The 70,524-nt window shown below is 43.9% G+C and overlaps 5 protein-coding genes across 7 annotated transcripts in view; 3 read left to right on the top strand and 2 right to left on the bottom strand.

Moving 5' to 3' along the window:
• Positions 1-23,750, bottom strand: part of LOC129813620 (junctional cadherin 5-associated protein) — a 26,229-nt gene extending 2,479 nt beyond the window's left edge. The window contains exons 1-4 of the mRNA XM_055865966.1: positions 23,606-23,750; positions 14,519-15,026; positions 3,429-7,819; positions 1-2,877 (exon numbers count right to left, since the gene is read on the bottom strand). The exon at positions 1-2,877 is cut by the window's left edge and continues 2,479 nt beyond it. Coding sequence (XP_055721941.1) covers positions 2,870-2,877; positions 3,429-7,819; positions 14,519-14,910 — 4,791 coding nt within the window. The 5' untranslated portion in view covers positions 14,911-15,026; positions 23,606-23,750 and the 3' untranslated portion in view covers positions 1-2,869. The remainder of the gene's footprint in view (positions 2,878-3,428; positions 7,820-14,518; positions 15,027-23,605) is intronic.
• A 16,510-nt stretch (positions 23,751-40,260) lies between these two features.
• Positions 40,261-42,765, bottom strand: LOC129813619 (eukaryotic translation initiation factor 3 subunit F-like). Its single transcript, XM_055865965.1, has 8 exons — positions 42,629-42,765; positions 42,206-42,276; positions 42,006-42,085; positions 41,687-41,824; positions 41,335-41,426; positions 41,039-41,175; positions 40,689-40,802; positions 40,261-40,441 (listed from the first exon to the last, which is right to left on the bottom strand). Exons 1-8 carry the CDS (start codon positions 42,738-42,740, stop codon positions 40,364-40,366), a joined length of 822 nt encoding a protein of 273 aa, XP_055721940.1. The 5' UTR covers positions 42,741-42,765; the 3' UTR covers positions 40,261-40,363.
• A 325-nt stretch (positions 42,766-43,090) lies between these two features.
• Positions 43,091-52,564, top strand: kcnj9 (potassium inwardly rectifying channel subfamily J member 9). Its single transcript, XM_055865964.1, has 8 exons — positions 43,091-43,785; positions 45,065-45,460; positions 46,158-46,368; positions 46,857-47,058; positions 47,437-47,629; positions 50,159-50,356; positions 50,715-50,845; positions 51,152-52,564. Exons 2-8 carry the CDS (start codon positions 45,172-45,174, stop codon positions 51,425-51,427), a joined length of 1,500 nt encoding a protein of 499 aa, XP_055721939.1. The 5' UTR covers positions 43,091-43,785; positions 45,065-45,171; the 3' UTR covers positions 51,428-52,564.
• Positions 52,565-53,251: 687 nt separating this feature from the next.
• On the top strand, positions 53,252-56,282 carry dnaaf6 (dynein axonemal assembly factor 6). 2 transcript variants are annotated; one of them, XM_055865963.1, is made up of 6 exons: positions 53,252-53,634; positions 53,882-53,951; positions 54,318-54,414; positions 54,548-54,644; positions 54,932-55,017; positions 55,836-56,282. In XM_055865963.1, the coding sequence occupies exons 1-6, from the start codon at positions 53,542-53,544 to the stop codon at positions 55,966-55,968; spliced, it is 576 nt and encodes a 191-aa protein (XP_055721938.1). In that variant the 5' UTR covers positions 53,252-53,541; the 3' UTR covers positions 55,969-56,282. The 2 variants fall into 2 exon arrangements, with proteins under 2 accessions (XP_055721938.1, XP_055721937.1); XM_055865962.1 differs by lacking the exon at positions 53,252-53,634 and having other exon boundaries at positions 53,663-53,951.
• Positions 56,283-56,434: 152 nt separating this feature from the next.
• On the top strand, positions 56,435-68,550 carry LOC129813616 (type I phosphatidylinositol 4,5-bisphosphate 4-phosphatase-A-like). 2 transcript variants are annotated; one of them, XM_055865959.1, is made up of 8 exons: positions 56,435-56,672; positions 57,765-57,958; positions 58,513-58,619; positions 63,749-63,854; positions 64,012-64,064; positions 64,648-64,738; positions 65,055-65,168; positions 66,855-68,550. In XM_055865959.1, exons 1-8 carry the CDS (start codon positions 56,555-56,557, stop codon positions 66,954-66,956), a joined length of 885 nt encoding a protein of 294 aa, XP_055721934.1. In that variant the 5' UTR covers positions 56,435-56,554; the 3' UTR covers positions 66,957-68,550. The 2 variants fall into 2 exon arrangements, with proteins under 2 accessions (XP_055721934.1, XP_055721935.1); XM_055865960.1 differs by having other exon boundaries at positions 56,437-56,672; positions 65,055-66,948.
• The last annotated feature ends 1,974 nt before the right edge of the window (positions 68,551-70,524 follow it).

The raw sequence follows: 70,524 nt of genomic DNA, 5'->3' as shown, positions 1-70,524 counted from the left end.
TCAGTAAGAGCGTCCAACATCAAATGTTCAACTGTTTTTCAGACAGCGTGTGAAAATGCACTAGAAATGGGAACTCATGGCACAATCAGAATTTCCCATTAAGTCAAGACTCACAAAGAAGATAAACCCTCATCTTGTCACTGAACAGAATGACCGTTTGATCAAGGCACACTGCACATAGCTTTGCTTGTAAGGACAATCCTTCTTTATGTCAATCTTTTTTTCTTTTCTTTTTAAAGCGCTAGAAAATTATATACTCTCATTATGATACTGTACAGACAATATAGTACTGTACAGACATTATGATACTGTACAAACAATATAGTACTGTACAGACAATATAGTACTGTACAGACATGATAATGTACAGACAATATAGTACTGTACTGAAATGATACTGTACAAACAATATAGTACTGTACTGACATGATACTGTACAAACAATATAGTACTGTACAGACATTATGATACTGTACAAACAATATAGTACTGTACAGACAATATGATAATGTAGACAATATGATAATGTACAGACATGATACTGTACAGAAAATATAGTACTGTACAGACAATATGGTACTGTACAAACAATATGGTACTGTACAAACAATATAGTACTGTACAGGCAATATGGTACTGTACAGGCAATATGGTACTGTACAGACAATATGATACTGTACAGACAATATGATACTGTACAGACAATATGGTACTTTCAACTTGTGATCAAATTGTGGAGAAATAAAATAGAATGGTTAAATACAAAATATCTATTAAAATATTTAAAATATACTTTATTTTGTACATTATGCAAACTGATTAACAATTCAATGATAACAAAAATGGATATTTAGTGAAATGTAGTCACTTAACACGATACACATGTATGGCCACTAATGTTTTCTATGAAATAAGCACCCGCCCACCAGCATACCCTGATACATATCCATTTAGCTACAGGATGATTCAAACGATGACTCGTTAAAATGTTACGCCCCAAATTGCACCCAATTCCCTATTTAGTGCACTACTTTTAACCAGTGCCCATGGGGCTCTGGTCTAATGTTGTGCACTATATAGGGAATAGGGTGCCATTTTGGGACTTGGAAATAATTAGATTCCTGACAATGGTTCCCAGCTCCACTGACTAAGCAACTAAGCTGTTTGTACGACAATATTGCTCTTATCTTTTTACTATGTCCATATAATTCTTGTTTACAACTCAAACTAGCACACTCCATACCATTATTGCTTCCTGAAATTACCTGGGAAATAGAGCTAATATACACCCAGATAGATCATTTTAAAACATTGATTTCCCTACCCAGTGGTCTTGTAACCTGATCCAGTCTATAATGAAATGCACATCTGGATACAGAAGGCAACGCCTGGTCCCAGATCTGTTTGTGCTCTTGTCAATTCCATTGTACATTGTCAAGCCAATGAGTGACAAGGAGTCGGCATGACAGCACAAACAGACTGTCACCTAGGTAACCCCCACCCCCATAACGTAGAACCAAAGCCTCACAAAATATATTTCACTGATTTATCATTTCACCACATCAGGGTTTGGGTCAATTCAAAATGAAGTCACTCAATTCAGGAAGTGAACATTCATAAATGGAAAAACGTGTTTAATAAATAGCTTCTCATTTTCAATTTCTTGAGAAATCATTGAAAATTGATTGGAATTTCAGTTTACTTCCTGAAACGACTGACTTGAATTTGAATTGACCCTAACCCTGACATCTGGTAGGTATAGAGTCACTCTTCATTGAAGAGATCTATGGATTATGATTACAGAGTACGGGAAAGCGATGAGACAGACAGGCCACAATGTAACAAAATAATAATAGACTGATTGATTGGTTGATTAATTGATTGATTGACGGATTGATCGATCGATTCATCTGAAAATTAAAACAGTTCTCGAGCCAAAGACATTAATGTCCAATATAATACATTTCTCACTTCTCTCCATCCATAACAATCAAATGTAAATATTTTGGTGTAATCGACTGAATGAAACAGAACAGCTCTTGACTCCTATGTCTACTTTGTTGTGTAAAACGTGTTTACATTCATATCTAACAGCTCGCCCAGAAACAAACAGAATCACACAGAGTGTGAACGATGAGTCAGCTAACTGTATTCACTATGGACATTTTTTTTTAGGTTGTTATATGCATGACAGAATTGCATAATGTCTGCCAATGAAAAGCATCAGGAGGGTAGAATAATAAAGCCAATGAAAAGCATCTGAAGGGTGGAATAAGCCAATGAAAAGCATCAGGAGGGTAGAATAATAAAGCCAATGAAAAGCATCTGGAGGGTAGAATAAGCCAATGAAAAGCATCAGGAGGGTAGAATAAGCCAATGAAAAGCATCAGGAGGGTAGAATAAGCCAATGAAAAGCATCGGGAGAGTAGAATAAGAAAGGATAAAGAAGAAGCTGCTACAATAACACTAGGAATGAGTCCCAAAATGGCAGCCTGAACCCTATGCAGTGCACTACCTTTGACCAGGGCCCAGTAGTGCACTATATAGAGAGTAGGGTACCATTTTGGACCCCTCCTAGGATGGGTTGGGGGGATATAAAGGGGAGATGGGGGGGGGGGGGTAGATGGAAGCTGCCCCTAGGTAGGGGGACACCTCCCTTTTGGCAGTGGAACACTCTTAGCACTCAACGACGCCGAGGGTGAGGGTGTACACAATGCTGTTGTCGGAGAAGGCCGTTTCTGTGTTTGGGATGAGATGAAGGCATTCTAGTGGGCAGCCAGGTCACAGTGTTGGAGGGAGCTAATCCTCAGATGGAGAAAGATGACGGGCGTCTCAGTCTCTCTCCACTTTAATCCACTGGGCTTGGGTCTCAGGCCTCTGGTAGAATACACAGAAAGAAGGGATACACTAGATCATTTAGAGGGAATAAATGTGAGTCCCAAATGGCACCCTATTCCCTATCAAGTGCACTACATTTGACCAAAGCCCTTTAAAATTAGTACACAAAATAAGTAATAGGGTTCCATTTTGGACGTAGACTATAGTTCATGTGACAGTCCTCATAACATGTCCAAAATGTATTTTACACACATAAAAAATGTCTTCAAAATGAATGAAAATAATGTAATATCAGTTGTGTGTGGTGGTAGATTTGAATTGTAGGTCAAATAGCCCCCTCTTGTGGTCCATAATAACAGCCACAATTCACTGCTTGAAATATATGCGCCATAAATTATAACTCATTAGAGTCACAACCAACAATGTTTGTGTAGTCACATTTGGCAGTGAAAAAAATCTCACAAATGTGTAACAAACAAAATATGAAACTATTAATTCCTGGTGAAACACTCTCATATTCAGAATAAACATGTAACACAGCTCGACAGAAAAAAATACTTGAATAAAAAACAAATGCATCAAGTAGCTACCCGAGACAGATGACACCTCCTCATCTTGCAACACTGTATCTTCAGAGGCCTCTCGATCGTCCTCTAGCTTGACCTCTCTATCGTCCACTGTGTCACTCTGGGAGGGAGCAGGGAGGACAGCGCTCTCTTCCACTTGTTCAACGCCACCGCTGGCCTCCCCCTCCGTCTCCCCGTCCACCTCCCCAGAGTCTGTGCTCCTGATGCTGAGACTCATGCGGGACACCGAGTCCACCACCTTCATCCGAGCCAGCCGCTCTATCGCCACCTGGTGGCTGGGCGAGGCAGCTAGCTTGTCCTGCAGGGCCTCTATGTGCTGTGAGGCACCTCTGCCCCTCCTCTCTCCCTCCAGACTGTGAGACAGCTTCTGGTCGGGGTTCATGGGGACTGAAAGTGGTAGTCTGTCTGGCGGAAACTCCAGCATACCTGGAGTTTCTCGACCCAGTTGGGTCCATTTGGCACTCCTGATGCGCTCTGGGGTATCCTGTGGCGGCTTGTTTTCTTGTAACTCCTGCCCACTGTCGGGAACCGTAGACGCTGTAGACCGCAGTTCCCCAGACTCTGTATCTCTCACATGTGTTTGTAATGTCTGTTCGTTTGCACTGCTTCTTTCTGGATCTTCTCCAGCAGTGGGTTCACTCTCTCTTAATTCAATCTCATCTGTTGCTGGCTCTCTAGCCCTCCGCTCCTCTGTAACTAAAGACTCTGCAGGCACATCAATCCCTAATATCCTGGCTGCCCTCTCCTCTATGGATTCGTTCTCTGGGATGCCCTCGGCACATTTCACTTCGTATAGATTGTTGAGATCCTTGGTTGCTTGGTTTTGATTGGTCTTCTCAGCAGTAGCACTCCCACCCACATTTCTATCATCTGTGAGTGACAGCTGCTCCCTCCAATCTTGACACAGAGTCTGAGCCTCTGAACGATTCGAGCAAGAGTCGGAGGATAGCTGTGTGTCTACTTCGTCCTCAGCTGGTTCTTCATATGTTTCAGCTCCTTGTGGACTACCACTGTCACCGACGATCGTGGCGCTACTTTGATCAGACAAGTCTGGGCTTGACTCCTCATGGAGCGGAGACATTGGGCTTGGTCTGGACATCTGGCTCTCGCTCTCTTTTTTACAAATTGGGCATTCCTTTTCGGAGTCTAGACCGGCGCCCCTTGGAGACACTGTATTGCCTCTACCACCACCAAGTTTAGATTTGGCTGTCAAAGTTTTGTTAACTTCCGTTGAGTCTCGAGTCTTTTGTAAAGACTGACATATGTCCTCATAATCAGGGGGACTCGTAAGTGTGGAGGCGTCCTGCATCGGCTGCCTATCTGCCCAGGGGACTTCTGCTGCCGTGTGCGTTGTTGGCGTCGTTGGGCTTAAGTCTCTGATCTCGCTGGGATCCCTAGGAGAGTCAATAAAGTCACTAGGGGCGGTAAAGTCACAAGGCGGTGGTGTCTCCGAAGGCGAAGAGAGGTCTAGCTTCACCGACCTGCCACTGCAGCTACTTCTCCGTGACAAATTCGAAACAACCCTGTATTCTCTGAATCCTGTAGGATCGCGTGGCGGGACAGGGAGCTCCTCTCTTAGCTGCTTGCTGAATGTCACTGACTTTCTTTCAGCGGGTCTTGAGAAGGCGCTCCTGACCTCCCTGTACTCTGGGTCGACGGACACAGTCCAGCTCTCGATACTGCGCCTAAGGCTGCTGGGTTTGCTGAGCCCCGCCTCCCCCGCCAGCCTTATCTTGATCCGCTCAGGGATCTGCACAGCGCCGCCATTGTTGGGAACGTTATTGCTGGCAGTGCCTAGCTCTAAGATGTCTTTGTAGGCCTCGTTGAGGTCCTCGATGCACTGGTCAACACTGGGCCTCTTGCTGCTCTGCTGCTGTGGTTGTTGCTGTTGATCCTGGAGCTCTTTGTTGATAGTCTCTAGCTCCTCAATGGCATCCCATGGCCGTCTGCTGACGGGCTTCAGCATGAACTGACCGAAGCCCTCCTGCCCACTGCAGGCCGCTGCTGGTTTGGCCTCCATCGTGTTTCCTGAGGGTGGTGGTGGTGGCGCTGCTGCTGGCGGCTGAACTGTGCTCTTGTTCAGCTGGCTGGAGATTGAGAAAGTGGCCGTCCTGGAAAAGGCGCTGTTGCTGGATGGTTTCAGGCTCTTCACCCCTTTTATGGGATAGCTGAATGCAGTGCTGCCCACACCGCTGGGGTCTGGGGTGACGCCTGGGTCGGGGAAACCTGGGGCAGGGACTTGAGGGTCTTGTGCTTCCTTGTTTTCAGGACCTGGAGGAGGAGGAGGGGGAGGCTGACGCTTTCTGGCCTCTGGGCTAGTTTGAGTCTCCTGGTCACGGTATTGGTTCCCAGGCCAGGATCCTGAGAGTTTCAGCTCCTTGTGATGGTTTATTTTGGGGGGTTTAATGGGGAGTTTTCTCACTATTTTGCTGCTTGATCTGCTGCTTGCTATGCTACCGGTTAGTGCTTGCAGCTCAGCCTCTGCTGAAGATGTGCTTTGGAGACTTTGGTTTGTTAAGTGGCCAGTTTTGTTCTCGCTCGGACTGTCCACTGGGCTTGGTGGCCGGACTGGGCTTGGCGGCTTTTCATCATTGTTGTTTTGATCATGGGACGTACTGCCCTGCGTTGGGGGGATGGGAACAGACACCAAACAGAATATTGTTTCGCTAAGTTTCTTTTTTACGCTCTTTTTCTCTACTTTCTCTGCTTTCTCTGAGGAGTCAGGCTTTCTTGGTTTCTCTTTCTCTGAGGAGTCAGGCTTTCTTGGTTTCTCTTTCTCTGAGGAGTCAGGCTCTTTCTTTTTCACTTGAGTCACAGTTTCTGACACACCTTGGTCCACAAGCCTGATCTGCTGAGGGGGCGGTCTAACCTGAAAAGCGGTTGGATAGTTACCACAGCTCTGGTCAGGAGCTACACTGTCTACACTTCCTTTGTTTATTAAACCCCTGTGGCACCATCTAGTACTACTACCGTCGTTGTCATTGACAGATGTCTTACGGCTGTCGGTATTGAGAGATAGCCCATGTGGGGGGGAAAAGGCACTATCATGTGTGGATTGTCCTAAAACCTTAGCGCAGGGAATCTCTTTGTTGATGTTTCGGATAAGCTTGTCTGAGTCAGTGAGAGAATTTCCGCCAGGCCCTCCTGAGATGTGTCTCACTCGCGGATCATCAAAGGGTAAATAGTGAACATGCCCCAGATGTTCCTCGGTGTATCCAGGGTTAAGGTTTGGGTTAGGGTTAACCTGTTTCCTGTAGGGTATACCTCGATCCCCATAGTGTTCCAGCCACGACCCTCCTGTCTGTCTGGAAAACCACCTTCCCGCCTCTGAGCTCACAGGCATCTGCATCTGTATCTGCATCTCCCCCCTCCACTTATAGTTCACCACTTCATTGCGGTTGATTGGGCCTCCCCTGATTGGGGGAGGGGCTCTCTTATAAGACGGGGGTGGGATGTAACCAGGGGGCTCCATGCCAAAGATTGCGGAGTGTTGTGCGAAATAGTCTTGTCTCTGCAGTTCTCCACCCCTTGGATGATAGATAGGCCTGTTGTCCTTCTGTTGTTTGGACCCACCCTGTTCATCTACTACAGCTACAGAAAGCATCTCCTGGCTACCCCTAGTCTGCTGGTGTATCTCGTACGACGGAGGCTTGACAGGCCTGCTGAACCTGGGCTTTGGTAAAAGTGCAACATGACCGCCGCTTTGCCAACTGTTTCTGGCCCACCGGTCCCGGCCGACTGCGGCGCTGTGGTAATACCTACTATAAGGCCCGGAAAAGACGGTGCTGTTCACTCTCTGTCTATCAACCTGGCCCGGTCGAAGCTGGACACTGACCAAACTGGACTGTGTGTCTGTGTGTTCAGTAGCTCCATCAGGCAACAGCACTCTGGGGAGGGACTGGGACTTCCCTCTGGTTCTGGGAAGGATAGAACCAGCGCTCTCTGGAGTCCTCAGGCGATGCTGCCGGTCCTGAGCCCACCTCTCGCCCTCCCCATCCGACAGCTGCCTCCCCAGCCCCACTGCAGGCTTCCACTCCTCTGTGCCCAGGCTCTGGCACTTCCGCTCCCCAGTCACCCCAGTCAATACCCTCAGCTGTCCAGGAGCCGCGTCAGCTTCCCTCAGCCAGGAGATGGGGGTGTCATCCCATAGCTGCTTCTGTTGCTGCTTCTCCCTCTCCCCCCTGTGGTCCTCTGCTATCAGGGCCTGTGGCCTCCATGCCACCTCAGAGGCCTTCAGAAAGCTAGCGGACGCTCTCAGCTCCCGGCCATCGGCGTAATCCAGGAGGACACTGAAGTCCTGGCCTCTCCTCCTCCAGTAGGAGACATCCCTCTCGTCCAACTGCTCTCTTCTCTCGATCTGCTCAGAATAGGTTAAGCTGGGAGCGTCATAGAACCTGGAAAGACAACAAAGCACAATTGGTTGGTGATCATCATATAATGAAAATAGAAAAGAAAAAAGAAGAAAGAGAAAGAAAGAAAGAACCATGAAGTGTTAAGGTACTGCAGTTATAATACTGTACCTTCATTAACATGAAAAATGTTATATTTGAACCCATGTCTTACATAGGAACATCTACAAATATTATTAAGAGTGAACATGTAGGTTGTAATACAAACAACCTGGATATAGGATTAACTTGGTTTTTTCACATAACACCAAAAATAACAAAACTCTTGAAGCATTTCCGTTCATAGATTTATAAGCTTGTAATACCAACATAATTCAGTTAACCTCCCTTATATTTGTAATGATAAAGTCTGCTGACCTTTCCATGACCTGCCAGTCTATAGTTGCATCCCAATTGGCACCCTACTCCCTCTGTAGTGCAGTAGGCCCTGGTCAAAGGTAGTGCACTATGTAGGTAATATGGAGCCAATTGGAAGACATTCTAAAAACGGAATCTCAGATGCAACTTCTGGCTCCCACAAAACAAGATCAAAGAGAGAGAAGACAAAATAATCATGAATGAGCTTTATCTGGAACGCTCTCTTATGGAACCATACCTGCGCTCCGTACTCTGTTTAACTGTGATGACACAATGCTGACCAGCCCGCCGTGGTTTTATACGATCTGAGAGATATTGATAACTGTGACATTTTAAATGCTGGTATGTCTGGCTAGCCTCCAAGCTGATGTTTTGGCTTTGGGAGGGAAGAAGAGGGTTACATCCTAAATGGCATCCTGTTCCATAAATAGTGCACTACATAGGGAATAAGGTACGATTTGGGACGTAGCCTAGGAATCAATATCTCCATCTCCAATCCAAGAGGGCGGAATCAGGCAACACACATATATCTGACGGAAGTGCTTGAGTCAGCGGCTCCCAACTCCCTTGAAGATGCCGTGAAATTGTGCGGCTGCTGCAATATGATCTGCATATTAGAACACACGCTGACCTTAATTCAGAAAGCTGGGCGTTCGTTCCCTATATAGTGCCCTACTTTTCACCGGGGTCCATAGGGCTCTCTGGTCAAAAGTAGTGCACTATGCAGGGAATAGGGTGCCATTTGAAGTGCTTTGAAAGGCTGTTCATGACACACATCAACACCATCATCCCAGACACCCTGGACCCACACCCAGTTTCCATACCGCCCCAACAGATCCACAGATGACGCAATCTCAATTGCACTTCACACTGCCCTCTTCCACATGGACAAGAGGAAAATAACTACATGAGAAAGCTGTTCATTGACTAAAGCTCAGCGTTCAACACCATAGCCCCCTCCAAGCTCATCACTAAGCTTGGGAAACCTGGGACTGAAAACTTCCCTCTGCAACTGGATTCTGGACTTCCTGACGGGCCGGCCCCAGGTGATGAGGGTAGGCAACACCACCTCCGCCACGCTGATCCTCAACACGGGGGCCCCTCAGGGATGTGTGCTTAGTCCCCTTCTGTGCTCCCTGTTCACCCACGACTGATGATCGTAGACTATAGGAGAAAGAGGGGAGAACACACCCCCATCCACATTGACAGGGCTGTTGTGGAGCGGGTCGAGAGCTTCAAGTTCTTTGGCGTCCACATCGCTAAGGACTTAACCTGGTCCACATACACCCACAAAGTCGTGAATATGTCACGGCAGTGTCTCTTCCCCCTCAAAAGGCTGAAAAGATTTTGCATGGGCCCTCAGATCCTCAGAAAGTTGTACAGCTGCACCATCGAGAGCATCTTGACTGGCTGCATCACCGCTTTGTATGGCAATTGCACCGTCCTTGACCGCAAAGCTCTACAGAGGGTGGTGTGGAGCCCAATACATCACTGGAGACGAACTCCCTGCCATCCAGGACCTCTATACCGAGCGGTGTCAGAGGAAGGCCCAAAAATTCCCAAAGACTCTAGCCACCCAAGCCATAAACTGCTCACTCTGTTATCGTCTGGCAAACGGTACCGGACTATCGCTCTCAGACCAACAGGCTCCTTCTACCCCCAGGACATAAGCCATAGCCAGACTGCTAAATAGCCAGACTGCTAAATAGTCAATTAATGGTACCAAAACTATCTGCACTGACACTACGCACACTCACTATACATACATATCATATACACACTCACTATACTATATATACACACTATATACAGACTCACTAGACTATATATACACATTATATACACACTCACTAGACTATATATACACACTATATACACACTCACTAGACTATATATCCACACCATATATAGTTGAAGTCGGAAGTTTACACACCTTAGCCAAATACATTTAAACTCAGTTTTTCACAATTCCTGACATTTAATCTTAGTAAAAATTTGGATAAAATTGTTTAACTTGGGTCAAACGTTTCGGGTAGCCTTCCGCAAGCTTCCCACAATAAGTTGGGTGAATTTTGGCCCATTCCTCCTGACAGAGCTGGTGTAACTGAGTCAGGTTTGTAGCCCTCCTTGCTCACACACACTTTTCAGTTCTGTCCACAAATTTTCTATAGGATTGAGGTCAGGGCTTTGTGATGGCCACTCCAATACCTTGACTTTGGTGTCCTTAAGCCATTTTGCCACAACTTTAGAAGTATGCTTGGGGTCATTGTCCATTTGGAAGACCCATTTGCAACCAAGCTTTAACTTCCTGACTGATGTCTTGATGTTGCTTCAATATATCCACATAATTTTCCCTCCTCATGATATCATCTATTTTGTGAAGTGCACCAGTCCCTCCTGCAGCAAAGCACCCCCACAACATGATGCTGCCACCCCCGTGCTTCACGGTTGGGATGGTGTTCTTCGGCTTGCAAGCCTCCCTCTTTTCCTCCAAACATAACAATGGTCATTATGGCCAAACAGTTCTATTTTTGTTTCATCAGACCAGAGGACATTTCTCCAAGACGACGATCTTTGTCCCCATGTGCAGTTGCAAACCGTAGTCTGGCTTTTTTATGGCGGTTTTGGAGCAGTGGCTTCATCCTTGCTGAGCGGCCTTTCAGGTTATGTCGATATAGGACTCGTTTTACTGTGGATATGGATACTTTTGTACCTGTTTCCTCCAGCATCTTCACAAGGTCCTTTGCTGTTGTTCTGGGATTGATTTGCACTTTTCACACCAAAGTACGTTCATCTCTAGGAGACAGAACGCACATCTCCTTCCTGAGCGGTATGATTGCTGCATGGTCCCATGGTGTTTATACTTGCATACTATTGCTGGTACAGATGAACGTGGTACCTTCAGGCGTTTGGAAATTGCTCCTAAGGATGAACCAGACTTGTGGAGGTCTATACTGTTTTTTCTTGGCTGATTTCTTTTGATTTGCCCATGATGTCAAGCAAAGAGGCACTGAGTTTGTAGGTAGGCCTTGAAATATATCCACAGGTACACCTCCAATTGACTCAAATGATGTCAATTAGCCTATCAGAAGCTTCTAAAGCCATGACATAATTTTATGGAATTTTCCAAGCTGTTTAAAGGCACAGTCAACTTAGTGTATGTAAACTTCTGACCCACTGGAATTGTGATACAGTGAATGATAACTGAAATAATCTGTCTGTAAACAATTGTTGGAAAAATGACTTGTGTCATGCACGAAGTAGATGTACTAACCGATTTGCCAAAACTTTAGTTTGTTAACAAGAAATTTGTGGAGTGGTTGAAAAACAGGTTTTAATGACTCCAACCTAAGTGTATGTAAACTTCCGACTTCAACTGTATCTACCTCAAATACCTTATTATTATCTATCCTGATGCCAAGTCACTTTACCCTGCCTTCATGTACATATCTACCTCAAATACCTCGTACCTCTGCACATTGATCTGGTACTGGTACTCCCTGTATATAGCTCCACATTGATCTGGTACTGGTACTCCCTGTATATAGCTCCACATTGATCTGGTACTGGTACTTCCTGTATATAGCTCCACATTGATCTGGTACTGGTACTCCCTGTATATAGCTCCACATTGATCTGGTACTGGTACTCCCTGTATATAGCTCCACAGTGATCTGGTACTGGTACTTCCTGTATATAGCTCCATTCTTGTGTATTGTATTTTATTCCTCTTGTGTTAGTTACTATTTTATTTTTTATTATTAATTTTAAACTCTGCATCGTTGGGAAAGGTTTGTAAGCAAACATTTCCCTGTTAAATCTACACCTGTTGTATTTGGCACATGCGATAAATAAAATTGGATTTGATTTGATTAATTTGGAACGCAGGCCTGGTAAGATGCACTGCCTGCCGCTGAGCAGAAAAACGTAACTTACTCTTGTATATAAAGTGCCAGTTACGTGATCACGTGATGTCAACACAAACAAGGTACCGCTGGCCCCCAGACATCTTCTTTACCAGGAGTTTGATGTACTGCCCTCGGGACAATGTTACCGGGCAGGCACCAGGGCCCAACATAAATAAAGCCAAACGATCCTTTGTCCCAGCGGCGGTAAGGCTCCTGAATGTTTAAAACCACAAGCAGCACCAGCGGGCTGGCCTACAGTTGACATAGTAGATGACAGATTGTGCTCATGTGTATAGTGTATATAGTGGGGTCATTGATTGGTTATGAACTTTTTTTCTACCTGTAGTTATTGCCTGTATGTGTCCTTGTCTATGTTTTGGCACAGAGCCGCAATCAGAATTTACCCCACGAGGATAATAAAGACATTATCTTATTATCTTGCAGGGACAGACAACTCCATAGTCTTATTTCTTAGCCATTTAATCCAATGCTACGAGGATCCCAAAATAGGATTTAATTTAATTGTGTAAAAAATATAATCAAATAAAAAAAGAGTGTCCCTTCAGGCTGAGTGATGTACCTGATTATCGTAACATGGTCAGCCACATTCATACATGCTCTCAGTCCCATGGACAGCAGGCAGAGTGGCTGGGCCTGTTGTTATGGAGTAAAGTGTTGCTTCCCAAAGTGCACCCTGGCTATTTAGGTTAGACCTCAACAGTAGACAGAGTAGAGGGATACTGTTCACCCACATTAGGTACGGTGATAATAGCAAATTAACTGGTTTCTGGATGTAACTCAGACAATCATATGTCTGAAAAAATAAAACAAACCCTAAAGTAATGATCATAGTTATCTGGCAATTAGTTATTTCAGTGAATGATCTAAACTGGCAATATACAGTCAGACCCTGATCAATTTCACCTCTTTTTGCTCGTCTCCACCCCCCCAGGTGTCGCCCATCTTTCCCATTGTCCCCTGTGTATTTATACCTGTGTTCTCTGTTTGTCTGTTGTCAGTTCATCTTGTTTGTCAAGTCAACTGCTTTTCCCAGTCTCTCTTTTTCTTGCCCTCCTGGTTTTGACCCTTGCCTGTCCTGACTATGAGCCCACCTGCCTGACCACTCTGCCTACCCTGAGCCTGCCTACCGACCTGTACCTTTGCCCCACCTCTGGATTATTGACCTCTGCCTGCCTTGACTTGCCTATTGCCTGCCCTGTTGGATTATTAAACCATTGATAATTTGACATTGTCTGCATCTGGGTCTTACCTACATACCTGATACTATTGGTCCTAATCAAAAGTAGTGCACTAAATAGGGAATAGGATGCCATTTGAGACGCGTGCACTTTTTTACACTACCATCCAGTGTGTAATATGTATTATCAACACAGACATTAGTGTAAACAACTCAGGCTCTGTGCACTGCACACACACTCTGCAGAGTGAGGATGCCTCTGGACAAGTGTGCACGTATCCATACACTTGTCCAGAGGCATCCTCACTCTGCAGGGTGTGTGTGTGCAGTACAGGGCGCCTGAGCTGTTTACAGTGTGGTGGTTGGTTACGCTCTCAAGGCATCACGTACAGTAAGCTACTCTGCCCAGCGTCCTGTGCTGCTGTTTACATAGTCTGGCTGCGTCCCAAATGACACATTGTTGTTATAATCTCCACCCGGCACAGCCAGAAGAGGACTGGCCACCCCTCATAGCCTGGTTCCTCTCTAGGTTTCTTCCTAGGTTTTGGCCTTTCTAGGGAGTTTTTCCTAGCCACTGTGCTTCTACACCTGCATTGCTTGCTGTTTGGGGTTTTAGGCTGAGTTTCTGTACAGCACTTTGAGATATCAGCTAATGTAAGAAGGGCTATATAAATACATTTTATTTGATTTGATTCCCTATTTAGTCCACTACTTTTGACCAGGGCCCATAGGGCTGCAGGCTGTGTACCTGTATGTGTGTTGGTAGAGATGCTGGTGGTGGAGGGATGGACTGATCCAATGGAAAGACGAGTGCTCTCTTTAAACATGGATTCACATCGCAATGTAAACAAGCCAACAGCGCAGAAGGGCGGCAGCTGTACATTATTCCTCATATCACAGCATAAAGCACCCTATTCCCTATACAGTGCACCACTTTTGACCAAGGACCATAGGGAATGTAGAGAACAGGGTGCCATTTGGAGCACAGACCTCATATCCGATCATATCACAGTGGTGCAGAAGCCTCAGTGTTCGTTCTACAGCCCTGGAAGGAAGGAAATGGGGGGACAGAAGAAAACACCCTCCTGCGCAGTGCAGACGGAGTGGCTCGGCTTTACATGCAACGCCGAAGGGCCCGGAGAGAAAGAAAAAGGGAGGGAAGGTATGGGGTGAGGGGGGGTGAGGGAGTCTCAAAAGAGAGAGAGATAAGGGGGGGCTCACCCGCTATCCGTGGCGAGAGAATCTCCCAGGGGCTGTGCTAGGCTGTCACCTAGGTTACCGCTGCCAGCTTCTTTTCTCCTTTGGTTCCTTTCCCCGCCGCTCTCATTGTCACCGCTGCCGGGGTAGACCTTCGCCAGTAGTGCCTGCCTGCTGCTGCTCCTGAAGACGCAAGCCCCCCTGTCTGCTGCCTGTTCATACCCGTTCAGTGAGCCAACACGGCCAGGCCTCTGGTTCTCTGCTGCTGGGATTTCACGGTGGCAATCGGTCGTGGCGGCGACGTGGCTCTGTTTCTCGCAAGGTGCGGTGGCGGATGAAGTTGAAGAGGGGCAGGGGACGCTTGTCTTGGGCAATTTGTATCCGTGAGAAATGAGGAGGTCGTCCACACTGTACATGGTGCTGTGTGTCTCTCTGTCTGGCTTGGCAGCAGGAGGGCGAACGGGGTTCTGCTGTTCTTATGCTCAGTGCTGCTGGTGAGAGCTGGAGCAGAGCTGCTCAGTAGAGGCCATCACTATGGGGAGAAGAGAAACGGGGAAAAAGGTAACGTTTAGCTTTTAGCATCTCATCTTCAGAAATATAGATACCCAGTGCTTGTACGGGAAACTAATGTATGTACACTATACTGTAAATAAGGGGAGAACAAACAGGGAGAGTGAAACGGGAAGAAGATCACGTTCTGGCAGCTCTGTCCCAAAAGTGCACTACTTTTGACCATCTACAGTATGTCCAAAATGGTATCCTATTCCCTACAGTATAAAGTGCACTACTTTTGACCATCTACAGTATGTCCAAAATGGTATCCTATTCCCTACAGTATAAAGTGCACTACTTTTGACCATCTACAGTATGTCCCAAATGGTATCCTATTCCCTACAGTATAAAGTGCACTGCTTTTGACCAGGGCTCAGGTTAAAAGCAGTGCCCTATAGAGGGAACACGTGCCATTTTGGGATGCCATTTTGGGATGCCATTTTGGGATGCAACCTAAGTGATCATGTCTTCACAGTACTGTGTGTATAAAATGATCAACAGTATGTTGGCTGCTGGAGAAAAGGGAAACAGCACAGATCTGATGAAGGTCCCCTGGTTGGCAGCCACAATAATACATCTGTTTACATGCAGATTTCACATTAGTCACACAGTACACAGAATGTTCCTGTGGGGCGACTTCACAGGATAAGAGAGGTCACTGGATACGTCGCAAAATGCACCCTAAGTGCACAACTTCTGACCAGAGCCCTACGGGACCTGGTTAAAAAGTAGTGCACTATTTAGGGAAAGTAGTAGTGCACTAATAGGGTGCCATTTGGTTAGTAGACTATTTGTATTTGTAGGTGTTCCTGTTACAGCCCAGTTAAAACAGGCACTACCTCTATAGCAATCAAACTCCCGGAAGTCAATCATTTTCTAAAACACGGAATCTCTTCTAAAAAATATAATGACGTAAAATTACGTGAAAATGTATTTCCTTAAATCCTATAAATGTATTTCCTGAAGCGAGGATAGCAGAGTTGCTTCCAAAAACATCTGAAGCTCCACCTTACTTCAAATGGTATCTTAAATGACCCCCCCCCCCCCCCCCCCCCCACTCTGCTAAATCACTCAAATGTACAAATGCGTCTCAAACTTGCAACATAAATACCTTGTTCTGTCTTCCACTGCAGGATTCCCGGGCTATACTGTGTGTGTGGGTGTGGTTGTGTGTACTGCAGGATTCCCGGGCTATACTGTGTGTGGGTGTGTGGTTGTGTGTACTGCAGGATTCCCGGGCTATACTGTGGGTGTGGGTGTGGTTGTGTGTACTGCAGGATTCCCGGGCTATACTGTGTGTGTGGGTGTGGTTGTGTGTACTGCAGGATTCCCGGGCTATACTGTGTGTGTGGGTGTGGTTGTGTGTACTGTATCTGCATGTGTGGTGTACGTGTGTTTCTCTCTAAACAGCCCAGCTTGTCTGATATACATTGCATTCAGACCCCTTGACTTTTTCCACATTTTTTTAGGTTACAATCTTATTCTAAAATTGATTAAATAGTTTTTTACCCTCGTAAATGTACACACAATACCACATAATGACGAAGCAAAAACAGGTTTTAAGAAATATCACATTTACATAAGTATTCAGACCCTTCACTCAGTACTTTGTTGAAGCACCGTTGGCTGTGATTACAGCCTTGAGTCTTCTTGGGTATGACGCTACAAGCTTGGCACACCTGTATTTGGGGAGTTTCTCCCATTCTTCTTTGCAGATCCTCTCGCTCTGTCAGGTTGGATGGGGAGCGTCGCTGCACAGCTATTTTAAGGTCTCCAGAGATGTTGTCCCGAATTCAGTCCTGCGTTGTCTTTGTGCTTTGGGTCGTTGTCCTGTTGGAAGGTGAACCTTCGCCCCAGTCTGAGGTCCTGAGTGCTCTGGAGAAGGTTTTCATCAAGGATCTCTCTGTACTTTGCTCCATTCATATTTCCCTCGATCCTGACTAGTCTCCCAGTCCGTGCCGCTGAAAAACATCCCCACAGCATGATGCTGCCACCACCATGCTTCACCGTAGGAATGGTGCCAGGTTTCCTCCAGACGTGACACTTGGCATTCAGGCCAAAGAGTTCAATCTTGGTTTCATCAGACCAGAGAATCTTGTTTCTCATGGTCTGAGAGTCCTTTTGGTGTCTTTTGGCAAACTCCAAGTGGGCTGTCATGTGCCTTTTACTGAGGGGTGGCTTCCGTCTGGCCACTCTACCATAAAGGCCTGATTGGTAGATTGCTGCAGATATTATATTCCTTCTGGGAGGTTCTCCCATCTCCACAGAGGAACTCTGAAGCACTGTGAGAGTGACCATGGGGTTCTTGGTCACCTCCCTGACCAAGGCCCTTCTCCCACGATTGCTCAGTTTGGCCGGGCGGCCAGCTCTAGGAAGAGTCTTGGTGGTTCCTAATTACTAGGCCACTGTGTTCTTGGGGACCTTCAATGCTGCAGACATTTTTTGGTACACTTCCCCAGATCTGTGCCTCAACACAATCCTGTCTTGGAGCTCTATGGCCAATTCCTTCGACCTCATGGCTTGGTTTTTGCTCTGACATGCAATGTCAACTGTGGGACCTTATAGACAGGTGTGTGCCTTTCTAAATCATGTCCAATCAATTTAATTTACCACAGGTGGACTCCAATCAAGTTGTAGAAACATCAAGGATGATCAATGGAAACAGGATGCACCTGAGGTCAATTACAAGTCTCATAGCAAAGGGTCTGAATACTTATGTAAATAAGGTATTTCTGTTTTTATTTGTAATAACTTTGCAAAAATGTGTAAAACCTGTTTTTGCTTTGTCATTATGGGGTATTGTGTGTAGATTGAAAGTCTTAACGTAACAAAATGTGGAAAAAGAGAAGGGGTCTGAATACTTTCTGAATACACAGTATTAATTAGTGCCCATCACAGACTCAGCCTGCCTGGAGATGACAGTGGCAGGGCTTATAAAGCAACAATTCTGTGATCAAAGGCTTTGCACACATTAGCATGCTGATTATCAAGTTTGGACGTGATTAGTGGCTTGCCATTCAGTTTTCATGAAAAAGTCGGCATTCAATGGACAAATGTCGAGTCATAAGCGATATGATTGCCTGGCCAGACTAACACTAAGTTAGAATACACTTTTAATCTAGTCCGAGTGGCGCAGCGGTCTAAGGCACTGCATCTCAGTGCAAGAGGTATCACTACAGACTGGTTCGATTCCAGGCTGTATCACAACCGACCGTGATTGGGAGTCCCATAGGGTGGCGCACAATTGGCCCAGCATCGTTAGGGTTTGGCAGGGGTACGCCGTCATTGTAAAATAAGAATTTGTTCTTCACCCACTTGACTAGTTAAATAAAGGTTCAATAAAATATACAAACAAAAAGGGCTCTGGTGATGAGAGCCCTGATTGATGCTAAATGTTGTTACCAGTGTGATTACTACTAACAACATTGATACTAAATGTTGTTACCGGTGTGATTACTACTAAAAACATTGATGCTAAATGTTGTTACCGGTGTGATTACTACTAACAACATTGGTGCTAAATGTTGTTACCAGTGTGATTACTACTAACAACATTGATGCTAAATGTTGTTACTGCTGTAATTATGTTATTGCTACACAGGTATAAGTGCAATTTAAAGGGGTAGTTCCCCTAAATTACAAATTACATGTTGGTTTAAGTTAGCATTTGGAGACAGACTCCAGGTAAACAAAATCAAAGCATTGATTGCTGTCTTACCTGGTCCATAGACTGCTTATAGGTCAAGGAAACCATGTTATTGTGTAATTTGGGTGGACTATCCCTTTAAACAGATCATTGGCCTTGTGGTTAGTGTGGCCGAGTCCCTGGCCGAGTTATACCAAAGACTGTAAAAATGGGACCCCGATGCTTCTCTGCTTGGCACTCAGCATTGAGGAGATTGATTGAGGGTATGGCCCTGCGATAGACTAATGTCCTGTCCAGGGGGTGTACTTGTACGTCAAGCTGTTGACTATGGATGCAAGGCCGGACCATCTATGATATTAAAATGACAGTGTTTGTTTACATTTACTTTGTTTACAAACACTGGAGTAAAAAAAAACGTATATTTTAGGTTCTGATGGGGTACGACAATTAGACTAAATTCATTAGGCATTTATAAGCTATATTCTACATGAATCAAATGGGTACATATCATTTATTTACAAGTCAACAAATTGATGTAGCAACTGCAGATTACCCTTTTAAGTGTTACCAAGAATTGAATAACTAAGATTCCTGTAACAGAATCACGCCCCCTTTTAAACGACAACAATAAGACATTATAGAGAGAGAGAGGCCGTGTTCGGGAGCATCAAAACCGTGATGTACAATGGGTAAATTGTGACTGACTCTACAAATAACAATGAGTAGTTATTTATGATGCGTGGAGACTCCTCCTTAACCAGGCAGACACGGGAACAGTTTACTGCACCTCTCTCACTGTGTTCCTCAACCCATTCACCCTTTAGGGGGAGCACATTTACCTTCCAACCTTGTACTAAACACACCTGATTCAACTAATATGGTTTGGTGATTACTTGTATCAGGTATGTTAGTGCAGGACTGGAACAGAAAACGACCCTCCCTGGATGAGTGTCCACAGAAATGGCTTGAGGAACACTGTTCTAATACAAGATCAACACTGCAATGTAAACCCATTAAAGGGGGCAATCTGGGATTCAAACAAAAACAAAGTGGAAACCCTGCCGCTTTTTTGGTTAACAGATGAGGGATGAGGCTGAAAAAATGCAACCACTCTCAAATTCATAAAGAATCGATGGCTATATATCATTAATTTAAAAGTCCAAAACAGGATGTATAAATCCCAGATTTCTCCTTTAATCTGCTTGTTCAAAACAGCTGTCCCTTTGCCATAAAACTAGCTGACACATACAGTACATCGTTCGTTCGCTTACACAAATGCACACAATTTCAAATTCAATGTAGTTGGGTAGTCAGTAACAGTTGTCCATGGAAACTTTAGCACTTTCGGTAGGACACCAACACGAAGGGTGCATCTACTTTTGACTAGAGGCTAATGGGCCCTGGTCAAAAGTACATTTACATTTACATTTAAGTCATTTAGCAGACGCTCTTATCCAGAGCAAAGTAGTGTACTATACAGGGAATAGGGTGCTATTTGGGATGCGGATAAAGTCTAGTCGCTCGTTATAAACAAGTCAAGTAAATGGCATAGTTTGTGGGGCGAAAGGGTAGCCAGGGTTCGGTAATTCTACTATTACCATGTGTGTTTAATGTTTGATAATATAGTCATAGTATGGAGAAACATTTAACCTTGAAATGTTGTGGTAAGCCTATGGGTGGCCGGGTCAGATTCATATCTGTCTTTTCCTGATAGTAGTTCTTACAAGTATGTGAATAAATCTGAGGAAGCATCCCAAATAGCACCCTATTCCCTACATAGTGCACTACTTTTAACCAGAATCCTATGGGCCCTGGTCAAAAGTAGTGCACTGTAACGAGAATAACGATACTTCACATAATGTACATCCACATCATTTCACACTTTCCATATACTATTTACATCAAGTTGCTATTTATTTTTCTTAATTTCTATTTATATTCCAGCATATTCTCTTGACCTCAATTTGACCTTCGAACATTAAACATCATTTAAAAACCTTGTATACATCACAAATGGCCCCCTATTCCCTATATAGTGCACTACATTCGACCAGGGCCCATAGAGGACTATATAGGAAATAGAAAGACATTTGTTACTCCCCTTATGATTCCTCAGTAAATACCCAAAGGGGGCACTTGAGATAGAACTTTGAGTAAATAACGTCTTAAAATAACCTCTAACGTCTAGAATAACGTCTAGAACTTCTAACATCTAGAATTAAGCAATATGGCCCGAGGGGGTGTGGCAAATGGCAATAAGGTACCTCGTGGGTTTGTGGTATATGTCCAATATACTACGGCTAAGGGCGCAATGCGTCGTGCTTAAGAGCAGTCATGGCATATTGGGCATTTGCCACACCCCCTTTGAGCCCCTTTGATAGCCTCTTTGATGACTCCAGGTTCCTTGTGTGTGGTGTCAAACAGTTGAAGCACCTGCTGCCTGCCTCTCTACAATAACCTACAAAATATTTCCTTAAGGGTTTCATTTTGAAACTAGCACACCATGCAGGAGCATTGTAGAGGACTGAATATAGGTAACCTAAGCCTCGTCCGAGCATAGAATAGTCCATAGGGGCAGAACTCCCTTCTCCTGTTCCAGTAGTGAGGCAGCTTACATTTACATTTACATTTTAGTCATTTAGCAGACACTCTTATCCAGAGCGACTTACAGTAGAGTGCATACATTTTTTATTACATTTTTTACATACTGAGACAAGGATATCCCTACCGGCCAAACCCTCCCTAACCCGGACGACGCTATGCCAATTGCGCGTCGCCCCACAGACCTCGGAGCTTGATGTACAAGTACACCCCCTGGACAGGATGCTAGTGAATATGGCAACTAAAATTGACACAGTAGATGAAAAGCACGTGCTCTATGACTCTCTCTGTTGCCATGGTGAAGAAAACCCATAGACCAAACAAACTGTACAGACAGAAAAGTAGTTTGGAGAAGATGAAGAAGGTGGCTACTGAAACCATTCAGTGTCGGTATCTGAAATGGCACCCTATTCCCTATATAGTATATCACATTTGAATAGGGCCAATATGGTTCATATTTGAGCAAGGTCACCACTGGACACCATAGAAGAAGCACTTGGGCACATGTGTCTCCAGGTTGTATCCAAAATGGCACCCTATTCCCACAGGGTTCTGGTCAAATGTAGAGCACTATATAGGGAATGAGGTGTCATTTGGAATGCGCACATGTGCCTCCTTGTAGATTCCAGCAGCAACTGCAATGACAAACAGTCACACACCGACTCACACGACTAATACCCTGACTGATTCAACGCATGCAAGGAAAAATGGCAATGCTGAGGTTGTTGAAACCACATCAGAGATTCTGTCTGCTGTTGATCTGGCTCACACCTCTTCCTCCCCTCATCTCCCCTAATGTCCCCTCCCCTCCTCTCTTCTCCCTCCCCTCATCTCCCACCCCTCCTCTCTTCTCCCTCCCTCTCTTCTCCCCTCATCTCCCCTAATGTCCCCTCCCCTCCTCTCCCACCCCTCCTCTCTTCTCCCTCCCTCTCTTCTCCCTCTCTTCTCTTCTCCCTCCCTCCCTATCTCCCCCTCCCTCCCCTCCTCTCCCACCCCTCCTCTCTTCTCCCTCCCTCTCTTCTCCCTCTCTATCTCCCCCTCCCTCCTTTCCCCCTCCATCCCTCCCTCCTCCCCCTCCCTTCCCCTCTACCCCTCCCTTCATTTTCCTCCCCCCTCCCTTCCCTTCCCTCCCTCCCCTGAGTAGTCAGGTAGTAAGTAGTGCACTGTGACACCGTGCAGCAACACCGTGCAGAAAAACCATGCAACCAACACCAGCCTGCATCCCTAATGACACCCTTTTCACAATATAGTACACTTCTTTTGACCAAGGCAAATAGGAACGCAGCCCTTGCAACACCATGCAGCCTACCTCTGTGCTAATGATGGATATCTAGAATGTCATCTTATTGCAGACCTGAAAGTCAGACAGACACTTTATCTTATGTTGTTTTCCTATGTCCTATATTTCGGACCTGAGCTAGTGTCTGAACTTTGACCCATGACTTAAGCTAGTGTCTGAACTTTGACCCATGACTTAGGCTAGTGTCTGAACTTTGCTATCTAAGTTGAACCATAAGTTGAATACCACGTTTGGACCTTGTCCTGGATATATATAAAAACAAATAGCATATGCATTACGCTTATTTTCATATATGATTCAACCTGCCTCTATAAAGGCATAACCGTCTGAAACAGAGAAGCCGCCACGGCCTATCAATAACTGATTATTCCTGTTACTATGTAGACTAGATAGATACATTATGGTTAGCTATAGAGCCTTGCTATACTGCAGTGTTAGATGGTACAGCCTACATATAATTGACTGTTAAGAATGATTTCTCAAGGCAGCTTTGCACTCCCATACAATACAAAACATTGCTTTACGCAGCAGGCTAGGTTACTGCAGGTATATACTTGCGCCTATGAAGAAAAAAAAGGTATATACGTGCACACACACTAAGTTAAAAATGTAGTGAACCGTAGTGCATTGCCAACGGTCGTTAGCCAAATTAGAACCCCATTGCAATTTTACACGTCTCCCCAGAAAATACACCCCACCATGTCATCAAATACATATTCACATCGCGACAGCAATCGCTGTTTAACGTTGATCAATCGAAGGCTGAACATGTTCCGTGTGTGCAAGTTTAAAGCGCCGTTAATTATAAGGTTTGCAGATGCGTCTTAGCTGACTGTGTGTGTTTACCAAGACCCACACAGCCACCCTGCGCTACCGTGTACGTGAAGCAAAAATAGACAGCCCCTCCCCTGAAAAATTATATCTGCATGGCAAAGCATTATCAGAGTATAAAAAATGCATAAATATTTGCGAGATCATTATAAACGCGAAATGACAGAGATACGCATCCTACCTGGAAGATGCTTGGCGCGGCCGTTGCAGTCCCCCTGCGCCCAGCTTCAGTTGCTGAGAGCACTGCACAGCCCTTCTGCTGAGCATGCCTATTACGATAAGGAAGGAAAGACGCGCTGCCTGGACGGAGTGGAGTTTCCTCCACCAGCTCATCAGCCTGTGCTGTGCTGTGCGTTCGTCGTTCCCTTAAAAGGGATTTCAAAATGGTTTCTTCCAAACTGTGTAATAAGTTTTTTTTTTCTTGACAGAGGCGTCAATAAATATTATTGATTGTGTTTCAATGGAAGCGTGTATCCGTACATACCATTATGCCATAAATATATGTCTCTGAATACATTCATATATATACGTGAGTATTCATGGGTTTACACGTACCACACACACACACAACACACACGATGATTATATTCTGTCATTCAAACCCTAATTCCCCTCAATGTAAAAGACAGTGTAATACGTGTGCAATTACTTTATAATACCTGAAAGCAGCTCACCCATTCCACAATACATCTACCCTTAGACTTGGTTTGACAAGTGGAGACCCTCATACAACGAGCCACATGAGGCCACATGTTGCCGATGTAACATAGCATCTGCACTCCGTGGTCTTTCTGTGTTCTTATTATATTCGCAACCCCCTTTGGACAGAGACCACGCATACAGTGACAGAACGACCACTCTGAATACCCCATCAGCCTTAAAATCTGTTTTTTTCCCCTGCTTTAGTAGGTAGGCGTGCTCATTCTCTCCCTCCTCTGACATCACTGTACTATTTTATGACATGCTATCATCTCCTCCCTCTGCTATTCACTGTAAGGCCTATGCTGTCATAGGGTGCGTCCCACATAGCACCTTGTTCCCTACACAGTGCACACATTTTGAACAGGGCCCTATTCCCTATATAATGCACTACTTTTAACACCCGAACAAAATATTTGTATAAAAGGGAATAGGGTTCCATTTGCGATGCCCCCTCTGATGCCCCCTCAGAACATGAGCTCCTTTAACACGTCGTCTGTAATACATTTCTCGGTGAGGTTCGGGTGGTCACGGTGGTCACGGTTCCCTTTGAGTGCAGCATGTCACAGCTGGCACGGGAAGGAAGGCCTGAGCAAGAGTTCATTTAATTAACCAAACTATCTTGGCATTGGATGGGACAGGGACACACTCGCTGGCGAGTCATCACCGTTAGCAATGCACCACCAAGGGCAAGTTTCAGCGACTGCCATACAGTTAAAACTTAACACTGAGGGAACATGCTGCTGTGCTATCTGTGGGAAACTGTGCTCTGATATTTCATGGGGGTCTTTACTGAATGCTCACTGTACTGTAGAGAGGGTCTAGTAATCTCTTCTCTTACTGTAGAGAGGGTCTAGTAGTCTCTTCTCTTACTGTAGAGAGGGTCTAGTAGTCTCTTCTCTTACTGTAGAGAGGGTCTAGTAGTCTCTTCTCTTACTGTAGAGAGGGTCTAGTAGTCTCTTCTCTTACTGTAGAAAGGGTCTAGTAGTCTCATCTCTTACTGTAGAAAGGGTTTAGTGGTCTCTTCTTACTGTAGAGAGGGTCTAGCAGTCTCTTCTCTTACTGTAGAGAGGGTCTAGTAGTCTCTTCTCTTACTGTAGAGAGGGTCAAGTAGTCTCTTCTCTTACTGTAGAGAGGGTCTAGTAGTCTCTTATCTTACTGTAGAGAGGGTCTAGTAGTCTCTTATCTTACTGTAGAGAGGGTCTAGTAGTCTGTTCTCTTACTGTATAGAGGGTCTAGTAGTCTCTTCTCTTTCTCCAGAGAGGGTCTAGTAGTCTCTTATCTTACTGTAGAGAGGGTCTAGTAGTCTCTTATCTTACTGTAGAGAGGGTCTAGTAGTCTGTTCTCTTACTGTAGAGAGGGTCTAGTAGTCTGTTCTCTTACTGTAGAGAGGGTCTAGTAGTCTCTTCTCTTACTGTAGAGAGGGTCTAGTAGCCTGTTCTCTTACTGTAGAGAGGGTCTAGTAGTCTCTTCTCTTACTGTAGAGAGGGTCTAGAAGTCTCTTCTCTTACTGTAGAGAGGGTCTAGTAGTCTGTTCTCTTACTGTAGAGAGGGTCTAGTAGTCTCTTCTCTTACTGTAGAGAGGGTCTAGTAGTCTCTTCTCTTACTGTAGAGAGGGTCTAGTAGTCTCTTCTCTTATTATACTGTAGGACGTTTAATAGTATTTTCTCTTACTGTGGAGAGGGTCGAGTAGTCTCTTCTCTTTCTCCAGAGAGGGTCTAGTAGTCTCTTCTCTTACTGTAGAGAGGGTCTAGCAGTCTCTTCTCTTTCTCCAGAGAGGGTCTAGTAGTCTCTTATCTTACTGTAGAGAGGGTCTAGTAGTCTCTTCTCTTACTGTAGAGAGGGTCAGGTAGTCTCTTCTCTTACTGTAGAGAGGGTCTAGTAGTCTCTTCTCTTACTGTAGGGAGGATCTAGTAGTCTCTTCTCTTACTGTAGAGAGGGTCTAGTAGTCTCTTCTCTTACTGTAGAAAGGGTGTAGTAGTCTCATCTCTTACTGTAGAAAGGGTTTAGTGGTCTCTTCTCTTACTGTAGAGAGGGTCTAGTAGTCTCTTCTCTTACTGTAGAGAGGGTCTAGCAGTCTCTTCTCTTACTGTAGTGAGGGTCTAGTAGTATCTTCTCTTACTGTAGAGAGGGTCTAGTAGTCTCTTCTCTTACTATAGAGAGGGTCTAGTAGTCTCTTCTCTTACTGTAGAGAGGGTCTAGTAGTCTCTTCTCTTACTGTAGAGAGGGTCTAGTAGTCTCTTCTCTTACTGTAGAGAGGGTCTAGTAGTCTCTTCTCTTACTGTAGAGAGGGTCTAGTAGTCTCTTCTCTTACTGTAGAGAGGGTCTAGTAGTCTCTTCTCTTACTGTAGAGAGGGTCTAGTAGTCTCTTCTCTTACTGTAGAGAGCGTCTAGTAGTCTCTTCTCTTACTGTAGAGAGGGTCTAGTAGTCTCTTCTCTTACTGTAGAGAGCGTCTAGTAGTCTCTTCTCTTACTGTAGAGAGCGTCTAGTAGTCTCTTCTCTTACTGTAGAGAGGGTCTAGTAGTCTCTTCTCTTACTGTAGAGAGGGTCTAGTAGTCTCTTCTCTTACTGTAGAGAGCGTCTAGTAGTCTCTTCTCTTACTGTAGAGAGGGTCTAGTAGTCTCTTCTCTTACTGTAGAGAGGGTCTAGTAGTCTCTTCTCTTACTGTGGAGAGGGTCTAGTAGTCTCTTCTCTTACTGTAGAGAGGGTCTAGTAGTCTCTTCTCTTACTGTAGAGAGGGTCTAGTAGTCTCTTCTCTTACTGTGGAGAGGGTCTAGTCGTCTCTTCTCTTACTGTAGAAAGGGTCTAGTAGTCTGTTCTCTTTCTCCAGAGAGGGTCTAGCAGTCTGTTCTCTTACTGTAGGGAGGGTCTAGTAGTCTGTTCTCTTACTGTAGAGAGGGTCTAGTAGTCTCTTCTCTTTCTCCAGAGAGGGTCTAGCAGTCTGTTCTCTTACTGTAGGGAGGGTCTAGTAGTCTCTTCTCTTACTGTAGAGAGGGTCTAGTAGTCTGTTCTCTTACTGTAGAGAGGGTCTAGTAGTCTCTTCTCTTACTGTAGAGAGGGTCTAGTAGTCTCTTCTCTTACTGTAGAGAGGGTCTAGTAGTCTCTTCTCTTACTGTAGAGAGGGTCTAGTAGTCTCTTCTCTTACTGTAGAGAGGGTCTAGTAGTCTCTTCTCTTACTGTAGAGAGGGTCTAGTAGTCTCTTCTCTTACTGTAGAAAGGGTCTAGTAGTCTCTTCTCTTACTGTAGAGAGGGTCTAGTATTGTCTTATCTTACTGTAGAGAGGGTCTAGTAGTCTCTTCTCTTACTGTAGAGAGGGTCTAGTAGTCTCTTCTCTTACTGTAGAGAGGGTCTAGTAGTCTCTTCTCTTACTGTAGAGAGGGTCTAGCAGTCTCTTCTCTTACTGTAGAGAGGGTCTAGTAGTCTCTTCACTTACTGTAGAAAGGGTCTAGTAGTCTGTTCTCTTACTGTAGAGAGGGTCTAGTAGTCTCTTCGATTACTGTAGAGAGGGTCTAGTAGTCTCTTCTCTTACTGTAGAGAGCGTCTAGTAGTCTCTTCTCTTACTGTAGAGAGGGTCTAGTAGTCTCTTCTCTTACTGTAGAGAGGGTCTAGTAGTCTCTTCTCTTACTGTAGAGAGCGTCTAGTAGTCTCTTCTCTTACTGTAGAGAGGGTCTAGTAGTCTCTTCTCTTACTGTAGAGAGGGTCTAGTAGTCTCTTCTCTTACTGTAGAGAGGGTCTAGTAGTCTCTTCTCTTACTGTAGAGAGGGTCTAGTAGTCTCTTCTCTTACTGTAGAGAGGGTCTAGTAGTCTCTTCTCTTATTATACTGTAGGACGGTTTAATAATATTTTCTCTTACTGTGGAGAGGGTCGAGTAGTCTCTTCTCTTACTGTAGAGAGGGTCTAGCAGTCTCTTCTCTTACTTTAGAGAGGGTCTAGTAGCCTGTTCTCTTACTGTAGAGAGGGTCTAGTAGTCTCTTCTCTTACTGTAGAGAGGGTCTAGTAGTCTCTTCTCTTACTGTAGAGAGGGTCTAGTAGTCTCTTCTCTTACTGTAGAGAGGGTCTAGTAGTCTCTTCTCTTACTGTAGAGAGGGTCTAGTAGTCTCTTCTCTTACTGTGGAGAGGGTCTAGTCGTCTCTTCTCTTACTGTAGAAAGGGTCTAGTAGTCTCTTCTCTTTCTCCAGAGAGGGTCTAGCAGTCTGTTCTCTTACTGTAGGGAGGGTCTAGTAGTCTGTTCTCTTACTGTAGAGAGGGTCTAGTAGTCTCTTCTCTTTCTCCAGAGAGAGTCTAGCAGTCTGTTCTCTTACTGTAGGGAGGGTCTAGTAGTCTCTTCTCTTACTGTAGAGAGGGTCTAGTAGTCTCTTCTCTTACTCTAGAGAGGGTCTAGTAGTCTCTTCTCTTACTGTAGAGAGGGTCTAGTAGTCTCTTCTCTTACTCTAGAGAGGGTCTAGTAGTCTCTTCTCTTACTCTAGAGAGGGTCTAGTAGTCTCTTCTCTTACTGTAGAGAGGGTCTAGTAGTCTCTTCTCTTACTGTAGAGAGGGTCTAGTAGTCTCTTCTCTTACTGTAGAGAGGGTCTAGTAGTCTGTTCTCTTACTGTAGAGAGGGTCTAGTAGTCTCTTCTTTTACTGTAGAGAGGGTCTAGTAGTCTCTTCTCTTACTGTAGAGAGTGTCTAGTAGTCTCTTCTCTTACTGTAGAGAGGGTCTAGTAGTCTCTTCTCTTACTGTAGAGAGGGTCTAGTAGTCTCTTCTCTTACTGTAGAGAGGGTCTAGTAGTCTCTTCTCTTACTGTAGAGAGGGTCTAGTAGTCTCTTCTCTTACTGTAGAGAGGGTCTAGTAGTCTCTTCTCTTACTCTAGAGAGGGTCTAGTAGTCTCTTCTCTTACTGTAGAGAGGGTCTAGTAGTCTCTTCTCTTACTGTAGAGAGGGTCTAGTAGTCTCTTCTCTTACTGTAGAGAGGGTCTAGTAGTCTCTTCTCTTACTGTAGAGAGGGTCTAGTAGTCTCTTCTCTTACTGTAGAGAGGGTCTAGTAGTCTCTTCTCTTACTGTAGAGAGGGTCTAGTAGTCTCTTCTCTTACTGTAGAGAGGGTCTAGTAGTCTGTTCTCTTACTGTAGAGGGGGTCTAGTAGTCTCTTCTCTTACTGTAGAGAGGGTCTAGTAGTCTCCCTCACCATGTTCTGGGCTCTACGCTCTGTTTCCTCCTTCCGGGAATAATATGTCTGGGTTTTTTTTAAAGAGAGGGTGCGTTTGTCCACTCTTATCAGCAGAGGTGTAGGGAGAGGGTGCGTTTGTCCACTCTTATCAGCAGAGGTGTAGGGAGAGGGTGCGTTTGTCCACTCTTATCAGCAGAGGTGTAGGGAGAGGGTGCGTTTGTCCACTCTTATCAGCAGAGGTGTAGGGAGAGGGTGCGTTTGTCCACTCTTATCAGCAGAGGTGTAGGGAGAGGGTGCGTTTGTCCACTCTTATCAGCAGAGGTGTAGGGAGAGGGTGCATTTGTCCACTCTTATCAGCAGAGGTGTAGGGAGAGGGTGCATTTGTCCACTCTTATCAGCAGAGGTGTAGGGAGAGGGTGCGTTTGTCCACTCTTATCAGCAGAGGTGTAGGGAGAGAGTGCGTTTGTCCACTCTTATCAGCAGAGGTGTAGGGAGAGGTTGCATTTGTCCACTCTTATCAGCAGAGGTGTAGGGAGAGGGTGCGTTTGTCTACTCTTATCAGCAGAGGTGTAGGGAGAGGGTGCGTTTGTCTACTCTTATCAGCAGAGGTGTAGGGAGAGGGTGCGTTTGTCCACTCTTATCAGCAGAGGTGTAGGGAGAGGGTGCGTTTGTCCACTCTTATCAGCAGAGGTGTAGGGAGAGGGTGCGTTTGTCCACTCTTATCAGCAGAGAGACCTCGTCTTTGATGCCCATCCTAGGGTTTTTCCCAAATGGTGCCCTATTCCAGAGCCCTAAGGTCCCTGGTCAAAGGTAGTGCACTACGAAGGGAATAGAATGCCTTTTGGGAAGCAATCCTACTGCTTTAGGCGATGACAGCAGTATCACCCGCCACAGGAAGGCCCAGGCTCTTACCTTGTGTTTGACGTCCAATCAGATTACAGATCCTGCCAGTTGTGAACACCAACACTGAGTGCTACATCATCTTTTCCAGCACTGCTGCCTCCCTGATGAGGCAAGGCTGGATACTCTTGGCACCCTATTCCCTACACAGTGCATATCCCTATGGGCTCTGGTCATAAGTAGTACACTAACAGGGTGGCATTACAATACTACTAGCTAGAAGTGTTTTCCTGCCACTGTAACAAGAGTATATCAATTAAATGACAGATGGGAATTAATTCAGTCTTAAGGCCGTGATACATTTGCAATTTTGGGGGGGGGGGGGGGGTCAATATGTCAGGAATGGTTGCTGCAACATTTTTCCATAGACATTTTTTAATAATCTAGGAATATTTATCGACAGTGCCATTTAGTGGGCAATTTTTAATAATCCTCCAATCAAAGCACAGATATAATGTGATCAGTCTGCAGTTCTAAAATATTTTTGGAAAACGTGGCAGATGTTTTTGAGCTGAAGAGAGAGAAAATGCACTCGTGTTTTTGAGTGAAATGTTGTCAATTCATGTCTCAAATGTTTCTGCACTACAATATGATCACGCCTGCTATGTTAGGTGACAGTAATACATAGTGTTCAGTTTGTCATTTCTAACTGACAAAAATATATTAACACTGGGGTGCATGCCAGTCAATCAGCATGCTAACCTAAACCCATGCTAAGTCAATGGGACAAACAGGCTAATTCACTTGCCAACTAGCCGTGTAAGTTTTACCTTTAGTTTTTTGTTTTAGATTGGGTTTTTTGTATGTTAAACTAGCTGGCTAGCTGGATGAATACCACATATGCTTCCTAGCTTAGAATTGTGACATAAAATGTTTGCTAAATGTAGTTATCCTTATGTCTGCATTGCCACTGAAAGGACTGGCAGAAGGTTGAGTGGAGGTCCTGGAGAGGGGCAAGGCCTATTCGTTTCTTGTTGTTACAATTACAATTCCTGTAAAGATGTGGCAGTCAACAGGTAGCAACAAGCTGTAAGAGATGAGGAAATTGAGTTTTAAGTTCATATCTGCTTCATATGAAATCTATTATTCATGTCTATGTTCTCATTGCTCATCATTGCTCCAGTGTCTCATACCCCACTCCATTGCTCCAGTGTCTCATACTCCACTACATTGCTCCAGTGGCTCATACCCCACTCCATTGCTCCAGTGTCTCATACTCCACTCCATTGCTCCAGTGTCTCATACTCCACTCCATTGCTCCAGTGTCTCATACTCCATTGCTCCAGTGGCTCATACCCCACTCCATTGCTCCAGTGTCTCATACTCCACTCCATTGCTCCAGTGTCTCATACTCCACTCCATTGCTCCAGTGTCTCATACTCCATTGCTCCAGTGTCAAATACTCCACTCCATTGTTCCAGTGGCTCATACCCCACTCCATTGCTCCAGTGTCTCATACTCCACTCCATTGCTCCAGTGACTCATACTCCACTCCATTGCTCCAGTGTCTCATACTCCATTGCTCCAGTGTCAAATACTCCACTCCATTGTTCCAGTGTGTCATACCCCACTCCATTGCTCCAGTGTCTCATACTCCACTCCATTGCTCCAGTGTCTCATACTCCGCTCCAGTGTCTCATACTCCATTGCTCCAGTGTCAAATACTCCACTCCATTGTTCCAGTGTCTCATACTCCACTCCATTGCTCCAGTGTCTCATACCCCACTCCATTGCTCCAGTGTCTCATACCCCACTCCATTGCTCCAGTGGCTCATACTCCACTCCATTGCTCCAGTGTCTCATACTCCACTCCATTGCTCCAGTGTCTCATACTCCATTCCATTGCTCCAGTGTCTCATACCCCACTCCATTGCTCCAGTGTCTCATACTCCACTCCATTGCTCCAGTGTCTCATACTCCACTCCATTGCTCCAGTGTCTCATACTCCATTGCTCCAGTGTCAAATACTCCACTCCATTGTTCCAGTGGCTCATACCCCACTCCATTGCTCCAGTGTCTCATACTCCACTCCATTGCTCCAGTGACTGATACTCCACTCCATTGCTCCAGTGTCTCATACTCCATTGCTCCAGTGTCAAATACTCCACTCCATTGTTCCAGTGTGTCATACCCCACTCCATTGCTCCAGTGTCTCATACTCCACTCCATTGCTCCAGTGTCTCATACTCCGCTCCAGTGTCTCATACTCCATTGCTCCAGTGTCAAATACTCCACTCCATTGTTCCAGTGTCTCATACTCCACTCCATTGCTCCAGTGTCTCATACCCCACTCCATTGCTCCAGTGTCTCATACCCCACTCCATTGCTCCAGTGTCTCATACTCCACTCCATTGCTCCAGTGTCTCATACTCCACTCCATTGCTCCAGTGTCTCATACTCCATTCCATTGCTCCAGTGTCTCATACCCCACTCCATTGCTCCCGTGTCTCATACTCCACTCCATTGTTCCAGTGTGTCATACTCCACTCCATTGGTCCCGTGTGGCTCAGTTGGTAGAGCATGGCGCTTGCAACGCCAGAGTTGTGGGTTCAATTCCCACGGGGGGACCACGATGAATATGTATGAACTTTCCAATGTGTAAGTCGCTCTGGATAAGAGCGTCTGCTAAATGACTTAACTGTAACTCCAGTGTCTCATACCCCACTCCATTGCTCCAGTGTCTCATACCCCACTCCTTTGCTCCAGTGCCTCATACCCCACTCCATTGCTCCAGTGTCTCATACTCCACTCCATTGCTCCAGTGTCTCATACCCCACTCCATTGCTCCAGTGTCTCATACTCCACTCCATTGCTCCAGTGTCTCATACCCCACTCCATTGCACCAGTGTCTCATACCCCACTCCATTGCTCCAGTGTCTCATACCCCACTCCATTGCTCCAGTGTCTCATACTCCACTCCATTGTTCCAGTGTCTCATACTCCACTCCATTGCTCCAGTTTCTCATACCCCACTCCATTGCTCCAGTGTCTCATACCCCACTCCATTGCTCCATTGTCTCATACCCCACTCCATTGCTCCAGTGTCTCATACTCCACTCCATTGCTCCAGTGTCTCATACCCCACTCCATTGCTCCAGTGTCTCATACTCCACTCCATTGCTCCAGTGTCTCATACCCCACTCCATTGCTCCAGTGTCTCATACTCCACTCCATTGCTCCAGTGTTTCATACTCCACTCCATTGTCAGCAATATTGCCTAAAAAAAAAAATTGCTGGTGTATCATCATTTTTACCCGTGTCTGTCTGGCAGTCCATGGTGGTCTGACCCTGACTGAAGCCATGTTGAGCCTGTCTGCCCCAACCCTATCTGAAGCCATGTTGAGCCTGTCTGACCTCAACCCCAACTTGAAGCCATGTTGGGCCTGTCTGACCCCAACCCTATCTGAAGCCATGTTGGGCCTGTCTGACCCCAACCCTATCTGAAGCCATGTTGGGCCTGTCTGACCCCAACCCTATCTGAAGCCATGTTGGGCCTGTCTGACCCCAACCCTATCTGAAGCCATGTTGGGCCTGTCTGACCCCAACCCTATCTGAAGCCATGTTGGGCCTGTCTGACCCCAACCCTATCTGAAGCCATGTTGGGCCTGTCTGACCCCAACCCAAACTGAAGCCATGTTGGGCCTATTTCAGAACAGAGGGTTGACTCACTGGGTAATAAAATAATTTTGATGCAAAATTACAACTTTCATTAATACTCAGATTATTACAGAGGAGTGTAACAGAAAAGCAGTAAAATGAAAAGTCACAAGTAGCATTTAGTTCTTATGGAAGTTGGATCATACTGGAGACACAGGACGCGACCCTAATGGCCCCCTATCACTATATAGTGTACTACACTTGACAAAGGTCCATAGAGCTCTGGTGAAAAGAAGTGCACAATAAATGGAATAAGGCACCATTTGAGATCCATCCACATTCTCTAACACTGTCATCTGAATTGAACTACCAGTGTGGGCCCTCAGAAGGTTAAATATTCCATAAAAACATATGCTTTCTCATCATAGATCTAGAAGATATTAAAAGACTATAGAACTAGGGATGCTGTGTTGGGTTTTGCCACAAAGACTTGTGGTGGAGTCTTATGGTTCATCTTGCTGCTGGACACTTCAAGACCCTGGACAGACTGTAAAATGAGAGAGAAACTATCCAATAAGTACCATAACATTTTTACCTACATAGTGCACTGCTTTTGACCAGAACCCTATGGACCCTGGTCAAAAGTAGTGTACTGAATAGCGAATAGGGTGCCATTTGGGACTTTGTCAAATCCTTCTCAAATGAATCCTCGCTGCTAGAAATGTGGAGAAATGTCCCAGGCAAAATAAAGTACACTACAGTTCCTGAACTCATGGGGAAACTATCAGAGAACTAACTATATAATGTGAAGACAGAATAACTGTGTCTTTTGAGAATGTTTGTTGACCTGTTAAATACTTTAAGAACAACCTACATCCACTGTCCGGTAGCATAGACATGGAACCAGAGCCATACAGTATATTTAGTATATAGAATATTTCAAATATATTAAATATATGGCTTTTCGTGGAACTACACTGCTCAAAAAAATAAAGGGAATAATTAAACAACACAATGTAACTCCAAGTCAATCACACTTCTGTGAAATCAAACTGTCCACTAAGGAAGCAACACTGATTGAAAATAAATTTCACATGCTGTTGTGCAAATGGAATAGACAAAAGGTGGAAATTATAGGCAATTAGCAAGACACCCCCAAAAAATGAGTGATTCTGCAGGTGGTGACCACAGACCACTTCTCAGTTCCTATGCTTCCTGGCTGATGTTTTGGTCACTTTTGAATGCTGGCGGTGCTCTCACTCTAGTGGTAATATGAGACGGAGTCTACAACCCACACAAGTGGCTCAGGTAGTGCAGTTCATCCAGGATGGCACATCAATGCGAGCTGTGGCAAAAAGGTTTGCTGTGTCTGTCAGCGTAGTGTCCAGAGCATGGAGGCGCTACCAGGAGACAGGCCAGTACATCAGGAGACGTAGAGGAGGGCGTAGGAGGTCAACAACCCAGCAGCAGGACCGCTACCTCCGCCTTTGTGCAAGGAGGTGCACTGCCAGCGCCCTGCAAAATGACCTCCAGCAGGCCACAAATGTGCATGTGTCTGCTCAAACGGTCAGAAAAAAACTCCATGAGGGTGGTATGAGGGCCCGACGTCCACAGGTGGGGGTTGTGCTTGCAGCCCAACACCGTGCAGGACGTTTGGCATTTGCCAGAGAACACCAAGATTGGCAAATTCGCCACTGGCGCCCTGTGCTCTTCACAGATGAAAGCAGGTTCACACTGAGCACATGAGCACATGTGACAGATGTGACAGAGTCTGGAGACGCCGTGGAGAACGTTCTGCTGCCTGCAACATCCTCCAGCATGACCGGTTTGGCGATGGGTCAGTCATGGTGTGGGGTGGCATTTCTTTGTAGGGCCGCACAGCCCTCCATGTGCTCGCCAGAGGTAGCCTGACTGCCATTAGGTACCGAGATGAGATCCTCAGACCCCTTGTGAGACCATATGCTGACACATGCACATTTGTGGCCTGCTGGAGGTCATTTTGCAGGGCGCTGGCAGTGCACCTCCTTGCACAAAGGCGGAGGTAGCGGTCCTGCTGCTGGGTTGTTGCCCTCCTACGGCCTCCTCCACGTCTCCTGATGTACTGGCCTGTCTCCTGGTAGCGCCTCCATGCTCTGGACACTACGCTGACAGACACAGCAAACCTTTTTGCCACAGCTCGCATTGATGTGCCATCCTGGATGAACTGCACTACCTGAGCCACTTGTGTGGGTTGTAGACTCCGTCTCATGCTACCACTAGAGTGAGAGCACCGCCAGCATTCAAAAGTGACCAAAACATCAGCCAGGAAGCATAGGAACTGAGAAGTGGTCTGTGGTCACCACCTGCAGAATCACGCCTTTTTTGGGGGTGTCTTGCTAATTGCCTATAATTTCCACCTTTTGTCTATTCCATTTGCACAACAGCATGTGAAATTTATTGTCAATCAGTGTTGCTTCCTAAGTGGACAGTTTGATTTCACAGAAGTGTGATTGACTTGGAGTTACATTGTGTTGTTTAAGTGTTCCCTTTATTTTTTTGAGCAGTGTATAACACAGTAATATATGTGCATAAGACCTAATTGTCAAGACATAGTTAATCAAAGACTGAGCACTGGGGTGAAAAATGTCCCACACACACAATAGTATTCCATCTAGAGTGCTGTACAGTTCTCCAACTAACAAACCAACAGGCCAATGTTCTGTTCCCAGTTGGAATGTTGTGACTCACTGGCATTCCTTGGAGATAAGCCATGGGAGGGTCAGATAGTATCTGTGTCCCAAATGGGAACCTATTTACTATATCATTCTCTACTTTTGACCAGAGCCCTACACCCCAGTAATAGGGGTTGACAAGTCTGTGACAACAAACATTAATTCATTCCTATCCCCAGAAGAGATGTATTTATGTTCATGTCAACTGGCACGACTAAAACAAAGCAAAGGGAACGACAGCGACAATCTCGCAGAGTCACAAATTCACGACTTCATTCCACGAAAGAGAAGCATACATTTCCATTGCGCCTATAATTTTGGCTTGGCAGGGTTTACACATGATGATCTCTCATTAAAAACTAGAATTAGTGCTTGTGAATCACGCATGTGGTTCAACTGTGAAGCATACAATGGGAAAACACTATAAACTCCCGACACTTTAATTATCTAAACCGAATTGGGCTGAGAGATCTTTTGTATTGTGGCATTACCTAAAGAGCGGCAAGACTAAATACAGTGCGTGAATGGATGCTTATTGTAGAGCATCACACATATTGCGAAGACCCAGAGCTACTGTAGGTAAGACTTTAGAACTATGGTACTGTTCTCTAAAGGGAGGCTTTACATGATCGAGGCTCATTAAGACAACCCATAGGGCTCTTGTCTAAAGTAGTGCACTATGTAGAGAATAGGGTGCCATTTGGGCCACAGATATGTTCACTAGGACCAAACTAATGAGGAGTTTAAAGCTGTATGAAGACACATGGCCATTGTGTTCTTGTGTTCGACCAGTACCCTTTCAGGGCTCCACAAAGGGACAGGCAGTTTCCATGGAGCAATGCAGAACTCCTTTGTTGTTGTTTTGCATTTGTTACTTACTGGCCATAACTAACTACGGCTACACCATTCTACTACTGCTGACTACCCTGATCCTCTTCCAGCTTCTCTCTCTCTCGAAGTATACATATATCCCAAATGGCACCCTATTCCCTATAGTACATAGGGCTCTGGTCAGCAGCAGTGCATAGGCTGCTATTTTGTACGCAGACAAACCCCAGTACCTCCGATCATAATGCTGTAATAGCGGGTTTTGCATGCAATATACTATTAGTCTCTAACTAGTTTGTTGGGCAGTATGTTAGAATTAGATGAGTCTCTTTGCAACACAGCTACCTTAATCCCACTCATAGGATGAGAATGTCAACGCTTGGTCCATGTACTCTGTCACCCCTCAATACTGTAACTCTATTCATGATAGCAACAGGGGGAAAAGGCAGAACTTTGTGTATGTCATTAAACTTTTTAAAAATCAAGATTCAAAGAAATGAATGGATGCATGAATTAGGTTTAATTTAAGTGTCTCAGTCGTAGGAAGAAATCATATTTATATTTTAGATAATTTAGTAGACGCTCTTATCCATGGTGACTTACAGTGGAGCGCATACATTTGCATAGTGGGCCCCTGTTGGAATTGAACCCACAACAAGTCCCATGCTCTACCATGTGAGCCACATTAAACTGGAAAGGAGGGTCTGTTGATGTGGTGTACATACATTTGTCAGAAGTCAGAAGTTTACATACACTTAGGTTGGAGTCATTAAAACTTGTTTTTCAACCACTCCACAAATGTCTAGTTAACAAACTATAGTTTTGGCAAGTCAGTTAGGACATCTACTTTGTGCATGACAAGTCATTTTTCCAACAATTGTTTACAGATTATTTCACTTATAATTCACTGTATCACAATTCCAGTGGGTCAGAAGTTTACATACACTAAGTTGACTGTGTCTTTAAACTTTAAATTCCAGAAAATTATGTAATGGCTTTAGAAACTTCTGATAGGCCAATTGACATAATTTGAACCTTCAAACTCAGTGCCTCTTTGCTTGACATCATGGGAAAATCAAAAGAAATCAGCCAAGACCTCAGAAAAATAATTGTAGACCTCCACAAGTCTGGTTCAACCTTGGGAGCAATTTCCAAACGCCTGAAGGTACCATGTTCATCTGTACAAACAATAGTACGCAAGTATAAACACCATGGGACCACACAGCCGTCATACCACTCAGGAAGGAGACGCGTTCTGTCTCCTAGAGATGAACGTACTTTGGTGCGAAAAGTGCAAACCAATCCCAGAACAACGGCAAAGGACCTTGTGAAGATGCTGGAGGAAACCGGTACAAAAGTATCTATATCCACAGTAAAACGAGTCTTATATCGACATAACCTGAAAAGCCGCTCAGCAAGGATGAAGCCACTGCTCCAAAACCGCCATAAAAAAGCCAGACTACGGTTTGCAACTGCACATGGGGACAAAGATCATACTTTTTGGAGAAATTTCCTCTGGCCTGATAAAAACAAAAATCGAACTGTTTGACCATAATGATCATCATTATGTTTGGAGGAAAAAGTGGGAGGCTTGCAAGCCGAAGAACACCATCCCAACCGTGAAGCACGGGGGTGGCAGCATCATGTTGTGGGGGTGCTTTGCTGCAGGAGGGACTGGTGCACTTCACAGAATAGATGGCATCATGAGGGAGGAAAATTATGTGGATACATTGAAACATCTCAAGACATCAGTCAGGAAGTTAAAGCTTGGTCGCAAATGGGTCTTCCAAATGGACAATGACCCTAAGCATACCTCCAAAGCAAGGACAACAAAGTCAAGGTATTGGAATGGCCATCACAAAGCCCTGACCTCAATCCTATAGAAAATGTGTGGGCAGAACTGAAAAAGCATGTGAGCAAGGAGGCCTACAAACCTGACTCAGTTACACCAGCTCTGTCAGGAGAAATGGGCCAAAATTCACCCAACTTATTGTGGGAAGCTTGTGGAAGGCTACCTGAAACATTTGACCCAAGTTAAACAATTTAAAGGCAATGCTACCAAATACTAATTGAGTGTATGTAAACTTCTGACCCACTGGGAATGTGATAAAAATAAATAAAAGCTGAAATAAATCATTCTCTCTACTATTATTCTGACATTTCCCACTCTTAAAATAAAGTGGTGATCCTAACTGACCTAAGGCAGGGCATTTTTACTCAGATTAAATGTCAGGAATTGTGAAAAATGTAGTTTAAATGTATTTGGCTAAGGTGTATGTAAACTTCCAACTAACTGTTGACTCCGCCCAGAAAGAGGATACGAAAGATGACTATTAGATGTAGGGTATGCTGTCAAATGGCCCCATATTCCCTTCATTTGAGCAGGGTCCATATGGGTTATACACAACATCTCTTTGACCCTATGGTCTTCAGAATTCATTGGGCCTTTGATCTTCTCCCAGTCCCTGCCCTCTAGCTATGACCCCTGTTGCCTAGGAGACCCCTCACTGTGCCAGGCATAAGACCTGAGCTCTTTAGTGCCACCCTGTGGACCAAATAGGGATTTCATCCTAGGGACTGAACTAATCTGCATTGTCATCATACTGTATGAGTAGGGCCCTGTGTTTTGCACAGTTTTGGTCCAATTCTCATTTCTGAATGAGGATTAAAATGCAGGATAAAACATTGTTATGTCCCATGATTGCAGAAAACACAGGGCCCTAAATACAAGGCCTGTTTGTATTACTTCTGGAACAACCAACAGAGGGAGAGTACTCACACAAGCAAATGCTTCTGAGCTTTAATTTATATTCATACTGCTTTTCCAGAAATATAAATGATGTTACTAGGCATGCATTGTCCCATTCAGGAACACATTGTGGAATCTGCAAATAAATTATTTTAGCTAGAAAACATCACTTCAGTTGTAGCAAGCAAACATTGCAATTACACACTGTACTGTTTATCACCTTTATTAAATTTGAGCTAAAGAATTATACCAACAAATTCAATATCGATCACTCTTTATTAAGAACTAAACAATCCTGGTCCCTCAATGCTCAGAGTACCACAATCTTCTCATTCAGGGCGATCTGTGCTTGAGTCAGATTAGATAGATAGGTCACCATCAACAGGTCCTGTGAAAGAGAAACGGTATACATTCACACAAATGTCATGAGTGCAAGGGACAAATATTTACTATAGCTGTTCAACTGAATCAATTCCACAAGATGAGGGGCCGTATGTATCAAGCGTCTCAGGGTAGGAGTGCTGATCTAGGATCAGATTCCAGTCCATGTAATCGTGATGTAAAAAAAGGCAAAACTGATCCTAAACCAGCACTTGATAAATACAGGCCCAAATCCAAGAGGCATAATTACTTACGTTGATGTTAGAGTTGAGCATGGTCTCAAAGTCCTCTGCTGTGATCTTAGGAACCTTGTTGACCAGATCCATCAGGTAACGTCCAACACTGTTATCTGCCGTCTGCTTACCAGACTGAGAAACATACAGAAAGAAAAGCTTAGGTTATGGCCACAGAGACACAAATTAAGTCGTAACTCAACTAAAATCAACTATTTTCCGATGAGCTGCATACGGTATAAAGGTTGACATAACGGACGTCTCCGTAATGTAATATGGGATGCAGCCATAATATAGGCTCTGTGTGTGTGTGTGTGTGTGTGTGTGTGTGTGTGTGTGTGTGTGTGTGTGTGTGTGTGTGGGCTACTCACCAACACATCCTCAATGTAGGTCAGTACCGTGGCCAGCATATCCTGAACGCGGCCTGCTGCCCCACCCACCTGGCAGAGGTCAGAGGTCAGCCCATTGGTGGTGTTAGGAGCATCTCTCGTCCTCTGGAGAAGGTCAACTAGAATATACAAATTATTTGATCCATTTTATTAAGGATTTCCCCACCCCAACAAGAAGACATGACTCAACAAATAAAACCATGTCCAAACAAGGAACAATTGGGACAGAGAATGGTTAGCTGGACAGAAAACAAGGAAAGAAGAATTAAGGTTCTGACCTCCTATCCTCTCTGTGTCGTAATACTTGTATTTCACACTCAGGGGAGTGAACATCACACCGACTGTCTTTCCCGGCACACCCATCTGGGCACTGTCATGGCAAACGAAGCAATGGGGAAAAATTACATGAATTTATTTAAACTATCATAAGCAATGCCAAAGTGCTTAAAGTAAAGCAAAGTAATGAAACAGCAAATGCAAACATAACAAAACAACTGAAAGATGAGATCAGGAAGTCACAGGGAGTTGAAGCAACTCTGCTTGGGATGGAGTCAACAACAGCTTTTCAGTGGACCAACTAAAGTACTGAGACAGAAGAAGAGACTGGTTGAAGTGAGGGAAGTCCCAGACCTGACGTAGGCGCGGATGTTCATCTTGCCACTCTGCAGGGCGGTGTCCATGGTCAGGTGGATGGGGTTTGTGGCCTCTCGGCTGTAGTACTCATGGATCAACACAGAGTGCTCGGTGATCTCAAAGCCTGTGGCATACCTGACGAAGGAGAATGGTTTCACTTCAGAGCAGTGTTCTGACACAAGCACACAGATTTACTTTTAACAAAATGTACTTTTTTCCCTTTCTAGTTAATTGAATAAGTTGTCTAATTGTCAGTACCGGTGTGGGACAAAAGCTTTTTTCTAATGGGACTAGGGAAGAATATAAGCCTACTCACCATCCAACAATGACCTCGCTGGGTGACACCCTCTTATGAAGATCATACATGTTCTTGGCGAACTCCATGTCCACAGCAACCTGTCACCATCACAAAGACACCAGTGTCACTTCTAGGACTACATGTGCAAGCGTTCTTAATTTCTACACTACAGCAATAGCTAGATAGTATATAGTTGTATCAGTGACACTTCTCATCACCTCGTCTTCAGACTCATTGTGGGGGACGGAGAAACAGTTGGTGACCTCAACAGAGTGCTTGTCAATGGTACCTGAGGAAGACAAGTAATGCATTAAGTTACGATACCCATTTTGTGCCTATGATACGAGGACAAATTTAACTGTTCTATGGAACCTGTTACTCGCTAGCTAGCAAAGTTTCAACAACATAAACATTACACAGTGATCTAGGCAAGCTAAAATATTTTAATACTTGGTCAAATCTTTATAATCAGAGGAGTTTTGGTATATTTTCGGTTCAAGAGGATGTGAGAGCCTGGCAATGCATCAGCAAAGTGATGCAAGCTAAGTTAGCCGTAGCTAGCTTGTTAAGACAGGCTGTTAGCCTCCCTGCGCGTCTGATCAATTTTCATTAGAGCTAAAGTAAGTTTCGGGTTAAATTACCAAGCAAGGTTCCGATCACACGACTCGCTCCCTCATTTCTCCGTTCGTAAGAATCGCCGATGGAGGCGAGAACGACAGGGTGAATTTTCACCACGGGGCCATACACCGACATCTTGAAAAAGGAACACTTTTACGCTTCCGGTCGCCTTATCGGCGTGTGACAAATACAGAAAAGGTGCGTCACCTGCTGCATTGGAAGTAGTATTGCACACAGAGGCGACCTAATAATACAACAAATAAAGCCTTATAATAAAAAAAAAATAGCCTAAATGTGATTAACCATTGAATGCATCAGAAGACCAATTATTTCTGAAAAACAGTATTAAATACTGTAATTGAAATGCTGTTAGGCTATTTGGCTGTTCAGAAACTGGTTGTTTCACATGGATATGAATTCATTTATTTTCAAAACGTCATCCTCCACAGACCGAATATCATTACGACCTTCTGCAAGCCTATTGAAGAATAGGTCAACTGGATCATAAAATGGTCTCTATAGCAACCTCGGGGTGTAAATGCCTCCTCACATCATCGGCATCTAAATGTCCAGACTTTACCATATGTGTAAAACAGTTGACAAAACAGCACAATGGTTTAAATATCTAATGCCTGTCGTGATCATGAATCTGGGTGATGGTTTATGAATGATGGTGATGACAGCATCCTCCTCGACTGTCGCTCTCATAATCTAACACCTGCGCAGCTGCCGGTAATTCATACAATTTTATCTGATGCGGATCGCTGCTGCTGGCTGCACTGTCTATACCCAGTGGTCTGTACGGACGAACTGCCACCATTTTAAACTCTTTGAAGACAAACTTGGAAAATATAAGAATATGCTATTTGTGAGCACGCTGTTCATTGAGGATTACAGACATCTAAAAAGCAGAGTCGTTTGGTTGGGGTTGCCTTTGTTTTCTGTTGAGAGAGTAGAGGACTGAACTGATGCTGCGTCGAACACCCTCCTGATCAGCAGAGCCGATGGTAAACATAAAAAAAATTGTCGGATGATCGAACCTGAGCGGACGATCTCCGAGGCTCACTCTTGGACCATCCACTAATCTCTAAGGTCCTTTATAAATAAATAAAGGGGCGGGATATTATTTTAAATAGGACAAGGCAATTACCAGATGAAAGCGGGACAAACCCCACTACAGGTAAGATAAATCACTGTTGTTTTCTTTATGATTGATAAATGTGCATTTTCTAATCGAATACATTAAGAAATGTTTAATGCGTCATTGTTGAATAGTCAACACCGTAGGCTATAGGCTATTCCATCACCCCACGCGTTTAGTTACCGAATATTCTATCCAGGTAGTGTTTTATATCACTGTAGGAAACCGGGCTCCATTTTATACGTAACACGGTGATTATGCACATTATAAGAATGGAACCTGTCTTATTGCTGTTTTGTGTTCATATAGGCCTATATTACAGAATACGTTAAAAGTGACATTGTACGTTTTCTGAGAAATAATAGCCTCCTTCCTGTAATTCCTGTAATTTATTGTGCTCCCATAACAGACAGGCACAGACACAGGCTATGCATGACCAATCGAATGACCTTATTCTTAAGGCTATATGTACAGCATATGGTTTTGTCTCGGCAAAATGTGACTCTTTCTCGGACCAAATTCACTTTCCCCATCCCCCACAGTCAGACAGGAGAAATAACCAATCTGTCCTTGTCAGTGGAATTATTCAGTTCTGACTCTCAAATGGCACCCTAGTCCCTTCATTACTTTTGACCAGAGCCCAATGGACCCCCTAATCAAAAGTAGTGCACTACATAGGAAATATGGTGCCATTTGGGACGTAGATCAGGGCTTCACTCATTCCTCTCTGTAACATCTGACCTATTCCATTAATATAGATTAGACTGTACTGAAGGTAATAGGAGAGTTTGTGCAGAGAAAGTTGAGTCAAGGACAGATAGAGACATGGGTATTGAGTCAAGGACAGATAGAGACATGGGTATTGAGTCAAGGACAGATAGAGACATGGGTATTGAGTCAAGGACAGATAGAGACATGGGTATTGAGTCAGGACAGATAGAGATGTAACAGTATAACTTTACTATAACGTCCTCTCGCCCCGACCCGGGAGCGAACCAGGGACCCTCTGCACACATCAACAACAGTCTTGACCATTTCTTGAGGGACAGAAGACTACTTCCCAAATGCCACCCTAATTCCTATAGTCCATAGGGCTCTGTTCAAAAGTAGCATACTATAAAAGGAATAGGTTGCCATTTGGGATGAAAACATAGTGTCATTCAGTGTAGTGAAGGGCATAAGTTCTGCTCAACACTAGCCCTTCAACACTCTCTGTAGAACATATATGCAGCATGCAGAGCCCTCAAAATACCCCACATTTCTATGATCTCACAATAATAATTTGGATCAATTTCCCCCTTCTTGTTTTGTATCCTAGGACCTTAACGTAAAGAACCGGATTAAACAGTCAATAACCAGTGGACAGAGTCTGCCATAGGGGAGATTATCAAAAACTCAGTAAACACACATACACCATCATTCCCGATGGCGCTTGAAGACTCTGCCTTCACCTCGCGGCCAGAGTCCCTCTCTCTGCCCGTGGTGGAGAAAGGGAAGGGACCAGTGGAAGAGGCTACCGAGGTGACGGCCTCCACCGGAGTGTTTGATGTGTCTGAGGATCTGGGCCATGTGGTTACCACGGATACCACCCAGCCTGGCGTTAACAGATCGTGGAAGTCCAAGTTGGCAGAGAGGCAGGCCAATGCAGCATCCGAGGAGTACGTTAAGAAGCTGCCTCGGGTGGTGGAGAAGGAGAGGGGTAGATTTGGCTGGGGTGAGTAGTGTAGTGCTGTTGCCTTTATCGGTGTCCAAAATTGGCACCCTATCTGCTCTGATCAAACGTAGGGTACTATGTAGTGAATAAGGGGCCATTTGGAACGCAGTCTTTCTCTCCCAGGACTGTTCTTCTTTTCTGCCCTGAGACATTGTTGGCGCCACGAGAGTGAATCTATCTAGAACGAGAGGTTACTAAGCGACCGTCTGACAGTGTTCTGTGACCAATGTAAGGTTTTGTGTTTGGCTTTAAATGATTTACACTGACAGACAGGATAAATCCCAAATTACACCCTATTTCCTATATATTAGGGTGCCATTTGGGACGCACACTGTGTTCTCTCTGGCTCTCTACAGTCTGCAGATAGGTGGTTATTGAATGCATCTTCTCTCTCCCTCCTCCTCCTCCACCTCTAACCCCCTCTTGCTGCTTTACCCCCTCCCTCCTCTAACCCCTCCCCTTCTCCACTTCTACCCCCCTCCTCCTCTACCCTCCTCCCCTCCTGTGTAAAATGCCTGTTCCTCTGGTTTCTCCCCCCCAACCCATCTTCCTATTGCTCGTTCCCTTAGTCCCATAGTTCTACTGCCGATATGTCACTGTAGTCTTTCCCTGTCTCACTCCTCTTTCTTTCTCTCTCTCTCTCTCTTTCTCTCTCTCTCCCCCTTCCTCCCTTCCTGGCCTGGTTTCCTGCCTGCAGCCAAGAGACGTAAGACTCAGCGCTATGTGGAGAAGAATGGTCGCTGTAACGTTTCACACGGCAACATGAGGGAGACGTACCGTTATCTGACAGATATCTTCACCACGCTGGTGGACCTCAACTGGCGCTGCTCACTTTTTGTCTTCGTCATGGCCTACGCCATCACCTGGCTCTTCTTCGGGGCCATTTGGTACCTGATAGCCTACCTCCGGTGAGAGGGACAGACAGACAGACAGCAGGCCAGAGGACACTTTGGATAGTCCCAAATGACACCCTATTCTCCTATAGTGCACTATATAGGGAATGGGATGCCATTTCAGAGTCACTCTACATGATGCAATTTCTTCTCTGTAGAGCAAGTATATTAGTAAATGGATAGTTTTTCACAACCTATATTTTTGTTTGCTCCTCTCTCTCTCTTCCTCTCTTCCTCTCTTCCTCTCCTCTCTCTCTTCCACTCCTCTCTCTCTCTCTTCCACTCCTCTCTTCCTCTCCTCTCTCTCTCACTCTCTCTCTCTCTCTCTCTCCCTCACTTTCTCTCTTTCCACTGCTCCCTTCTCCACCTCCCCCTATTTGTATTTATTTCACCTTTATTTGAGCAGAGTCCCATTGAGACCAAGGTTTCTTTTACAAGGGAACCCTGCATGTACACAATTTACAAAAACAACATAATAAAAAATGTGGTTTCTCCCCTCCCAGAGGGGATCTAGATCATCTGGAGGATGAGACATGGACACCGTGCGTCAACAACGTGAACGGCTTCATCTCTGCCTTCCTCTTCTCCATCGAGACAGAGACCACCATTGGTTACGGCCACCGTGTCATCACTGACCAGTGTCCAGTTGGCACCATGCTGCTCCTGCTCCAGGCCATACTGGGATCTATGGTCAACGCCTTCATGGTGAGACTCATTGGTTGCACCGCTAATGGCTCCCTACGTAGTGAACTAATTTTGACCAGGGCCCATAGTGTTCTGGTCAAAGGCTCTGGTTAAAAGTAGTGCACTATATCGGGAATAGGGTGCCATTTGAGATGCAGGCCCATACAGTCCCTACTGTATTTTTTACTGTACCCTAAGGACATATTCTGACACTAATACAATCACATCTGTTTCTCTCCATCGTACAAATAGTTTGATGAACTTGTAATCATATCAAAAAGCTGCCCCTTAAAAATGACCTTTTCTCCGTCTATGCCTTTTGGAGCTGTTGGGATGAAGTGGAAGTGACATTTCCATTGGACCTTTGTTTGGACAACGAAGTGATCTTCTTCTCCTCAGGTGGGCTGTATGTTTGTGAAGATCTCTCAGCCCAATAAGCGTGCGGAGACCCTGGTGTTTTCTAAGAATGCAGTGATCTCTCTGAGAGACGACAGACTGTGTCTGATGTTCCGGGTGGGAGACCTGCGCAGCTCACACATTGTAGGAGCCAACATGAGGGCCAAACTCATCAAGTCTAAACAGACTCAGGAAGGTGAGGCTAGTATACAATCAACCGCCATACAAGGGTCTGCATCCCAAATGGCACCCTATTACCTATATAGTGCACTACTTTTGACCAGAGCTCTATGGCCCCAGTTAGAAGTAGTGCACTACATGGGGAATGGAGTGCCATTTGAGATACAAACAAGAACACTCCACATGTTATTTTCTAGTATGGAAGTGATATACTGTGTACGACATATTATGGCTCTTTCCATGACATAGACTGACCACGTGAATCCAGGTGAAAGCTACAACGCATTTGGAAAGTATTCAGACCCCTTTACTTTTTCAACATTTTGTTACGTTACAGCCTTATTTAAAAATGGATTAAATCGTTTTTTTCCGCCCTCAATCTACACACAATACCCCATGATGACAAAGCAAAAACTAGATTGTAGAACATTTTGCAATGTATAAAAAAATATATATATGGAAATATCACATTTACATAAGTATTCAGACCCTTTTACTCAGTACTTTGTTGAATCACCTTTGGCATCGATTAAAGCCTCAAGTCTTCTTGGGTATGACGCTACAAGCTTGGCACACCTGTATTTGGGGAGTTTCTTCCAATCTTCTTTGCAGATCCTCTCAAGCTCTGTCAGGTTGGATGGGGAGCGTCGCTGCACAGCTATTTTAAGGTCTCCAGAGATGTTCGATCGTGTTCAAGTCCAGGCTCTGGATGGACCACTCAAGGACATGCAGAGACTTGTCCCGAAGCCACTCCTGCGTTGTCTTGGCTTGGCTGTCTTGGCTGTGTGCTTAGGGTTGTTGTCCTGTTGGAAAGTGAACCTTCGCCCCAGTCTGATGTCCTGAGCGCTCTGGAGCAGGTTTTCATCAAGGATCTCTCTGTACTTTGCTCCGTTCATCTTTGCCTCGATCCTGACTAGTCTCCCAGTCCCTGCCGCTGAAAAACATCCCCACAACATTTTTATTTTATTTATCTAACCTTTATTTAACTGCTGCCACCACGCTTCACCGTAGGGATAGTGAAAGATTTCCTCCAGACGTGACGCTTAGCATTCAGGCCAAAGAGTTAAATCTGGGTTTCACCAAACCAGAGAATCTTGGTCTGAGAGTCCTTTAGGTACCTTTTGGTAAACTCCAAGGGGGCTGTCATGTGCCTTTTACTGATTGCTTCCGTCTGGCCGCTCTACCATAATGGCCTGATTGGTAGAGTCCTGCAGAGATGGTTGTCCTTCTGGAAGGTTCTCCCATCTCAACAGAGGAACTCTGGACCTCTGTCAGAGTGACCATCGAGTTCTTGGTCACCTCCCTGACCAAGACCCTTCTCCATTGATTGCTCAGTTTGGTCGTGGTTCCAAACTTCTTCCCTTTAAGAATGATGGAGACCACAATTCCTTCGACCTCATGGATTGTTTTTTTCTCTGACATGCATTGTCAACTGTGGGACCTTATATACTGTAGATAGGTGTGTGCCTTTCCAAATCATTTCCAATCAATTACATTTACCATAACAAAGGGTATGAATATTTACAGTCTGTAAAAAAGTTATTTCTGTTTTTATTTTTAATAAATTAGCAAACATTTCTAAAAACCTGTTTTCGCCTTGTCATTATAGGGTATTGTGTGTAGATTGATGAAGGAAAATAAATTATTTTATAAATTTTAGAATAAGGCAGTAACGTAGCAAAATGTGGAGAAAAGGAAGGGGCCCGAATGCACTGTATGATCCCTTATTGATGTTACTTGTTAAATCCACTTCAATCAGAGGAGGGGAGGAGACAGGTTAAAGAAGGATTTCTTATGCCGTGAGACAATTGAGACATGGATTGCGTATGTGTGCCATTCAGAGGGTGAATGGGCAAGACAAAAGATTTAAGTGCCTTTGAACAAAGTTTGGTAGTAGGTGCCAGGCGCACCAGTTTGTGTCAAGAATGGCAACACTCCTGGGTTTTTCACGCTCCAGTTTCCTGTGTGCATCAAGAATGGTCCACCACCCAAAGGACATCCAGCCAACTTGACACAACTGTGGGAAGCATTGTGTATTGATAACCGATCTGGCCTTAATAGCCACAGGTACTCTTAAATCTCTACCCGGTACACCCAGAAGAGGACTGGCCACCCCGGAGCCTGGTTCTTGTTTTTTCCTAGCCACTGTGCTGCTTCATCTGCATCGCTTGCTCTCTGGGTTTTAGGCTGGGTTTCTGTAAAGCACTTTGTGACATCAGCTGATGTAAAAAGGGCTTTATAGATTTGATGATTGATTGAGTATTTTTTTGTTGTCCAGGGTTGCATTCCGTTCCAAATAATCATCTTCTCTTCCTCCCTTCACTTGGAGTGAACACTCGGTGACGTATGTATGACGTTTCCCCAAGGGAGCCTTTCCCGAGCGAGGGGGAGTGGAGGAGGGAAGAGGTCGCATGTAAAGTGGATTGGGACATCCCTCAGGACTCGGCTTAATCTGTATCCAGGAAACCGTCCCTCAAAGTTTTATAACTCACTTCTCTCTCTCGTCCCCCTTTCTCCCCTCCTCCATCTCTCTCCCCCTCTCCAGGTGAGTTTATCCCTCTGGATCAGACAGACATCAGTGTGGGTTTTGAGACTGGGGACGACCGCCTGTTTCTGGTGTCTCCACTGGTCATCTCCCACGAGATCGACTGCCGCTCGCCCTTCTGGGACATGTCTCAGGGCCAGCTGGAGAAGGACGACTTTGAGATGGTCGTTATCCTGGAGGGAATGGTGGAGGCCACTGGTTAGTCCATGGTTGAGTCCCAAATGGCAACTTATTCTAAAACAAGATTTTAAAACGGCACACTATGAAAGACAGGCAACCGACTCAACTATTTACTGTTCATTTTCAGTGAATCAACGATGCATTCCGCTTACAGTTACTTCAGGTTCCCATAAGGCTCTGGTAAAAAGTGGTGTGACCAGAATAGGGTGCCAATTATAGGATCTCTATGGGTGTACCATGCCATGGAAGTGGAAGTGGCTTTCCTGCCCACTGAGAAAATATTTGCTTAGTCATCATAGCAGCTGATGGGGCGCTGCCAGGGGAGGTTAATGTGTTCTTACAAAGTGTGTGTGTGCGTATGTGTTGGTACCCCCAGGTATGACGTGCCAGGCGCGGAGCTCTTACCTGGCAGACGAGGTCCAGTGGGGTCACAGGTTTAGTCCGATGATGTCACTGGCCGAAGGCTTCTTTGACATTGACTATGGCGCCTTCCATCAAACCTTTGAGGTAAGAACACACACAAACACTCCAGAAAGGCTAAAAGCAGCAGGGTTGCTGTTAGATATAACCTGCTGCATGGCAATTCAACATGTGGAAATGAATGGACAATGACGGTCTGCTGCTTTTAATCATGTACCATGTGATCACTGCCACTAGTACAGAACCACACAACACAGCTTAACCATTTGTCAGTCTGGCATGTCTCCTCACTTACTCTTGTCATGTCACTAAAATTATTTTACCCTGATTCTGAAAGTTATTTTCCAAGTTGTCTGATACAGTAACCGCCACTCATACCCCTCTCTTCCGTAGGTGGACACTCCCTCTTGCTCAGCGCACGAACTCTCATTGGCTGCGGCCCGATTGGAGGCTCATCTCTATTGGTCGATCTCCAGTAAATTGGACGAAGAGAAATGGGAGGGATCTTCTCTGACCAATCAATCAGGGAAGCAGCTAGACAATGGGAAAGGAGGGGTTGTTGGCCCTGTTTCATTTATTGTTGGTGAGATCACTGGAATAGAAGAACAATCCGGTCCAGGGGAGTTGAATGGAAGTGTCACCACTGACCAGTCAGAATCAGAGGCCTAAAGTAGATTGGGGCACCCTATCCCCTATGCAGTGCACTTATTTTGAGCAGAGCCCTGGTCCACAGTACTATAAATGTCATGACAGGATGAACCACAACTGCAGTACTGTAAATTACTTTTAGCTAATGTATAACATACAGCCATAGAACATTTTTCCCCAAGGGAGAGTTGGGTGGTTTAAATGGTCCATTTTGCTCCTCTGTTGCTGTGTTGGATAACATTGACTTGAACATGACAAATTATATCAATTCAATTTTGTCTTTAATTTCTCTGGTGATATTTGATTGTTACCATGAATGTCTGTGCTTTACTATAATTATATTATATTGTTATAGCTCCAATATCCTCTGCCAACAACATACATTATATTAATTAATACACTTTTTTTATTTATTTTAATTTTAAGAATTAAGTATTGACAATTCTTTGTCAGGAAAAAGGATGTTGTTCAGCAAGGTGATATAATGGAATGTTCAGAGACAGAAAGAGAACAGTGTTTTGGAACGTTCTGGAACGTTCAGAGAGATAGAAAGAGAAGCATGTCATGTGTTGGCTGAATTGGGGAGTCAATGTATAAAAGGAATGATGTATTATGGATAGCGTCATAGAAGAGAACATGTATGGTTTTTCACTTTAGCATGTATAGAGCATATCAAGGAATCAATTGAAATAGTATCTCTAAATCTCTTTATCTCTAAACAAAAAAAACAAGGATTGTTTTTAAAAGATTATATAGAAGTGTACATTATGATCACATTAAAACAACCACCATTTTGTGATTAATTTAGATGTAGAATCATTACTGTGTTAACAATTTTAAAGGATTACATCATATGTACTGTAGCTTATCACTGAAGATGTCCCAACTGGAGACTAGTGGAAGTGTTCATCCAACAAAACCAAGTATTTTCTCTCTTGGGAATGTTTCTGTGTGCTTTCACGTAGAAAGTAAGTAGCACAATTAAATATTTTCTTTCTATAGCCTCTTAGGATTTAAGCACAACTGTGTTCCGCTCTGCTCACCCCAACCTCCTGCTTCTGCTGCTGTGTACATATGAGCCTTTTTACTTGATGTTTTTAATATTTAAAAAATCTGAATTATTATCTATCAAAATTAATAAACTATATTCCACACCCACTTTCTTCCTCTTTGCTCTCACTTTTATCAGTGGGAGTATTCACTGTTTCACTGAAAATCTGTCCATTTGTGTAAATGTTATTTTTTGGGGTTGAGACATTCTGTGCACTGGCAGTACTTGACGGATCAGAAGTTTGCCAGGTCACTCATTCGGCACAGCATCTGTGAGAAGAGACTATTTTGTTCACATTGTGGCACTAAAGTGCTCAGGTCTGTTGCATGGCACAGTCATGGGTCCCCTCCCTCTGTCTCCTAGGTAACAGGGGTCTAATGCTGCATTCGATTGCAAGTCGAAACTCGGAAATGTCCGACTTGTTTGAGCGGCCTGGTCACGTAGGTACAAGGAGTTAACAGGTCTGAATTGTCCGATTTTACTAGGTCTGCCTAATACGTGAACACGGCAAGGAGAGGGCAGGGACTCAGAAAGGAATAAAGGTTCAATGAATGCTGAGGACCAGATTATCAAAGACAGATGTGCTGAATTCCTCCAAACCCTTAGTCATTCCTGTAGATCTGAAAATAATGAATACGTTTAGCCTCGCCTTCTGATTAGCTGGCTGGAGTTTTTCCCTATATTGTTTTTCAGATCGGAGTACACGAGTACCAGTCTGGAAGGTTCTGTGACTCTATTTAAACTTGTGTGGTTCTCGTCACTCCCACAAGATGACGTAGTCGCGGTTTCCATGGCATCGAAAAAAGCTGAGCGACCATCTCCCTGGAAACAGTTGCCCGACACATTCCCACAGATAGGTTTAGTTCTAAAAAATATTTGACGTTCCCCTTTGGGACAGGAATATATCCTGTCGCTGTGAATTTATTTTGTTTAGATAATCTTGATTCGCCTATTTTAGGTACACAGAGATTAGCCATTAGGTTTAACGCGAGATTGACGTATCCAGCAATATTGTTTGTTGTAACTTGCTAACGTTAGCTGACTTTGTGAAGCCTTTGCTCGAGCAAGTGAATATTCTTTCACAATGTCAATGGAGGGGTTGTCATCAGTCCAGAATCTACAAGCGCTCTCTGCCCTCTTATCCACGCGGGACGAGGATGATGAATATAATTGTAGTGTAAGGCATTGCTAACGTTAATCATTGAGATGAGCTGTACTTCTCCAACGTTAGTTTTGCGTAAACAAACTAGCTAATAAAATTGGTTTTGGCAAACAAAATGTAATAACTTGTCCAGTTAGCATGCTAGCAAAAACCGATGATCATGCAACTAGTTAACGTTAGATATGTGACAATAGCTACTTTGCGCTTGCTTTCTATGTCAGTCTTTGAAAGTGATTTATTCTTTGAAATATTTTCTGAACAGAATATGACATCATCCGCCGTAATGGGACCTGGAGATATTGGTCTCCCTTCACCTGCTTCCAACAAATCAGGTATGTTTTTATCAGATGGCCTGTACCGAAAAAGTAGTGGAATATGGAATAGGGTGCCATTTTGGGATGAACAGTAACAAGCTGTGTATGTTGGGGCTCTCGAGTGGTGCAGTGGTCTAAGGCAATGCACTTCAGTGCTAGAGACCCTGGTTCGATTCCAGGCTGTATCACAACGGGCCGTGATTGGGAGTCCCATAGGGCGGCACACAATTGGCCCAGTGTCATTCGGGTTAGGGGTTGGCCGGGGTAGTAAGAATTTGTTATTAACTGACTTGCCTACTTTAACTAAAGGTTAAATATAAATTTTTAAAATGAAGTTACAACTATAGAGATCCTATGAAATGACTAATTCTATTGTTACAACAGCCTACACCAAGAAGGACAGTAAAGCCATCTGGAGTGAGGAGGAGGTGACAGAGGGGTCACAGTTTGATGACCTCACAGACACCCGGCCAAAGCCTGAGTAAGTCAAGTTTGCAGTCTATCACCATGAAAAAGAAAACAACATTCCAGACAATGCAATTGGTACTCCCATCCCTCACATCTGATTTCTTCGTCATTGTTGTTGGCTGGGGAACGTGTGTGTGTGTTTTCAGGTATGACATATTGCTGAAGCAGAATGTTGGGACAGAGGACGTGTTTCTTGGGATGAGCAGAAAGGATCCCTCTTCCATGTGCTGTGACAGCATGCTGGTAACCATAGAGATCCTATAATTCATTCTATACGTAATTCTAGAGGATTCTATACATAGTTCTATAGGATCCTGTATGTAATTCTATGCTATTGGTAACCATGTAGCTACAGTGTTGTGCTCTGTAATGCAATATTACATCTTCTTGCGTCTATTACTTGGCTTGAATAGATGAATAGAATGTGCTCCATCTGGGTTGAGGGCAAGTTTTTTGGAGTCTATTACACCCATCTGAAATTTATCGTACAGAACAATAATATAATAATAATATAAACTTTATCTCTTCAGGTGAAAATCAAACTGCCAGACACCAAAGCAACAGATGTAGTCTTGGATGTGAGGGAGAAATTCCTTGATCTGCGAACGCCAAACTTGTAAGATTCTTTAGAAAATTCTTTAGAATGTTGCCTGCCATCCTTCTGTAAAGAGTTTCAGACTTTCTATCCACAGTCAGAAAACTATTTGCTACTATTTACTGACCTCCTCTCTTGTTCCTTCTTTCTTCATAAAGAATGCTTTATCTCTATATTTATCTCTATCTAAAGCACGTGTCGTCATCTCTCTCTCTCTCTCTCTCTCTCTCTCTCTCTCTCTCTCTCTCTCACACTCACAATGTATTTCTGTCTCTCGCTCCTTCTTTCTCTCATATCTATTTTACTCATTAAAGCTAGAATCCTTAATTGAAACCATAACAAAACAGACACACCCCCTCTGTTTTGATAAAAAAAGAATGGGCCTGGAAAAAATGTAAGAACTCTCAAATTAACAAGACAGGGCTATGGATGCAAGGATTTATCGTTTTAACCATGTTTTGAGGCTATATAGTGTTTGTTTACATTTACATTGTTTACATGTTAGGTTCTGATGGGGATTGACAGTTTAACTAAGATCAAATCAAATTTTATTTGTCACATGTGCCGAATACAACAGGTGTAGTAGACCTTACAGTGAAATGCTTACTTACAAGCCCTTAACCAACAATGCCGTTTTAAGAAAAATAATTGTTAAGTAAATAGATAAGTAAAAAAATAACAAATAATCAGAGTGCAGCAGTAAAATAACAGTAAAATAAGGCATTTATAAGTTATATTCTTCAAGAATCAATGGGTTTATATAATTAATTCAAAAGTCCAAAAATGAATGTAGCAATTAAGGAGTCTAGCTTTAAATCCTTTCTTCTCTCTCCACACAGTAAACTGGGCCTACATCTTCCTCACCCAGTCCACAGTCAGGATGGAAAAGCCCAGTTCTACAGTGAAAGACAGGAGCTGGAGGTCACTCTACCAATGAACCGCCTCATGGACCAAATCAACCTGCAACGATGAGAGAAAGTTAGGAGAAAGGAAAAATAATTGAGGAGCAAACTGAACTCGAGAGGAAATTAAGCAAATCTCGGAGGACACGTGCATGTGGTTATGGGTTCCTGAAGTCCTGAAGTCTCTATCTATCTAGGGGTTCCTTCAGTTCCTACATACCTGACCTGTGCACAGGTGAGAGCAGAGCCTCTGTCTTCAGTCATGAAGCAGAAGAGATGGCTATTTCATTATAAAGTCTGACCATTTAATCTGTTCATTGAATATATTTTTTTCTGTTCCGTGAAAAATATTGGCAGCGTTTCAATAAATATATTTGTCTGGTTTATTTTCCTCCTTGTGCTATATTCACCAACACCCTCTGCTATATTTTAGCGTTACCATTCTTGTTTGTTACTATGCAATATGCTGTGTTATCATAGGCAGTTGTGGGCTGTGTTGACCAATTATGGGGAAGCGTGCATGGTCTGACAGTCACAGCAGCGAACGTGTGATCATGTGACGCATACGTTTCAGACAAAATCCTGGACACAACAATATAACGGCTCCATATCATTGCGCTGTACGGTTTTGCACCTCCCACGCATTTGCTCTCGGTATGGCGGACGGTGAGAGGTCCCCGTTACTAGCAGATCTTGGAGATGGTGCTCTTGTCGGCGGTAACGGCGGAGTGTCACCAGGCTCGGCTCCCTATGGTTTACCAAATAAACCACAAAGTGAGTATCCATGGATGTTCTCCTACCTAGCCAAAGCGTCGGTCACTATGATTTGCAGATAGTCAAGAGCACGAAAGGTTGCTTTCTTGGTATCTACATGGACAGTTAGTATCTGGGGAATGAATCGTGGTTGCTAGCCAGCTGTTGATGCAAGCATGCCTGTTAGCTAGCTAACAAGCGGTTAGCTGGCTGCTACGCCCATCAAACCGAATAACTAGCTAGTCACCTGGCTAGCTAATTGGCTCCATTTTTGTAACGTTTTGGCATTTTGTCGGCTAGTCATCATAGTTGCAGAGATGTACGAAACAAACACCCATGATGTTTTGCGTTTTATGTATGGAACTAACTATAACTTTGTCTACCCAAAGATGGCTAACTAAGTAGCCCAACTAGCTAATTGCTCAGTATAGTATGCAAGATACAAGGTGATCCACGTGTTTATAATATTGTTGGTAATTCTGAGATGTTGGTGGCCTATTATAAAATGATAGCTAGTAGTGTAATATTTCTACAGTTATTTGAAGATATACCGCCAGTGATGTCTAGCTAGCTAGTTTGCAAATCTCTGTTGTATGTAACCAAAACACCTGATTTGATTGACACCGCTCTGGGCCACTAGGGAAGCTCATAATTACTGCAATATAAGACGACGACCAACGGAGACAGTAATTGGGAGGGGCTACTGTACTTACCTACATATTAGAACAACGGCATGAGTTGCGGGGTAAAACAGGTGTTTGTTCACAATATGCCTTTTAATGTATTTATTTACAAACAACTGATTTATTTGAAGTTATTTGTATAGTGGTAACTGCTGATTTCTGTCAATCGTACTACAATTATGTTAAGTTCCATACACAGAGAGAGAAGTCCCTGCAGTTTTTTTTATAAAGCTCATTTTCAGTTGGAACTCCAGCCTCAAGTTCTGTGTAACCCATTCTTGTTTCAGCGGCAGTGCACTACTCTGCCACTATGTGTGCATTTTGTTAAGGCCTTAGTTAGTTGAATGCACTGACTGTAAGTCGCTCTGAATAAGAGTGTCAGCTAAAATGACCAACATTTTAAATGTGCCTCCCTCTCTCTGTATTTCAGGCTTCCCTCCCTTCCCCAGCCCCACCCAGCCCTCAGTGCTCCTGGGGGAGGACCCTCCTCCATACTCCCCCCTCACCTCCCCAGAGAGTGGCAGTGCGCCAGTCATCAGCTGTAGGGTGTGTCAGAGCCTCATCAGCGTGGAGGGGAAGCTCCACCAGCATGTGGTCAAGTGTGGGGTCTGCAACGAGGCTACGGTGGCTAACCTGTTTACTGCCTGCATGTTCATTTAGGTTGCATCTCAAATGTTCACTGTGTAATGCACTACTTCTGAACAGAGTCCTATGTGTACCTTACATCTACCTGCGTGTTCATTTAGGTTGCGTTGCAAAATGGTACCCTGATAATGACTTGTTAATCTTGTTTGGCTTGTTCTCTCTCCCTCCTCCCTCTCCCTCCTCCCTCCTCCCTCTCCCTCCTCCCTCCCTCCTCTCCCTCCTCTCCCTCCTCTCCCTCCTCTCCCTCCTCTCCCTCCTCTCCCTCCTCTCCCTCCTCTCCCTCCTCCCCCTCCTCCCCCTCCTCCCCCTCCTCTCCCTCCTCTCCCTCCTCTCCCTCCTCTCCCTCCTCTCCCTCCTCTCCCTCCTCTCCCTCCTCTCCCTCCTCTCCCTCCTCTCCCTCCTCTCCCTCCTCTCCCTCCTCTCCCTCCTCTCCCTCCTCTCCCTCCTCTCCCTCCTCCCCCTCTCCTCCCTCTCCTCTTTCCCCTCTCTCTCCTCCTATTCCTCCACTTATGTGTCTCTGTCTCCCTCTGTAGCCCATCAAGAATGCACCAGGAGGGAAGAAGTATGTCCGCTGTCCCTGTAACTGTCTACTCATCTGCAAAGTCACCTCTCAGAGGATCGCCTGTCCCCGCCCCTACTGGTAAGGGGGCTAATTTTTATATATTTAGAAATCAAAAAGGGGTGATATTAATTAAGAATTTTGATCTGAATGTGCAAACTGTTCAAACGGATCCCCAAATAAGGTGGATACTTTTAAATATGCTATTGGGCCATAAACAGATTTGGCTCATTAATCTACTGTCCAAATAATGATGATCCACGCTGCTTTCAAAAGAAGAAAAAATATATATATGTACATACAGTTGAAGTTGGAAGTTTACATACACCTTAGCCAAATACATTTAAACTCAGTTTTTCACAATTCCTGACATTTAATCCTATTAAATATTCCCTGTCTTAGGTCAGTTAGGATCACCACTTTATTTTAAGAATGGGAAATGTCAGAATAATAGTAGAGAGAATGATTTATTTCAGCTTTTATTTATTTTGTCACATTCCCAGTGGGTCAGAAGTTTACATACACTAAATTAGTATTTGGTAGCATTGCCTTTTTAAATTGTTTAACTTGGGTCAAATGTTTTGGGTAGCCTTCCACAAGCTTCCCACAATAAGTTGGTTGAATTCTGGCCCATTCCTCCAGACAGAGCTGGTGTAACTGAGTCAGGTTTGTAGGCCTTCTTGCTCGCACACGCTTTTTCAGTTCTACCCACACATTTTCTATAGGATTGAGGTCAGGGCTTTGTGATGCCCACTCCCAATACCTTGACTTTGTTGTCCTTAAGCCATTTTGCCACAACTTTGGAAGTATGCTTGGGGTCATTGTCCATTTGGAAGACCCATTTGCAACCAAGCTTTAACTTCCTGACTGATGTCTTGAGATGTTGCTTCAATATATCCACATAATTTCCCTCCCTCATGATGCCATCTATTTTATGAAGTGCACCAGTCCCTCCTGCAAGAAAGCACCCCCACAACATGATGCTGCCACCCCCGTGCTTCACGGTTGGGATGGTGTTCTTCGGCTTGCAAGCCTCCCCCTTTTCCCTCCAAATATAACAATGGTCATTATGGCCAAACAGTTCTATTTTTGTTTCATCAGACCAGAAGACATTTCTCCAAAAAGTACGATCTTTGTCCCCATGTGCAGTTGCAAACCGTAGTCTGGCTTTTTTATGGCGGTTTTGGAGCAGTGGCTTCTTCCTTGCTGAGCGGCCTTTCAGGTTATGTCGATATAGGACTCGTTTTACTGCGGATATAGATACTTTTGTACCAGTTTCCTACATCTTCACAAGGTCCTTTGCTGTTGTTCTGGGAGTGATTTGCACTTTTTGCACCAAAGTACGTTCATCTCTAGGAGACAGAACGCGTCTCCTTCCTGAGTGGTATGACGGCTGCGTGGTCCCATGGTGTTTATACCTGCGTACTATTGTTTGTACAGATGAACATGGTACCTTCAGGCATTTGGAAATTGCTCCCAAGGATGAACTAGATTTGTAGAGGTCTAAAAAAAAAAAAATAATCTGTCTTGGCTGAGATATTTATTTTCTAGATTTTCCCATGATGTCAAGCAAAGAGGTATTGAGTTTGAAGGTAGGGCATGAAATACATCCACAGGTACACCTCCAATTGACTCAAATGATGTCAATTAGCCTATCAGAAGCTTCTAAAGCATGACATAATTTTCTGGAATTTTCCAAGCTGTTTAAAGGCACGGTCCACCTTGTGTATGTAAACTTCTGACCCACTGGAATTGTGATACAGTGAAATAATCTGTCTGTAAACAATTGTTGGAAAAATTACTTGTCTTGCACGAAGTAGATGTCCTAACTGACTTACCAAAACTATAGTTTGTTAATAAGAAATTTGTGAAGTGGTTGAAAAATGAGTTTTAATGACTAAAACCTAAGTGTATGTAAACTTCCGACTTCAACTATATAGATAGATAGGTATATCTCTCTCGCTCTTACAAGCAATACATGACTCAATTATTATGGTGAGAGATTATAATAAGGTTTTAAGTACCTCAATGGACTTTAAAGGACATCACACTACAAATGATTACCCTCATGCACTTAAGGAAATTACAAATATTATGGATATTTAGGAACTAGTGGATATATGGAGGCTTAAATATCCTGACCTAGTGAGATATACATGGAGGAGGTTTAATATCCTGACCTAGTGAGATATACATGGAGGAGGTTTAATATCCTGACCTAGTGAGATATACATGGTGGCGGTTTAATACCCTGACCTAGTGAGATATACATGGTGGAGGTTTAATACCCTGACCTAGTGAGATATACATGGTGGAGGTTTAATATCCTGACCTAGTGAGATATACATGGAGGAGGTTTAATATCCTGACCTAGTGAGATATACATGGAGGAGGTTTAATATCCTGACCTAGTGAGATATACATGGTGGAGGTTTAATACCCTGACCTAGTGAGATATACATGGTGGAGGTTTAATATCCTGACCTAGTGAGATATACATGGAGGAGGTTTAATATCCTGACCTAGTGAGATATACATGGAGGAGGTTTAATATCCTGACCTAGTGAGATATACATGGTGGAGGTTTAATATCCTGACCTAGTGAGATAAACATGGTGGAGGTTTAATACCCTGACCTAGTGAGATAAACATGGCGGAGGTTTAATATCCTGACCTAGTGAGATATACATGGTGGAGGTTTAATATCCTGACCTAGTGAGATATACATGGAGGAGGTTTAATATCCTGACCTAGTGAGATATACATGGAGGAGGTTTAATAACCTGACCTAGTGAGATGTACATGGAGGAGGTTTAATCAAACTAGTCGTCTTGACTACTTTCTTATGTCATTCTCTCTGGCACCAGAAGTTTAAACTATTGATGGGGGACAGAATGCGGGCGGACCATTAAATCATTGATATACAGCGCATTCAAAACGTATTCAGACCCCTTCCCTACCCCACATTTTGTTAAGTTACAGCCTTATTCTAAAATTGAATAAATAAACCATTTCCTCAATCTACACCAAATATCCCATAATGACGAATCAAAAACAGGTTTTTAGACATTATTGCAAATGTATTACAAAAAAAAAATTGAAATACCTTATTTACTTAAGTATTCACTCCCTTTGCTATGTGACTTGAAATTGAGCTCAGGTGCTTTCGGTTTTTATTGATCATCCTTGAGATTTCTACAACTTGATTGGAGTTCAACTGTTGTATATTCAATTGATTGGACATAATTTGGGAAGGCACACACCTGTCTATATAAGGTCCCACAGTTGACGATGCATCCTGACAAGTCTCCCAGTCCCTGCTGCTGAATAACATCCCCACAACATGATGCTGCCACCACCATGCTTCACAGTAGGGAGGTTGCCAGGTTTCCTCCAGATGTGATGCTTGGCATTCAGGCCAAAGAGTTCCAACTTGGTTTCATTCAACCTTAGAATCTTGTTTCTCATGTTCTGAGAGTCCTTTAGGTGCCCTTTGGCAAACAAGTGGGCTGTCATGTGCCTTTTTACTGAGGAGTAGCTTCTGTCTGGCCACTCTACCATAAATGCCTGCTTGGTAGAGTGCTGCAGAGATGGTTGTCCTTCTGGAATGTTCTCCCATCTCCACAGAGGAACTCTGGAGCTCTGTCAGTGACCATCGGGTTCTTGGTCACCTCCCTGACCAAAGCTCTTCTCCCTCGATTGCTCAGTTTTCAATTTTAATACATTTTAGAGTAAGACTGTAATGTAATAATGTGGGAAAAGTGAAGGTGTCTGAATTCTTTCTGAATGCACTTGTTTTTGGTCGCAGGTTCAAGAAAGGCAGAAAAAATTCAGCATTTACCTGGTGTTAACTCTGCAAATAGCCCTGCTGGGTGATTTGAAAATAATATAGTACTTTTTATCAAAAATGTTTCTTTTAATTTACAATCAGTAGGAACTGTTAGAATAGAAAGGTTCACAACCTTTGAAACTTCACAGTTGAAAAATATATGGCAAATAGAATTCCTTTGACCTCATGGTTTGGTTTTTGCTCCGATATGCATTGTCAACTGTGGGACCTTTTTATATAGACAGGTGTGTGTGTGCCTTTACAAATTATGTCCAATTAAATTTACCACAGATGCACCTGAGCTCAATTTCGAGTCTCATAGCAAAGGGTTGGAATACTTATGTAAATAAGGTATTTCAGTTTCTCATTTTTGAACATCTTGGCATAGTTCTGTTATAATCTCCACCCGGCACAGCCAGAAGAGGACTGGCCACCCCTCATAGCCTGGTTCCTCTCTAGGTTTCTTCCTAGGTTTTGGCCTTTCTAGGGAGTTTTTTTTTTTTTTTCCCTAGCCACCGTGCTTCTACACCTGCATTCTAGCTGTTTGGGGTTTTAGGCTGGGTTTCTGTACAGCACTTCGAGATATTATCTGATGTACGAAGGGCTATATAAAATAAAATTGATTATTTGCAAAAATTTCTAAAAACCTGTTTTCTCTTCGTCATTATGGGGTATTGTGTGTAGATTGCGGGGGGGAGTTATTTAATCAACTTTATAATAAGGATGTAACGTAATAAAATGTGGGGAAGGGGTCTGAATACTTTCCGAATGCACCATATGACTGAAATGGCACCAATTCCCTATAATGCACTACTTTTAACCAGAGCCATATGGCCCTGGTCAAAAGTAGTGCACTATATAGGGAATATTTTGAACACAACCACTGCCTGGATATGAAGATAGTTTGTCCAGGTGGCATGTTGTCTACTTGGTGAATACAGTTGTTACAGTATTTGAAACCCCTTAGTTGACACTGATACTAGTACAGCAAGGGCTACGTTAGGCTAACCCAGGCCCCTAGATACGTTTGTTGACCGGTATGGAACTTGCACTCAGTTGTATTTAAACCTAGCTAGTAATACTGACTTCGACTGAACAGCGAGGTAAGTGGTTGCTGAGTTTTTTTTACATTTTCTTCCTGGCACTGACTATGCTGATAACGGCTATTTGGAAAAAGGGTCTACTTGCAATGACTGACTGGTTGTTTTTCCCTACTATAGTCAATGGGATGCACTGACTGGAAGTCACTCTGGATAAGATCAACTGCTAAATGACTCAAATGTTATGTTTGTTTTCCTGTGTGGTAACGCTGTTATATTTGAACCTAGCTAGTAATACTGACTTAGACTGAACAGTGAGTTTCTGTGATTGTGCTCCCCAGTAAGAGGATAATAAACCTGGGTCCAGTCCACCCTGGTCCAGCAAGCCCTGAACCCCAGCCGGCCGGAGCTCGCGTCTCCTGTGGACACTGCAACAACACTTTCCTGGTACGACCCTTCACCTCCCTCAAAGCTAGGCTCTATCTCAATGAGTCATTCCATGATTCCTCACATTCTTTCTCCTTGACTGTTAAGGAGACGGTTCCTCCCCTTTAGACCTTCTTGTCCAATATATTTTCAGTGACTTTCTTGTAATGTGTTTCAGTGGACAGAGTTTACTGACAGGACACTCGCCAGGTGCCCACACTGCAGGAAAGTGTGAGTACCTATTGGTTTCTCTGTCCATAGGCTGCTCGGTCAATACAGCCAAGTCCATCTGTGGTTATACCACAATTATGCTCAAGATGAAGTCCTTCAGTGGTGGCTGGCACTTAAAACTGAGGACAGACTCTTAGTAAAGATTGGAATGTAATTAATGGAACTTTTCAAATGTATGCTTTCCATGTGTTTTGATTACATTCCAGCTATTATGAGTTGTCCTTTCCACACCAGCCTCCACTGATGTCCTTCATAGTATATTTTAAATATGTATGTGTCCCCTTGTAGGCAGTCGGTCAGATTCCCATACCGTTAGTCTTCAGCATAAGCTCCTTACGGTCTTGTGTGCAACATCTCAAGTCTGAGCTCAGTGACTCTTACGTAACTTTTATTAGTGTGACTTGCTTCATTTACATTTAAGTCATTTAGCAATTATTCAACTAAATAATTGAAACCTATGAAGTAGTTCCATTACCATTAAAAATGCTTTTGGACAGCCGAAGCAAGTCACACCAATTCTTCTGGGTATATTTCATGTATATTTCATCTTCCCTTCTCTTTTGTCATGCCCTTCGACATGCAGCTCCTCTATTGGTCAGAGGTACCCTCGAAGGCGGAGCTTGTGGTGTGTTCTACTATGCTTGCTTTTCAGCATCTCCACTGCTGGGCTGGTGGTGAGTACACTGTCCACTATACATGACACCTCACTAAACACACCCCCAAGAACAAAATGTTTTAAAAAATGCATAATATCGTCATGTTTCACAACCACTGCGACACCAAATCACCTAAGCCCTTTTAGCTAAGGGAAAACCCTGTATGTGTCTTGGGTCTACGTCTCTCTGTGTTCTCTCTCCTGTCTCTGTGTCTATGTGTGTTCTGTGCTGCAGGTGGCTGCTTTACATGACACACTGTCAGTTCTATCACAAACACACCACCCTTAGCCTTGTAACATGCTGCGTCTAAGTCTTCTTCCTCTGTGTTTTGTAGGCAGGTACGTGGGTGAAGGCCCAGGCCTACGGGGGTATCTATGCTTCCTGGGCCATGCTGATCCTGCTGGTACTCCTGACCCTGGGTCGGGCTCTATACTGGGCCTGCATGCCTGTTAGTGAGCCCCTACAGAACTTCACATAGACACACACACACACACACAGGTGTAGGGTGAAGTTGCCCCTAGATGCTGATCTTGGGTCAGTTTTGCAATTTCCCCACTAATGGGTAAGGTCAGGATTGTGGGAAGGGACGCTGATCCTAGATCTGTACCTAGGGTGAACTTCACCCTTGAGTAGGGCTGGGCGATATATTGAATTAATTTGATGTTTTGCGCGTTATTCCAAATGCCTGTATCGCAAGAATCTAGTTAGTTTATTTTTATCGTTTTTCTGAGTTGTCTTGTTGGTCTCGTCTCCTTCGCTTCTTCTGTGCACCTTCCCATTTACACCAGAGATCTGTATATAATGACAAGATGCTTATGTCTCCGCTATTACGTTGTGAGTCGTTGTCCCAAAGGCGGGAAGGCAGCCGATAAGCTTAGGTTAAGAAAACAACATAGAAACGCATTGGGCTTATTTTAGTGAGTGAAACCTCTCGCTTCGCCTCTTCCTCTCTGTTTACACACACACCAAGCCCCTCCCCCTGTCACACAACATCCTGTCTGACAAGCGGTTTCAACTTGCTATTTGCCGGTTTGGTCCAACAGAATCGGTCATATGGACACCAAAAAAACATTGCAACATTATTTTACTGGAAGAGAAGAAGTTAACCTTTTCTACGATACCCTTTTTATGTCTCAACTCCTCAAATTACGCACAGAGCAGACACTACTAAAACGGGAGTATCAATGAACGTCTGCTCTGGAAAATAAATGTTCCATGTTGCGCGTGGCATTACTGTTCTACTAGCTGTCTAGCTTTTATAAATGTGCAAAAAACACAATTTATATTAACTAGTTCTCTTTATGAGATAAGGTAGGCCACTTGATTTCCACATCTGAACGAAGTGGATGACTAGCATTCTGTTCAAACAATTGGAGACGGACAAGAAGGGCGCGTTCATAATAATTCAACTGTTTTGCCTTGTTAGCGAGCAGATCCAAGTTGGCTAAACTCGAAACCATAAAGATTAGTTGGCTACTCACTAACTAGCACGTGGGCTTGTGCTTGAGAGATTGTTTGACACATGTGTTTTCATTTTCTCTAATGCCTGCTACAAGAAGTTGGGTCATTATTAGGGAATGTGTATTATACTTGGTTCTGGTTAAATTTGTAAACAGAAAGGGCATTTTCATAGACTGACTTGGATGTCAGATCAGTGATTTAATTTTAAAAAGCAGGTTTAAACTATTTTGATAAAATAATTAAGTGATTAGTGGGTCTGACGATTGTTGTAGGCTCATATTTAGCCTAGATTTAATTTTACGAGCCCTGAATTAATCAGATTATTTCTGACTGTTTGAAATGTAGAGTATTTGACCTTTTTAATTGTACAACAAAGCTTATTTAGAGAGAACATAAACAATCTAGGTGTGTATATGTATCGTCCATAAGATATGATTTTTAAGCCATATCGCCCAGCCCTACCCTGGTGCCTTTTATTTAACTGAAGATCAAACCAAGAAGTTCCCCTCCTTCCCTTTAATCTGTTGTCATTGTGTTTCCATACTGGATGATGAATAATATCCTAAACTCCTAAAAGAGCAGTAGCTTGACTTCTACATTACATATGAATTGATGAATAGTTTGCTTTAACATGTTCAACTACTTTCCCTTCCCTGTTTTAATCGTTGCTTAGGCCAGTCTCTCTATGGCAGGCGCTGGCAGACACACCAGAGCCTCATATCATGGCATGGCTGAGTGGAACCAAGTCTTAAATGATGACATAGCCCTCGGATAAGACTGCTCCTCCGCATCCCTGAATATATGTTCTGTTTTTGGGGCATTTTACATGAGATTCATTCATTTGTTTTGGATAACCCTTGAAGCGTTGTTGAAAGGCAAATTAAGCTAAATTGAGGCAAGTGTAAGGTGAGCACCACCTAAATTACCCTCCTTTTCCCAGACATGGAGCTGGGTTTGAAGGGAGGTTAGGATTGTGTCCCAAAGGGCACCCTATTCCCTTAATGGTGCACTACTTGTGACCAGGGCTCAGTCTGGTCGAAGGTCAGAAGTAGTGTACTATATAGGGAATAGGGTGCCTATTGGGTTGCTTACTAGGGCATCGTCAGAGTGAGGTCTGTCAGTATGTTGGAGTTGATATTTATGCTACATAATCTGTCTGGGAGTGTTTGTCTATGATCCAAAGCAGCTTAGAAGCCTTAAAGAAGTTGGAGGAAAAGATTCAACAATTTGACTGGACACACACATATATATGTACGTACACACTCATTCCCCACACATACATACCAAAATTGTGAGAGTCACTGTTGTGGTAGGCAGCCAGCGTGAAAAAGCATCTCTCCTCAAGGACTTCAGTTTACACACAAGTGATCTGATCATCTCTTTATTGTGCTTTTGGTTAATATTATATTCTTATCCATCTAATAGCTTACAAGTGAGGTCAACATGAGCTCTCAGTGGAACTCATAGAGATGTACTAGAGAGCTTCAAGGTGGTGAAAGCTAGAGAAAAGACCTGGCTTTGTGCCAAGTGTGCTGTCTATCCAACTCTATGGTCTTACTACACTAAATGTACCATGATGAGGCCCTGGTGACAGAGGCAGGCTGTGGTTGTTGTAGACCCCTTACTCTTCTAGTGGTGCACTAAATAGGGAGTAGGGTGCCGTTGGGGATTCAGTCAGGGTAAGAGGAAACGGTTGCTGAAGATAATCTATACACACTACCTGCATGTTCAAACCCACTTCATCTAACCATATATCCTGTCTGTGGTTTGGATGTGGTCATTATTTTTATTTATTTTTTTACAGCAATGTTCACTTTTTTTGTTTAAATTGTACACATTTGTTGTTCGTGTAAGAGTAATAATTGCTAAGCCGATATTGCACTTGTTTGCATAACACTACATGATTTGATTCTTGGAGAACTTTTTATTTTTTGTTTTGTTAATCAATAGGGTTATTTTTGCAACCATTGTTACTTATTTTAACGGGAATCTGCAAAGTTGATTATTTGACTTACTAACACATTAAGCCTCTGGACACGGGAACAGATTACCACAGATTACCACACACACATTCCTCATTTACATAGACAATCAAACATTTCAACCACAAATGGCATCATTTTAAACGCACACAGTGACAAACGGATGGATACACAAACAGCTCTTTGAGATGGTTACCCTGCTTGACAGAACTGTGACGGTAGCAGTAATGGATATTTTAAAATATCTTGTTATTTATTATAATGATCATGTTTTAATCATGATATTATGTACAATATTGATCATGTTAATGATGCCAATAATCAACAACCTGGCTGATGCTCATATGAGTTTGTTTACACACAATAAAGACATGATGTATGAAAATATCAGAATGTGTTTTAAGCTTTTTTTTGTGTTCCTTTTTAAAGACAGTTTACTACAACATAATACAAGACAGTAATGAAAACCAAACAGTGGCATTACAGATACTCAGACATATTCACAGGCTGTTATATAATGGAATTATAGTGTCGGTTACATTCTATTCAAATGAAAAGTTGAAGTTCCATGATGCTTTGTGATGTGCACCAGTGATCAAAAAGTGTCAAAACATTTTATGACCACGCATGCACACCTAACCTGGCTCCTTTTGGGCTCTTGAGTTTCATTATTTTGGCGACATGAGATGGAAGGATTAGTTAAATTGAAAAGCTTTAAAAAATATATAATAAAAAGAGGGAGGGAGGGGGTAGAGAAGGCAGCAGGAAAAAAGAGGTACCCACGTTCCAAATGGGACCCTATTACCAATGTAGAGCACTACTCTTGACCAGGGCCCTATTGGGCCTGCACTATACAGGGAATATGGTGCCATTTGGGACGTGACCAAGGGAGAAGACAACTGTTCCTCAAGCCTTCTGGCTGTAAGTGGCTTTAGCTTGGAAGTTACCATCGAGAGCATCCTGACTGGTTGCATCACCGCCTGGTATGGCAACTGCTCGGCACCTGACCACAAGGCACCACAGAGGGTAGTGCGTGCGGCCCAGTATGTCACTGGGGCCAAGCTTCCTGTCATCCAGGACCTATGTAATATGTGGTGTCAAAGGAAAGCCCATAAAATTGTCAAGAGACTCCAGTCACCCAAGTCATAGACTTATCTCTGCCACCGCACGGCAAGCGATACCGGAGCGCCAAGTCTAGGACCAAAAGGCTCCTTAACAGCTTCTACCCCCAAGCCATAAGACTGCTGAAAAATTAATCAAATGGCCACCAGACTATTAATATTGACCCCCCCTCTCCCCTCCATTTGTTTTTACACTGCTGCTACTCGCTGTTGATCTATGCATAGTCACTTTACCCCTACCTACATGTACACTGCTGCTACTCACTGTTTATCTATGCATAGTCACTTAACCCCTACCTACATATACACTGCTGTTACTCGCTGTTTATCTATGCATAGTCACTTAACCCCTACCTACATATACACTGCTGCTACTCGCTGTTGATCTATGCATAGTCACTTCACCCCTACCTACATGTACACTGCTGCTACTCGCTGTTGATCTAAGCATAGTCACTTCACCCCTACCTACATGTACACTGCTGCTACTCTCTGTGTATTATCTATGCATCGTCACTTCACCCCTACCTACATGTACACTGCTGCTACTCTCTGTGTATTATCTATGCATTGTCACTTCACCACTACCTACATGTACACTGCTGCTACTCGCTGTTGATCTAAGCATAGTCACTTTACCCCTACCTACATGTACACTGCTGCTACTCTCTGTGTATTATCTATGCATTGTCACTTCACCACTACCTACATGTACACTGCTGCTACTCGCTGTTGATCTATGCATAGTCACTTCACCCCCACCTACATGTACACTGCTGCTACTCGCTGTTGATCTAAGCATAGTCACTTTACCCCTACCTACATGTACAAATTGCCTCGACTAACCTGTACCCCTGCACACTGACTAGGTACCGGTACCCACTGTATATAGCCTCCACACTGACTCGGTACCGGTACCCCCTGTATATAGCCTCCACAATGACTCGGTACCGGTACCTCCTGTATATAGCCTCATTGTTATTTTATTGTGTTACTTTTTGTTATTTTTTACTTTAGTTTATTTGGTAAATATTTTCTTAACGCTTGAACTGCACTGTTGATTAAAGGGCTTATAAGTAAGCATTTCATGGTAAAGTCTACACTTGTATTTGGCGAATGTGACAAATACATTTTGATTTGATTATCTTTAGTTCGGGGGGTATTATCTTTAGGTCGGAGGGCATTGTCTTGGGGCGGCAGGTAGCCTAGTGGTTAGAGCGTTGGACTAGTAACCGAAAGG

The sequence above is a fragment of the Salvelinus fontinalis genome, chromosome 17 (genome assembly GCF_029448725.1).
Source record: "Salvelinus fontinalis isolate EN_2023a chromosome 17, ASM2944872v1, whole genome shotgun sequence".
Classification (NCBI taxonomy): Eukaryota; Metazoa; Chordata; class Actinopteri; order Salmoniformes; family Salmonidae; genus Salvelinus; species Salvelinus fontinalis.
Note: the sequence above shows the minus strand (reverse complement) of the source record. Positions and strands in the feature narration are given on the sequence as shown.

Coding starts and splice junctions, on each gene's coding strand:
- LOC129813619 (XM_055865965.1), bottom strand. CDS start 42,740: ATGTCGGTGTATGGCCCCGTGGTGAAAATTCACCCTGTCGTTCTCGCC. Junction 41,825..42,005: donor AGCGAGGTCATTGTTGGATG/GTGAGTAGGCTT, acceptor CTCCTTCGTCAG/GTATGCCACAGGCTTTGAGA. Junction 41,427..41,686: donor AACATCCGCGCCTACGTCAG/GTCTGGGACTTC, acceptor TTGCCATGACAG/TGCCCAGATGGGTGTGCCGG.
- kcnj9 (XM_055865964.1), top strand. CDS start 45,172: ATGGCGCTTGAAGACTCTGCCTTCACCTCGCGGCCAGAGTCCCTCTCT. Junction 47,059..47,436: donor CTATGGTCAACGCCTTCATG/GTGAGACTCATT, acceptor TCTTCTCCTCAG/GTGGGCTGTATGTTTGTGAA. Junction 47,630..50,158: donor GTCTAAACAGACTCAGGAAG/GTGAGGCTAGTA, acceptor CCCCCTCTCCAG/GTGAGTTTATCCCTCTGGAT.
- dnaaf6 (XM_055865962.1), top strand. CDS start 53,774: ATGATCATGCAACTAGTTAACGTTAGATATGTGACAATAGCTACTTTG. Junction 54,415..54,547: donor GACACCCGGCCAAAGCCTGA/GTAAGTCAAGTT, acceptor GTGTGTTTTCAG/GTATGACATATTGCTGAAGC. Junction 54,645..54,931: donor TGTGCTGTGACAGCATGCTG/GTAACCATAGAG, acceptor TTATCTCTTCAG/GTGAAAATCAAACTGCCAGA.
- LOC129813616 (XM_055865959.1), top strand. CDS start 56,555: ATGGCGGACGGTGAGAGGTCCCCGTTACTAGCAGATCTTGGAGATGGT. Junction 57,959..58,512: donor GGGTCTGCAACGAGGCTACG/GTGGCTAACCTG, acceptor CTCCCTCTGTAG/CCCATCAAGAATGCACCAGG. Junction 65,169..66,854: donor TATACTGGGCCTGCATGCCT/GTTAGTGAGCCC, acceptor ATCGTTGCTTAG/GCCAGTCTCTCTATGGCAGG.